The 70684-nt window shown below is 45.9% G+C and overlaps 5 protein-coding genes across 5 annotated transcripts in view; all 5 read right to left on the bottom strand.

The window, feature by feature from the left end:
* Positions 1 to 5646: 5646 nt before the first annotated feature.
* On the bottom strand, positions 5647 to 7582 carry LOC133910690 (uncharacterized). The gene is made up of 3 exons (XM_062352999.1): positions 7254 to 7582; positions 7021 to 7150; positions 5647 to 6378 (listed from the first exon to the last, which is right to left on the bottom strand). The coding sequence occupies exons 1-3, from the start codon at positions 7580 to 7582 to the stop codon at positions 5647 to 5649; spliced, it is 1191 nt and encodes a 396-aa protein (XP_062208983.1).
* Positions 7583 to 27381: 19799 nt separating this feature from the next.
* LOC133910692 (uncharacterized) lies at positions 27382 to 29734 on the bottom strand. The gene is made up of 4 exons (XM_062353000.1): positions 29406 to 29734; positions 29173 to 29302; positions 27809 to 28530; positions 27382 to 27625 (listed from the first exon to the last, which is right to left on the bottom strand). Exons 1-4 carry the CDS (start codon positions 29732 to 29734, stop codon positions 27382 to 27384), a joined length of 1425 nt encoding a protein of 474 aa, XP_062208984.1.
* Positions 29735 to 32832: 3098 nt separating this feature from the next.
* Positions 32833 to 35185, bottom strand: LOC133910693 (uncharacterized). Its single transcript, XM_062353001.1, has 4 exons — positions 34857 to 35185; positions 34624 to 34753; positions 33260 to 33981; positions 32833 to 33076 (listed from the first exon to the last, which is right to left on the bottom strand). Exons 1-4 carry the CDS (start codon positions 35183 to 35185, stop codon positions 32833 to 32835), a joined length of 1425 nt encoding a protein of 474 aa, XP_062208985.1.
* Positions 35186 to 56640: 21455 nt separating this feature from the next.
* Positions 56641 to 59877, bottom strand: LOC133912929 (protein LOL3-like). Its single transcript, XM_062355913.1, has 7 exons — positions 59642 to 59877; positions 59232 to 59345; positions 57701 to 57814; positions 57439 to 57548; positions 57260 to 57337; positions 57100 to 57171; positions 56641 to 57006 (listed from the first exon to the last, which is right to left on the bottom strand). Exons 2-7 carry the CDS (start codon positions 59341 to 59343, stop codon positions 56965 to 56967), a joined length of 528 nt encoding a protein of 175 aa, XP_062211897.1. The 5' UTR covers positions 59344 to 59345; positions 59642 to 59877; the 3' UTR covers positions 56641 to 56964.
* Positions 59878 to 62144: 2267 nt separating this feature from the next.
* The window catches only part of LOC133912930 (vacuolar protein sorting-associated protein 2 homolog 2-like), an 8727-nt gene continuing 187 nt past the window's right edge, over positions 62145 to 70684 (bottom strand). Inside the window, exons 1-11 of the mRNA XM_062355914.1 lie at positions 70652 to 70684; positions 70251 to 70295; positions 69881 to 69915; positions 69372 to 69422; positions 69181 to 69285; positions 69020 to 69091; positions 68824 to 68895; positions 62791 to 62871; positions 62672 to 62707; positions 62522 to 62586; positions 62145 to 62407 (exon numbers count right to left, since the gene is read on the bottom strand). The exon at positions 70652 to 70684 is cut by the window's right edge and continues 187 nt beyond it. Coding sequence (XP_062211898.1) covers positions 62311 to 62407; positions 62522 to 62586; positions 62672 to 62707; positions 62791 to 62871; positions 68824 to 68895; positions 69020 to 69091; positions 69181 to 69285; positions 69372 to 69422; positions 69881 to 69915; positions 70251 to 70295; positions 70652 to 70684 — 692 coding nt within the window. The 3' untranslated portion in view covers positions 62145 to 62310. The remainder of the gene's footprint in view (positions 62408 to 62521; positions 62587 to 62671; positions 62708 to 62790; positions 62872 to 68823; positions 68896 to 69019; positions 69092 to 69180; positions 69286 to 69371; positions 69423 to 69880; positions 69916 to 70250; positions 70296 to 70651) is intronic.

Here is a 70684-nt window from a genome sequence, read left to right on the forward strand (position 1 = left end):
ATACTATACAATGTTGGAAAGCTTAACAACTCCTCTACAACTTTTGAGTTGACCACTTTTGCAGGAAAAATCATTAAGACCACGAAAACAGAAGTCCCAATGAAACTACACAAAACATATAAAACTATGACATTTCTAAAAACTAGAGAATAAGAGCTACAACTTCCACAGATACATGATATTTAAATTCTAAAACTATCTATGCCTAACACGCAATTGAAAATAGACGATTGAATCTATCTCCCGCATCCTGGCAGCAACATTTAGACAAGTACACAGCCAAACCACAACTCCAAATGACTTGAAAATCTTACGGAAAATATATAACACAAAGATCTACAAATTTAGTTTTGGTGGGTCACAACTCAGAGGTCTACAAAACCTCTGAATCATCTCACGAACAGGGACTTTTTAACTGAAGCTGGAACCGCAACAGCAAATTTCAATAGGACATACCTTACAAACCACAGAAGCTATGGTAGAGAACTCTACATGAAAAAAAAAGATAGTTCCAAGCCCTACAACATTGTAGCTATAACAATTTTCAGGAAACATAGCTAGGTCATCAAATCGACTACCGAAGCAGCACTTCTCAAACTGAATTTTCTGAACTGAAACAGAACATACTGTTGACTTCAAACAATCATATATCTTAAACCATGTGAGTAAAAATTTTGAAATTTTGTCAGAAACGAGGTCTAGACATTATCTACAACTTTTTAATTGCTGCAGGGAAAAGCATCTAGGTCGTCAAAACATCATAAACATGCACACTGCTCAAACTGCCCGATTTGATATCTACCACCAAAACCCTTCTTTAATTACTCCCAACCACGAACTACAGACCAAAATCATCCCCAAATTCATGAAGAATAGCAGGGGTCTTTCATACCTAGGATTCTTGGGGAAAAACATTGGGAATCACGGGGGGAGGGGGGGGGGGGACACCGTGGAATCATGAACTACGAACCCTGATTTGTCCTAACTCTAATAGGTTCTCTGTTGTTATTAGTTATCCGGTAAGTATTACCATCGCAATAACCCACACATAAAAAAGCACCACATTTTACACACATAGTTCGCAAAACTAGTATGGTAAATCATGAAATAAAAAAGTAATACACGGTCCTAAGCACACTAGCAACAAGGGATTTGTTTGAGCGCAATTGATATTGCTGATACAATAATTCTAGGGTAATCAAGGTTACATTTCGGTTGATAGCAATCAGCTGACTAATCTACAATAAGACACAACTAGATCAACAGTTTAAATTATGCCGGTAAGCAATACTCTATGCAATTATCTCGTGGAAAACGGCTGCTAACTAGGTTCAATATGATCAAAAAGAGATATGGATCGAGACTTTCCTACGCTGAAGTACTCGAGAGGGTCCTGCTCAAAGTCCTGCATTGCGGGTTCCTCCTCCTCTTCCTTAAACACTCCGGTCTCTAAAGCACGACACACATAACAAACAAAATGAATACACACAACAACATACAACTGAACTCCAAAATTTATGGAACTGATGAGAATATATAGGGCTTGAATTTAGATGAATTTTTTGGAAGAATAGTCAAAATCAGAGCTAAAAAGAGGAGAAACGGGCTTCTGAAAATTTAAATCTGGAAAAAGAAAAGAGGTTACTATGCTGGTACTGTTCGTTTGGAACGTTACTGTTCAGTTACCTTTGTACTGAGTAGGTGGGCTTGGTACTGTGCGAATAGGCTAATGGGCTAGCACTGTGCGAATACTACTCAACGACGGTCACACGAAGTTGTCAACGAACGGGTAGAGAGAAGGAAATGAATACCTGCATGGCTGCATCAATGGTGATCGATTTCTAAATCAAGAGTAATGCGATCACGTTACTAGCAATGATCCTCCCCACACATCTCCTTCCGTTCCACAAGCTCGCATGGCGATGCCTGACTCCCCGTTCTGCCCAAACTTCAGCAACCTAAGGCTTCGCCGCATTCTCACCGGCAAAAGCACCCAGAGTCGCTTCCTCCCCCACCCCTCTCTTTCCCATCCCTCTCCACCAAGACCTTCTTGTCCAGTCCATACCCAAAGCTTTGGTTCCAGATCTGGAAGGGCTTACTGCTAGATGGCAAAAGAGAATCACGAATTCCGGTGACAAGAGAGAATTTGGTTCCACGCACGAAGCAAATTTAATAGGACCTGGTCCTATAAAAGATCCTCTCCTCCGTGATAATATGTGTCCACTCCCTCTCTCTTCTCTTCAGCCCAGCCATTAGATCACGTGATGGATAGCAAAGATAGGGTCTCACCACTACTACAGAATACCTCATCAGTGTCGGTTTAAATTCTCCATCATTGGTGGGTTTTGAACCGACACTGATTACTCGGCATTGATAGTCAGTGACTATCAGTATCGGGTACGAAACCGGCACTGAAAATCACTATGAGTGTCGGTTCCATCCATCGGTTCACTGTTAGGAACCAACACTAATACTGATTATTGTATTTATGCACTGATACTAATTATCAGTGTCGGTTCTAAAATAGAACCGGCACTGATAGATCTTGGCAGTCAAGAAAATTGCAGAATCCAAAATGCATCACATGCACATGCATCCATTCTTCTAATATTTAAGTCACGATAAACACTCAATACATTAATTCAAACTGCAAGCATTCTAAAATTACCTCAAATACCATTATATGCATAGTTGATATCTAAAATTTCAACTCCAAATATTACATCAAAATCATTCAGTGCATAATGAGCGCACTAGTTGTTGCTTCAAATGGAGTTCTATTGGACTTATGTAAATAACGAAGCTGTTACTATCACACTGAAATTTATGGTTTGACTGATACTTTCTTTCCCGGACCTTCCTACATTGAGGACCAAGTAATGTGTACCCCCACTGCTGGGCAAGTGAAGACTTAAGATTGAAGTCAAGCTACGATCCATCCGTATCCGAGTGTTTCAGTAAAAATACTATAGACAAAGAGCAACAATATAGAGAAAAAATTTAATATTATTGAAATAATCCTAACTACAAACTACAGGTTCATGTCACCAACCATTTCAGCTGCATGTAACCGCGAGAGCCTAAGAGTCATTGCAAGCACATTTTCATTCTGTTCAAGCGCTTTGAATTTGAAATAGCTGTAGTTTGGAAACATATATCCAAGTTGCAGGTTAACTGATTGTAGAAGCGCATGAACAAGAGATCTTTCAACCATAAGTCTTTGATCTATTTCGTAGCTTGATGCTATTAAAGTGATATATCCTTCTTTAGAAAAAGCAATGCTAAAAGAGATAGTGATCTTCATTTTATTGTTATAAGCTAATATGGTCATCACCACAGGTGGTGTGCCACCAAGATCCATAATAATGTCATGTAGCCATCGTACATAAGGAGCATCTATATCAATCAACATGTTAGTTTCTAAATTTGTTAACTGCAAACTATAATATTAACTGACTTATTTATAATTTATAGTAAAAGGATTTTCATCTCTGAGCATGCAGATATACCTAAGACAAGTCAGTCTACATGCTCAGAGAAAAAAACGTTGATGCCATATCAATCGGCAATCTCGCAATTATGTCAAGTCATCAATTGCAGAACAAAGAAGTAACAAACTAGGTACTCACTGGAAAGTGATGCTAACATCTAAAACATCGATATAGCGATACACATCTAATATCATGACATACACATCTAATAATAAGCTAGCATATTTTGAACTAAATTACATATATAATTTCAGGACCTAAATTGGCTAACTAAAATTGCTAACTACAATTTGCTAACTTGAATTTGAGAACTAATCCAGGTGTTTTGTGACCCTTCCGGGTAGGAAGGGGATACACCGTTGAGGATCTGGAGGCCGGGAGTACAAGGGTGGTCATCCGGACCCAGGCGTCTGGATAGGATAGAGCGGGCGCCTCCACACTGCCTAGATCGATGCCCTCCACCTCCACTGTCGCTGCTGCTCGCCATGGGGACATCAAGGAGGCGACGAGGAGGCGGCGATGGGCCGACGCGCGATGAGGACGAGGAGGCGGCGGCGAGCTGACGCACGACGAGGATGAGGAGGTGGTGGTCGGCACGCGACAAGGACAAGGAGGTGGCAATCGATGCGACGAGGATGAGGACGAGGAGGCGACGAGCCAACGCGTGACGAGGAGGTTGCGAGTGGGGAGGAAGCAGCGATCGAGGAGGACGAGCTTGCGAATGGGGAGGAGGCAGCGATCGAGGAGGACGAGCAGTGTCAGGCTGAATGGAGCAAACGAGGAGGGCAACTAAGCACTGGATATAAATATAACATAGGCATCGGTTCCAGCTTTAGTTCCAACCGGCACTGATAGTGACTATCAATGTTGATTCTAGTTCCAATCGGCAAGTACAGTGTCGGTTCTAATCACGAACCGGCACTTATAGTGCCTATCAGTGCCGGTTCTTAGCGTCTCAATCGTAGTTCGCGTGTGGGAGTTTAAGAACCGGTATTGATACGTCAACAGTACCGGTTACGCTCGATCGACATTGATGAGGTGTTACTTATGACATGTTCTGTAGTAGTGCACGGGAGTCTTTTTAACCAGATTCTATAAAATTTGTTTCCGCGCGAATGCATTGCATTCTCTCTCGGGTGACAATCTCACAGACCCTCGAGCTTTTCCGATTCCTTTATGAACGGAACCAAACAAAGTAGGGAAACAATGATCAAGCCATGTTATCCATTCCTTTACGAACCTGGGAAAAAGAACAGTTGCTTTTGAACATGCTTCTAATAAGAGAAGCAAAAGTCACGTAATACCGTAGGCTTCAAAATCTAGCTAGGACAAACTATTTCTCCAAAAAACTATTTTTGAGACACAAAAGATCCCTAAATAGGGCATGATACTAAGCGGAAGCTAATATAAAAAGTCCGAAAAGGAGCATCCGGTACTACATGATCACCTGCCGGTAAGTGCTAGAAGTATAGAAGATGATCTATCAAAATATCTAGGTGACGTACTTGGATACAAAATATGGCTTCGGGCACAGAAGATGCTACTAGTCATCACGACTCGCTTTCATGCACGTAAATGATCAGTCCACTACATATACCGGTCATTACTGAAATCAAGATTCCCTCCTGAACCATACTAAATACGTGTATTTACATCCACTAGATGAAACTAAAATAATAGATATTGACAATTAAATAAACTTTTTTATAAGATTTTAGTATTAGATCTCTAAATATGGGCAACTCATCACACCTTAGCTGACTGGCTGCATGCAGGGGAGAGGAAATCAGGAAAGCAACTAGCTCTGCCAGTACTCAGAAATCCCGTCTTGTCCGTCAGAAGATAAGCCCGGCAGTATTCTCTTGACCTCTTACAGTGAAGCAAACCCATGCAATTGCTACGAATTGCTATTCGGCAATGAAGAACAGAATGGGATCAGTAGAGAGAAGGAAATGAATACCTGCATCAATGGTGATCGATTTCTAAATCAAGAGTCGAGTAGTACAGAAAAATTTCTCAAACAGTACATGCATGGATCATGGAAGGTCCGAATTATTCAAAGCAAATTACACGCAGGCATGCATGGGTTCTCTTCCGGGCAATACCTACGAACAAACAACAAAGCGACCGATCCAGATGCACTTGAACGGCTTCATCACATGAACCTGGCGAGGTCGAGGGTGATCTCGTCTTCCGACGGCGTCAGGAATTCCGTCGAGGCCATCTGCACGACGTCCACGTTGTTCGGACCGGCGCCGCTGCTTGGGCCTGCTGGGTCACTGCAGTAGCAGTGGCTCCCATTGGTCTGGACGGACGACGACGGCCACACGAAGCTGTCAACGAACGGGTAGGTGGTCAGGTTGGTGTAGGGAGCCTGAAGGTCTTGAGCAATCATCCACGGCTGTGCCGTCGTCATCGCCTGAGGCAGCTCGCCGTGGTAAGCATTGTGGTTCAGCAGCAATGGTGCGTTCACGTTCACCGTCCCCAAGTGCGATGAGTTGACGGGGTTGCCGTACGTGCCAAACCCGGTCAGCTGGGAGCTGGTCAGCGGCGAGGCAGCAGCGGCGGGTGGACCCACGAGCTCACCATACTCGAGGTTGTATGATGCAGGAGAGACCGCCGGTTGCAGCGGTACGGCGAGGTCGGTGGCAGCAGGGTACAAGCTGTGGATGTACTCTTCTAGGATGGACCATTCGTCGGGAGCTGCCTGTGCGTTCTTCTTCTTCAGTCGGCGCTTTGCGTTGATGCTCCGCCTGGTGGTGTTCCAGTGGTTCTTGACGGCGTTCTCCGACCGCCCTGGGAGGTACCTCGCGATCACCGACCACCGGTTTCCGTGCGACTTGTGCGCTTCGATCAGCGCCTTGTCGTCCTCCTCGGTCCAGATGCTCTTCTGTTGCAAGTTAGAATATCAAAATCTAGTTTTTTTGATATAAAGGACCTCTACTTATCAGTGGTTATACTCAGTCCGGTTATAAATACTTACTGTTTTAAAAAAAATCGGTGAAACTTGAAAAACTTTGATTAATAATAGCTTTCAAAAATTTTAGTTTGGAAACATTAAAATCATTTATGTAGATTTATATTGAAAAATGCTTTCACAATATCACAAATTTAATGAATTTTGTAAATATATTTTAATAGAAAATAGAGATTAAAGTTATGCATTGAAGACTATACCTTATCCAAAACGGATATGTATTTATGACTGGAGATGGTATTAGAACATCAAACTTCACATGCATAACAAAAGAAAAAAAAAGGTCCCTGCATAATAAATTAGTGGCTTTGATGAAGAATTGCCATGGTCAGAGTAAAGATATCCATGCAACATGTAGCACTCCATTAATTCTTACGGAGTTAATGCCCACTTTCGAATTGTTGGACCAAAATTTCAGCACGATTTGTACGTAGAAAAACGCAAGGAATTCCTCTCCAAATTCATGCAATGTAGAAAGAGCAAGCAAGGAGATCGTTCCCCTAAGCTAGCTAGCACGCATCAAGATCCAAGCGACGAAGAGACCGAATGCACCTTGAGGATGTCGGGGCGCAGGTGGTTGGTCCATCGCTCGCGGCACTGCTTGCCGATCCGGCCCGGAAGGAACCGCGCTATCACAGCCCACTTCCGGTCGCCGTGCTCCCTCACCATGTCCTTGAGAATGCTGCATGTGAGCATGAACCAAGCACAAGGATCAAATGCTGCAAACTCCAACGGCAAGAAGTTGCAAAGAACAAAAGTGAAATCTAAGAATCCGTGAGTCTTACTCGTCCTCTTCAGCGGTCCAGGGGCCCTTCTGCGGCGGCGGCGGCGGCCTCTCGCCGTTGCCGCCTCCCTCTGGGGCCAGCCCGGCCGCCATCGCAACCTGGTGGAACGCGGCGTGCGGAACGCTGGGGACGGCGCCGTATCCGGCGGACGTAAGGGCTCCCGCGGGCAGGACGAAACCTGCCGCCGTCGACATGCCGACCCCGGAAAGGAGCGAGCCCAAGCCGGGGTGGATCATGCCCGCGGCCGGGATCACTTGAGTGCCGCTACCGGAGCGCACGGAACCAGCTGCCACGTCCAGGCCGAAACGGACCGAGCTCTCTGCCTCCATTCACCCCGTGCTCGAGGTTCCAAGCAAGAGCAAGCGAGAATGGCAGAGGTGCAGGAATTTTGGGGGGAGAAGGGGAGGACGAAGCAGCAGGTTGCAAGTGAGACCTCGCCGATCTAGCAGAAGATATATAGAGCGTACGGGCCGGATCGGCCGTCCACCCCGACAGCAATCGTTCCCATCCAACGGCATATAACCATTTCAGCACGGGACTGTCCAACTCTCCCTTTTGGTTTCCGGTGTTCAAGGACGTGCCTTGGGGTGGCCCCCCATCTCTGTAGCTCACGTAAACCAGGCCTAAGCACGCAGCGTGCGAGAGGTAAAATGACACGGGGGCCCATCTGTAAGTGTAATGGTACAAATGTTTTGACCGGTTGGTTTATTACAGCGGATGGATGATATTGTTCATCTCAGCTGCCTGTACAATTTTGCATTTCAAAGTCCAACTGAAGGCACCGAGGTTTGGTCTGATGGTGAAGAGAAACCAGTTGATGCAACATATATTTGATCCATGTGGTGAGAGATTTGGTGCTTTCATGTCGGAACATGTTAGATTTGGTGAATTTATAGAAATGGTGTCTGTTGTATGTTTTTAGTAGAGTGGCGGGGAGCAATGAACCGATAATAAATCATTAGTTACTTGATAATACTGTTGCGTATCTAAGATTCATTAGCCTGCAAAGAATTTTGTCGTTTTGCATAGAGTGGTGCAGCTAGCCTGGCCTACTTAATTCGGAAAGCATGGTCTTCTTTTATCAGTTGGGGCGTGTGATTGCCATGCGCACTAAACGAATATCCTGGCGGAGCCGAGTTAGCACGGTGGGGGCGGCAGGTGCGGATTCGGTGGTGGGGACGCTGCCGGAGATGATCGTATACATATTTACTACATTATGTCTTATTAATTATTCGTGTTTACTTTATTACACCTATTCTTTTAGTTTTATTACTATGTATTTTCCCTCATTTATCTTCTAAGCCTTTTCAACCTTTATTAATTTAAGTCGCGATCATGTTAGTGATAGCGACGTAGTTGTATTAGGCAATTAGCTTTCGTTTGCTCCTTAGGATTCGATAACCCTAATACTCCCTTGAGGGAAAACTAGCTGCACACGATCATGTGCACTTGCAGGACATCATAACCGCGTGCATGACTGTGTCCCGCAAATGGATATCACCCTCGGTCACGCAACCGACATAAAAGTTGTGAGTCTATATGGTATATTCTATATGTATTTTCTACAAAAATGAGTAAGAGTAATCTATTTGCACTTTTTTCCCAAAGTTTTTAAGAGCAAGGCCCATTTTACCTCAGGACAATGATACTTTTGAGAAACTAAGTTAAAATATGTCTTTTTTTATATGTGATGAGTGGTTGATAAAGTTGTTCATGTGATTTGATGATTTTTGGGATTGTATGAGCATATCTATGTATTGTAATTATGATCATGACTAACCAAAGGTGTAGAGAAAATAGGGTTGGCATTTTTGTCACTGAGTCTAGAAAAATTTGCCTCATTGGATGATCCGGCGTCCATTGAAATAAACACCACGAATGGTCCGACGCTTAGGAAGATTTCACGTCGAAGGGTTTTGACTCAGTAGAGAATATCCATTGAAACAACGGATGGTCCAGCGATGGGCAACACATCACGCTAGACTAATTGTTATAAAGAGGTTGCAAAGCATGTCTGGTGTGATTCTATATGTCGAATTCTCTGACGATGGAGGGTGTGCATGGTAGAATTTTTTTTCCAAAGAGTATGCAAAGCTTGTCTGGTGAGGATGTACACGCTGGATGATCCGGCGATTGAAAGTATTGCACATCGGAGAGTTTTCCAGGAGTGTGTCAATGAAGGAAGTATTGCACATGCTGGATGGTCCGTTAATCAGAGAGCAATACATGCCAAATCATTCGGTGTTCACGATTTCTATGATGTGCTTTCAACTGAGGTTTGATTGGATGGTGAAGAGAAACCAGCTGACGCAACCTATATTTGACCCATGTGGTGAGAGATTTGGCGCTACCTTGTCGGAACATGCTAGATTTGTCGAATTTATGGAAACAATGTCCGTTGAATGTTTTTAGTAGAGTGGCAGGGAGCAACGAATGGACAATAAATTAGCAGTTACTTGATAAAGCCGTTGCGTATCCAAGATTCATTAGCCTGTGAAGAATTTTGTCGTTTTGCATAGAGTGGTGTAGCTAGCCTTGCCTACTTAATTCGGAAAGCATGGTCTTCTTTTATCAGTTGGGGCGTGTGATTGCCATGCGCACCAAACGGATATTTAATAAATGAATTGGAAAAAGAGTGTAGGAGGGCGACAACTCGGTGCGTTACATATTTGTGAGATAATAGTTTGGATATTTATTGTTAGATTTGGGGATTTTTGACCCTAAATTATTGGAGCAAACCACTCATGTTCCTTAGGGCAAGAGGCGGCGGGAGAGGCAACGATGCGGCCTGGCAGAGCCGAGTTAGCACAGTGGAATTTTTGTCACTGAGTCTAGAAAAATTTGCCTCACCGGATGATCCAGCGTCCATTGAAATGAACACGCCGATTGGTCCGACGCTCAGGAAGATTTCATGCCAGAGGGTTTTGACTTAGTAGAGAAAATCCATTGAAACACCGGATGGTCCAGCGATGGGTAGCACATCACGCTGGACTAATTTTTCCAAAGAGGTTGCAAAGCATGTCTGTTGGGATTCTATACACCAAATGCTTCGACGATGGAGGATGTGCACACCGGACTAATTTTTCTAGAGAGTATCCAAAGCTTGTCTGGTGAGGATGTACACACTGGATGGTCCGACGATTAGAAGTATTGCACATTAGAGAGTTTTCTAGGAGTATGTCAATGAAGTATTGCACATGCCAGATGGTCCGGTGATCAGAGAGCAATAATACTGGATCATCCAGTGTTCACGATTTTTCTGTGATGTGCTTTCAACTAAAGATTTTTTATTTTAACTAATCTATAATGGAGTTGAAGATATGTGTTTGCTTGTCTTATGATGTGTAAGTGATAGATGCAACTTGACAGTCGATGGTGGGATGATCAGGACTAAGCGGGGTACTTGGTGCCAAACAATCAAGGAGGCCAGACTGAGTAAAGGGTGATCCTAACTGTACACGTGGAGAGCAAGCAAAATGTGAGAAGGCGGATGAAGACGACGTGTTGGCCAAGTCAAGCGAAAGAGATACCCGTGCAAGTGACAAGATAGCCCGAGGGATCGTGAGTGAAATAGACTTGCCGGAGGTCAAGATCGCATCAACATTAGATCACTTGCTTAAGGTATAAGTAAGTGATAGTGAGTCATGCTTTGAGAAGCGTGCAAAGCGGTGTCACAGTTTGGCCTCAAAATTGTGGAAATATGCAGTACACATAGCATCATCATGAAGCTTACGTCGAGGTGAAGCTAAGTCATAAAGGCGCCACGAGCATTTGATGGACGGAGAAAAGATTGGACCAAAATACCCCGGTGGTATGTAGGAGTGTATTGGAAGAGAGCGGCATTTTGAAAATATTCTAGGAAACTTAGGGGTTTAGGAACCTAAGCTATAAATACAGGGGAAGGGCTAGTTGAGCTCTTTGAGCCATCCATTTGAGAGTTGTGTGCTAGGGTTTTAGGAGAGGGAGAGAGGAGTTCTTAGCCTATGTATTAGGTGAGAGCTTCTGTATGTAAAAACACTTTGTAATCCACTGAAAATATGGATTTCCTCTATAATAAATGAAGTTTATGTTTTCTCTTTTTTTTTGTGCTCATCCCCTTCTAATTTTCCTCTATTGGCAAACTTGCTTGGTTGCAAGTTTTTCAGTTTTCTTTGCGATTTTTGTTTTGGTTTGAGAGCTAAATTTTTTCACTATATTGAAGTGGTTGTTCTTGTTGCTAGAGGCATAAAATTCACATTTAGAATTGGTCTTAAATTCTCTTGCCTCTAAATCATCAACTTGAAGAGTTTCTTCACTCAATGACTAGATCTAAGTGCTTTCTATTTCAAGTTGCGAGTTTTATGTCTATGACTCTTGGAATGATGTTCTATGGAACCTAGGATTCAATTCCATTCATGAGAGCCATGTTTTCCTTGGATATTTTCATTGTGACTTGTTTATCTCCTTTATGTTGCTTCCGCTCTTGGTTTTGAGGTACATTGGGTGAGAAAATAGGAAAAGATTATCCGTTTTGGAAGAAATTAGTTGAGGTGCCTATTCGCCCCCCCTAGTTGCCGTTCTTGGTCCTACAACTTTCAACAAACACTCTAAACTTGCAAAAAAAGATAAAATAAACCCCTAAACTTGTCTACCTTTTCAATATATGTTACATTTCCTGACGATGTAATGCAACAATTGAAGTAACTTTCCCCAATATTTTTTAAATGGCACATGATTAGCGGAACTTTCATGTAAAATATGTTGTATGCTCAAGATTTATGATATGAAAATGTGGATAGCACCTTTTATAATTATACAAATTCTTGAATATTGGAAATAAACGTAGCTTCTCCTATAACAATGGTGTAGGTTGTTGTAGTATGGACATGTTTCTATATGTATGGACAATTGCCTATACTATCCTATTAGAATATGGAACATATCAAAGAGTTTTAGTCTACTCCATATTTATATTCTCGAACCAATCAGACGAATAAAGTTGAGAAAGACTATTCTTGTTTTTGCTTTAATTATAGTTGATAAGTGTGCCATAATTTTCAGTTCGCCAACATGTTATCGGCATGAGAGTGCTCGGGATAATAAGGTATGCTGTATTGTTCTAACCAGTTGAATGAGACTGTTTGAATGTTGAGCTGCTACACAACTCCTTGCAAATAGCTAAAGAGATACTCTAGATAGTCTTTTGACTGCTCTTGATCTATCACCATTTCAAATTCGTCCACCTCATGTTGAACCTTGTGTCAAACTTAATTGTATTTGTAGATTTGTGATAAAAACTCTGTTGGTTCTATTCATTCTATATATTCAAGGCTTCGTAGATCACTATGTGGTGATTGCTTTGATCCATTGACCCATCTCATGATATTTGTGACCACTAGATTTCCTTGGAAGAATGACAATGCAATATAAAGTAGATGGCTAATTCCTCTTTGAAAGAGTTTAGAGCTGGGAGAATCACATGGTGATTGACTCGTTGATGCACTAGGCATATATAGTACAAGAGGTGTACACAGTTGGTAACAAACTGAGTAAATCAAGGGATAATGTATTGGCCCATGCAATTTGATTACCTGAAACCTCATGTTTCCATTGTACTTGTCCCATGATTAGTAGTAAGTATACATGATTACAAGTTGATATCACATCCATACAATAGAACCCTTGTTATCATTACAATACCAAGTCATACATAGAGTACATAACACGAACACATAAGCTGACCGGCTCAAAAAAATGCCCAATACAGCGGAAAGAAAGCCATTTAGAAGATAGACGTCTAGTGGATATGCCCATACACCAAAAAGCAGTCAACGACCTAGATAAACTCAGAACGGCTCATCGGCATTCCCACCAAAACCTGACATGTAGAAACCATGTTCCAGTGGATATTTGATTTCTTCCTCTGAATGAACGTAGGCAAGGGTGAGTACAATTCTTACTCAACAAGACTTTAAGTGTATGACAAAGGTAGTATAAATGCCGGGTGAATTGAAGGAATAGGCAATTAAGCTTATTTGCAGAAATACACATTTGACAATTGAGATGTATAATGATAAATTCTGAACGGATTTTAAAGTGCAAGAATCTAAAGTTCATAAATGTTAATAGAAGGACACCATGCGTCATGGCATCCCAGAAGGTTTGGGTTTGGGATGAGGGCACAGACTGACATTAAGAAAAAATTGTTTGCAATGTGACACAGATGGAGATTAATGAAAAAATGTTTATGCTGTGTCTTTTAACCTAGCTACCAATTCAATGGTTGATTTAGTCAAATGGATCTCACGTGCTCTTTGTATTCTCCTCCTCCCCATTGCGGTGGCGCTCTACTCCTCCTCTTCATCCTTCACTACGGCGGCGCACCAGGCATACGCCTCCTCCACTATGGCGGCAGTTCGGTCCTCCTCCTCCTCCACTGCGGTGGTGATCCGGCCCTCCTCCTAATCCTCCTCTTCCTCCACTGCGACGGTGGTCTGGTCCTCCTCCTCCTCATCCACTGTGGCAATGCTCTAATCCTTCTTCGACACTGATCAAGTATTGCAATGATTCCACTATGTTGTATTCCTTGTTCCATGTCTGATCGCTAGGGTTTCCATGTCTGATCCCTAGGGCTTCCATGTTTGTTTTAGTTGTGCACCATTTGGGTACAATTAGAGGTTTTGCAATATTAGTAGCAACACAAATACTTATGATAATTTTGTTACACTTTTTGCATGTACAAGTACATATACCATTATAGAACCTTTAAGTAGATTAAAATGAACTATGTGAAGCGTGGCAAAATAGAAAAGAAAAACAAGTTACAACAAATAACCATGTTTTTAATATTCCACAATTGCAACTTTAGTACATCAGATTAATGAAGTATGAAAACCAGCCTACATAAAAAAGAAATTATTTACCTGTTAGAAGAACCTGTGGCTGTATTTATAAGCTCATGTGCATGGCACATTGTGATGGTCTTGATGTTCCTAAATGCACTTTCCCTAGCTCTAGTAGTAAGAAGGTAGATTTCTTTTGAAATATATCTGTAATTTATCGAGTTTTTATTCACAATATTTCATCTGTTGATTCTTGCTATGGTTTATAAATAATTTCTTATTTAATTAATAGTCAAATGCTTGTGATGTTTGCGATAGTTCTCTTTGTTATTTCCTATTTTGATAGCATTTCTTAATTGTATAGTGTATAATTAAAATTTTAGTGTGTATTGTTTTCTATACGCTTTCCAGGGATTTATTGGTTAGGATTTGGTTATTTGCATATTTGCTAAATCTTGAATTGTTTGTAGTCCACATTACATAATAATTTTAGCTAGAATTAATGTAAAAGTCTTTTGCTATTGCAATTCAATTAGATGGCATGAAGTTCTCAATCTTCATCGTCATCCTTAGATGAACATCGCTATTCAAATGAAGGAGCTCAGGGAGATACAACCACTTCAGGGGGTCGAGCTCATTGTGCTAAGACAAATACCAAGTGGCCAACAAACAAAATTTCCATAACCCAAATCAACTTGACGGGGCTACCTATGGCCTCCCTTATGGTGAAGAACCGTTTTTGATAGGTTTTGTGACCTCATTGGTAGGGAGAGGGTGCCATTGGTCCTTGAGAATTGGAAGGCCCTCGGTCAGTCAGAAGTGGAGGTGTTATTTGTGTGCCTTGAGAATTATTTCGAGATTCGTGATAATATCTGGCAGCTTGCGATGAAGGAAGCTTTGGCATTTATCAACAAGGCTTGGAAGATGTTCAAAAGCCTCCTTGTTAGTGATTACATTGCTCAAAATTGGGAGCCTTTTGAGGACTACATGTTCATAACACAGGAGGATTAGAATGCATTTGTGGACTTGAAGAGTACATAGGAGTTCAAAGAAGAAAGCCTGAAACACAAGGACATTCAAGCTTGCAACAAGCACAACCACAGGTTGGGCACATGCGGCTACAAAGAAAAAAAAACTTCAATGGCAGAAGGAGGACGAGAAAGCTAAGATGGAAGTTTTCCCGGTGCCATTTTCTGAGTTTTCTGAGGGGCATGCCAGGAATTGGTTGCGAGGCAAGGCAACCGTGTCATCTAGTGGCGACATCAACTTCAAGAGTGGTGAGACCGAGGTCTCTAAAAAAGTTAGAGAGAAATAGCTAAAAGCTAACGAAGGGTCATTCACCAGTGTTAGGGACATGGACATCCTCTCCACTGCCTGGGAAACCCAGAGCATCCTGGTCGGGTTTGAGGAGTTTCCAGTTATGAGGGTTGGAAATATACATGGCCTGAACGCCAGAACATTTATAGGAAGAGGAAGGGGACCGAGCCCATGGATATTGAGCAGCTTTCATAGAGGATACGGGCTGAAGTCACTGAGAATGTCTTGGCCCATGTGAGCAACTTGCTTCAAGCATAGAGACTTCAAAGTGTACCAGTCAGTGCGAGTCCTGTTGTCATGTGAAAGAGTAGTTGTGCATCCATTGAGGTGGAGCGGAGCATCCACAATCCCATTGATCACGTCGACGGGCCCGTGCAATGCGCCCTCGTATTTAGGCCGGACAATTTCGCCATTGAGATTGCAAGGGGTCAGGTGCAACCACTACAGAAGATGTTGCACTGTGTTGAGGTGCGACAGGGCTATGTAGTGGTTCAAGTGGATATGGTCCATCCTAACTTCATGTCACACAAGTTGGATATCCTCCCTAACGATGAGATCATGGCTCTAGGGGAAGCTCTCCTGTAGAGGATCTAATGGAGGAAGAGTGTCGTACAGTTGTGCCCTCCGGCACTCAACATAGTTTCCCTACTGCCATGTGCACCCACACAGTCCCATCCAGCACCTGCAACATTTTTAGCACCGGCACCTTTTCTCCACCTCGGGATCATCATGCCAAGGGCACTAAGAAGGAGGCCGAGGAAGAGAAACAAGTCATCCAAAAGCAACAGGTTGTCCAACAGGAATAGGTCACCTAGGAGCATCATGTGCTAGCCCCAAAACATAGTGGGAACAACAAGTTCAAGTATGTCCACCCGTTGCTTTCCCCTACAGATATCACAAGGGTAGGTATTGCATGTCTTTGTCTGCATAATTTCTATATGCAAGAATCCAAGGCTAAGAAGGTAGACATCCAAATAAAATATGCTCATATACATTTTCGCAATGGCGAAGGCTACTTCTTTGTGGGCTACAATGATTTGTTTGACTTCTTTAACCTTGATGCACTAGACATGTCACTCCTGAGGTAATTCACATTGTAAGAACTTTCAAACACACCTTTCAATCATTCATAGTACTATATATATGACAACTAACTCATTTCTTATGTATATATAGATACGTGATAAAAGAAAACTAGGTGAACAAACAACCTATCAGATATCTTGACCCTACTATTTGAATGAAGAATTTGTCATTAACTTCCTTACAAACGAATTGTCACATTTTAGCATGCATGTTGAAGTGCCTCGGGTCATCCCAGGTGCTTAAAATTTTATTATATTAGTCTCTAGATCAGTCGTTGGTAAATATGAGTCTTACAATAGGTGATATCACAGTCATACAATAAAGGAAGTGGTGAAATAAATCCACCAAGCTAATAGTACATAAAGGGCTCCGTAAAGGCTCACGAGCAATAGGGTCCACATCACCAGAGGGCACAACAAGATCAGCATGGGGACATGCCACTCCACAGGCAACTCGGGTGCGGATGCGACCAAGACTTATTCGTCAGCCTCACCGTCGGTGTTGGTGAAGTCCAGATCTTCCTCTGAAATTATAATCAAGGGTGAGTACAAACATAGTCAGCAACTCCCAGCCCTTACCCTTCATCAAGGGGTATAAATACATACATATAGTATTGACAAGGGTAAGGCTATAAGTTTATTTTTTGCTAAAATGTCAAATTACACACGTAAGGGTTTATTTTCATTAGGCGGGTTTTGGAAAAAAAACCATATCATTATTAATTCATGAAGGAGGGATTCGGCTGTGGTGAAAAGTCACCAGAGCCCAAATTTTAATGTTGCTGGACACTTCTTCCACAGTAACCCACGGTACACTGCTGATCCTATAACAAAAATGGGCACGCCTTGCCCACCCACACTCCAAGAAAATGCACGCAACCCATTCTAGTTGTTGTGACTAAACCATAGTTCATCCGTGACTGTGGACACAACTATTCAAATAGTTTTACCTTTGCAGAGTGGTACACTTTACTCACAAGGTGAGTTTGGCAACATACCACCGTCGTGGCAGTGCGACTCAACAAAGCCATTATCCACCTCAGTATCGTCCCACTAGTCACCTACGGGACCAACACTAGACCTCCAACCGCGTCAACAAGCCTGCAGTTGCTTGCACCTACTCCATGGTCTCCCATTGCACTCCTAAGCACAACTCTAGGTGCATCCAGAGCTTCCTGTGTGTGGGTGTGGTTGAGGTGAGCTCGTCTGAAGGACTGCTGCAACCTTGCTAGCTGGCTGGGGCTGGTCGTGACTCCATGGCTAGCCCCAGACATCACAGGTCGGGGTCCATTCACAGTGTTGGATTGGATGGATACTGCTTGCTTGACCTTACGCGGGCAGTTGGTGATGAACTGCTCGGTCTCACCACAGTTGTAACAAGCATTGCTTTGGTTGTTCACTTAGCTATTGCTATTCTGCTGAGTCTTGATATTGCTTTGGCTACGGTAGGAAGGGTTGGGTTGGTGTGAGGTAGAGGCTAGAGTCCTAAACTGCATGGTAGTCTGAGCCTATTGCCCGGAGAAGGCAAGACGCTTGAACCTCAGAAACCTGTCCTGTTGTTGAGCCTTGTGAGCAGCAAACTTGTGCTTCTTATCCTTGTACAACTCTGCCCTAGCTTCTTCAAAGAGAATGGTCATGTTCATTAAGGTGTTGAAATCTGGGTAGATGTGGGGAGTCAGCTGAGCCTTCAAGTTGCTCTCTAACCTTTTCTTGATCCTAGTTTGCTTCTTCTTATCAATTGAGGCTTCTTCTGGCGCATAACGGGAAAGCTCAGTAACTTACGAATGTATTCATTCACACTCATGTTTCCCTGCTTTTGCCTTCGAAGCCATCTGCCTTAAGTTCCATGGTTCCTTCCGAAATATGGTACCAGTGGAACACTTCCACGAACTCTTCCCAGGTGATTGTTTTGGTATCTTCTGTGGCTTCATAGTAATTATCCCACCAAGCTAAGGTTGTCCCAAAGAGCTGATGAGATGCTAGGAGAACTCTATCTCTTCCCATGCAGCTGATTGCATCAAGCTTCGTTTGAATGTTCCTTAACCAGTCATCGGCATCCATAGGGTTGGATGTCCCTTCAAAGACGGGTGGCTTGATCCTGATAAACTCAGCCATCTTGTGGGGAAGTTCTAGTGCCTGCTAGCGGGGTTGGTTGATTCCTTGTGCTAAGGCATCCAACAGATGGGTCTATTCTGCCATGACTGCCACTAAGTCATTTGTAGGAGGATCAGATAGTTCTTGTTCATTCCTCTGATTTCCCCCTTCACTTTCTCCTTGATTCACCTCTTCTTCTCTACGGTTTGCTGCTTGGCACTGGTGGTGCTGCTGGATCCTGACGGAGCACTTGGGCGCCATCTACTTTAAGAGGGGAGAGGAGAAGCATAAGACAAGGGGGAAACTTCCTCTTGAGGCTTCCCATGGGATAGAGGGGGATTCCCTCTAGCACTAGGCGTCCTTCTAGCCTTGGAATGTGAAGGGTCTTCCTATTTGCACGACTGGTGAGGTAGGCATCACTGATCAGTCTATTGTGGCAGTCTTCTGCTGCCAACAGCACTTCCTCAGCTACCACGGTGCGACTCTCAGCTTCAGCTGCTTGGGCCTTGGCTTCAGTGAGTTGGATGCGTAGGGTCCTTCTACATGTCTCTGCATCTTCTAGTCTAACGAAACATCTTCTTAACTCTATCGCCTACTTGTCATGTAGCTCATCCAGGGCGAGTAGGTAGCACGTCATGGCCACTACAGTCGGGTCACTTTCGCGCATACCCAGGCCCTCCAAAGTCTTCATCCATGCCAATCAAGTAGGACGGTTCTTCTCCATCAGAAGGAAAATTTTCATTATCGACTGTCTGATGGGCTTCTCATAAATCTTGCATAAGTGTCACAGGGCCTTACGGGCGACCGCCTAGTAGGTGTCTGCGAATCTGAACCTTGTAGTGGCCACACTCCAAGGATTGTTGTTGGGGTAGTCCTTACTTGCTCCAATGTGAATGGTGACCTCAAAGCGCTCAGTGTCGTACTCCTCATACTCTCGGCCAACATACTCTAGGTGTCCATAATACCCAGCCTGCAGGGCAGCATACAACACCTTTGGAACGCTACGGGTGTCAGGCAATACTTAGTTACCCATTCATCTTGTTCAGTAGAATAAAGAAGAGTAAGAAGTTTTGTAAAATAGTTTTAACAAAAAAGTTAATGCCCAGGTCTATGGTCTTGTCCTACAACCAGGTATGGTTCTGATATCACCTGAAGCGCCCTGAGTCATCCCCAATGCTTAAAGCTTTAGTATACAAATCCCTGAATCAGTCACTAGTAAATACAAGTCTTACAATAGGTGATAACACAAAGATCTACAACTTTAGTTTTGGTGGGTCACAACTCAGAGGTCTACAAAACCTCTCAATCATCCCTCGAACAGGGACTTTTTAACTGAAGCTGGAACCGCAGCAGCAAATTTCAACAGGGCATACCTTACAAAACACAGAAGCTATGACAGAGAACTCTACATGAATAAAAAGATAGTTCCAAGACCTACAACATTGTAGCTATAACAATTTTGAGGAAACATAGCTAAGGTCATCAAATCGACTGCCGAAGCAACACTTCTCAAACTGAATTTTCTGAACTGAAATAGAACATACTGTTGACTTCAGACAATCATATATCTTAAACCGTGTGAGTAAAAATTTTGAAATTTTATCAAAAACTAGGTCTAGACATTATCTACAACTTTTTAGTTGCTGTAGGGAAAAGCATCTAGGTTGTCGAAACATCATGAACATGCTCACTGCTCAAACTGCCCGATTTGATATCTACCGCCAAAACCCTTCTTTAATTACTCCCAACCACAAAGTACAGACCAAAATCATCCCCAAATTCATGAAGAATAGCAGGGGTCTTTCATACCTAGGGTTCTTGGGGAAAAACAGTGGGAATCGGGGGGGGGGGGGACGCCGTGGAATCATGAACTACGAACCCTGATTTGCCCTAGCTCTAATAGGTTCTCTGTTGTTATTAGTTATCCAGTAAGTATTACCATTGCAATAACCCACACATAAAAAAGCACCACATTTTACACACATAGTTCGCAAAACTAGTATGGTAAATCATGAAATAAAAAAAGTAATACACGGTCCTAAGCACACTAGCAACAAGGGATTTGTTTGAGCGTAATTGATATTGCTGATACGATAATTCTCGGGTAATCAAGGTTCCATTTCGGTTGATAGCAATGAGCTGAATAATCTACAATAAGACATAACTAGATCAACAGTTTAAATTATGCCGGTAAGCAATACAATATGCAATTATCTCGTGGAAAACGGCTGCTATGGGTTGTGGTGATAAAAACTGGGTTCAATATGATCAAAGAGGGATATGGATTGAGACTTTCCTACGCTGAAGTACTCGAGAGGGTCTTGCTCAAAGTCCTGCATTGCGGGTTCCTCCTCCTCTTCCTTAAACACTCCGGTCTCTAAAGCACGACACACATAACAAATAAAATGAATACACACAAGAACATACAAATGAACACCAAAATTTATGGAACTGATGAGAATATATAGGGCTTGAATTTAGATGAATTTTTGTAAAAGAATAGTCAAAATTAGAGCTAAAAAGGAGGAGAAACGGGCTTCTGAAAATTTAAATCTGGAAAAAGAAAAGGGGTTACTATGCTGGCACTGTTCGTTTGGAATGTTACTTTTTAGTTCCTTTGTATTGAGTAGGTGGGCTTGGTACTGTGCGAATAGGCTAATGGGATAGCACTGTGCTAGGCCGTATGGTATTGGGCCTTACAAGCCACTGGGCCGTGGAAGCCTAATGCCGACTCGAGGGGGAAACGATGCCTAGGCCGACTGAGCATCGAGCATCGCTACCACTCAGTCACCGGCTCGCGGTAGTGAGCTCACCAGAATGGCCTCCCGGCCATCGTTCATGACGGCGAATTGATGTTGAGAGATAGGGGAGCACAAGGATCTTATTTTGCATGGAGTCCAAATGAGGGAGGGGATGGGAAGGGCTAGTGGTGAGCCACCATGGTTGCGAGTCAGTGATCTCATTGGGAGGTGTGAGGGAGGTCAGGGAAGGGATGATGGGCACGAGAGAGGGTGGAGGAGGTGGCAAGGGATCTCTAGGTGGCTTGGCGATGATAGATTTGCACCTGGGGAAGAGATAGAGAGAGAAGTGAGGGGCGGCTACCTGTTCGAGGAAGCCAGTGAGGCTGGGGATGGCGGTGGCTAGAGCTGGCCTTTTATAGGTGCAGGCGTCCAGATCAGTGGTGGGGGACAGTGTGCTCAGGAGCGCTTGCGTGCGCATGTGGCTCGTCTTGCCAACAACTAGCGGGCAGCGTGGGTAGCCCCCGCGAGGGAGTTAGGGGTCGGGTGTGGCTTGTGCATTGGGGCTCGGCAGGCAATGGAGAGGAGAAGGGTGGACGGTTACTGTCATCATGATTCGCGTGAGGAAGGAGACAAGGGAGGAGGCTATGTCGCTCCTGTGCATGCGAGGATGAAGAAGGGGGGAGCTGGCCTGGGCTGGGAGAGAGGGAGAGGGGAGCGGCCGATGCGGAAGAGAGAGGGAAGGAGGCCAGTTGGAAAATGGGCCGTGGGGAGATCGGCCTAGAGAGAGAGAGAGAGAGAGAGAGAGAGAGAGAGGACAGGGTGGTTGGCCTAGATTTTTATTTTTGAAATTTAAGGATGTTACACATGTAGAGCTTTCAAGTGATACATCAGTCAGAAAGGAAGTGCAGAGATGAAAGGATAAACCAAAATGTACTATTTCTTCAAATTACCGGTATAGTAAAAAATTTAATACGTTCTTATTGTTACTTTGTCTCTAACCCACTATACACACATATATTTTTATGCTTTTCAGTGCAACCAGCAACCATCGGCAACACATATGGCTTCTACGTTGCCCGCTACATGCAAATCATCACAGATATGAGGGATCCAGATCCAAAGGTTGATAAATCATCACTGTCATTCCTATCTTGATTTACACAATGCTCATTACATACTTTTTTTCCCTACTGATAGAATGTAAACCGTGAAGAACTCAACTTTCAACTACAAAACTATGTGAAATCTGAGGACGGCTTACCCTTTTCTTAGTTAGTAAAGTAATAAATAAGAATGAAGAGTTCCATTGTCATGTAGGTGCTATGTGATTTCTGAATTTGAACTATGTGATGTATGATCTTAAACTTTATGTGATGTATGCTATTTGATGTAGATGTGTGGTCTTGTGCTGTTACGTTGTGTACATTTTATAATGAGTTCTGTTTTAGTGATATGTGATTGTGGTATGTCTGTGTGATATTGCCTATGTATATTTCATAATGTTATGTGTTTGTGGTATGTCCATATGGCAGCCAGTGAGCAAAATGGGTGCTCTGGCGGGTTAGGGGCACACAGATGGATTTTATAGAAATATGTCTGAAATACATAGACACAAACAACTCTTAAAGTAACACGTCTGTGGAATTTGATCTGGAAGATAGTCTATGTCATAGGACAGGGAGAATTTTTTAGAAAATCCGTATGAAACCATCTTAGAGTCACAGATGGTTTCTAAACAAACTCCATCTGAAACAATATGAGATTCACAGACGGTTTCAAAAAAACTCGGTCTGAAGCAATATGAGAGTCACAGATGATTATGAACAAAAACCATTTGTGCTACTACATATACATAGACGATTATTCAATAAAATCCGTATGTGAGACTTGCGAAACTGAGATGTGCGTAGCTATATTAAAGATGTCGTTGTTATTCAAACCCGTCTATATGTAACTATGTTATAGACGGAGTGTTACCCGTCTATGACAAGCTTGATAACACAGACACTTTAGCAGAGACAAAAATCAAACCCATCTGTGATATGGTTTAATAACCGTCTGTGATAACCCGTTCTGAGGTAGTGTATATATCTCAAGGGATAGGACTTTACGACATAGTTTTTGGCATAAAGTGGATTTTATGTAGGTGTTTACTTGTACTCTCTAATTGGAAACGCTTAAACAACTTATCAAGGGTATAAGTTATAATAGATGGTTTTGGTCCTGGGATGGGCTATCCCGCACTAGGTGTCTAACAATGAGACTAGTTTACTCGAAGTACGATCCAGCTCTTGGCATTTCAAGCCAGCTACTCCACCACACAGATATAGAGTCCACACACTCATCCATCAAGGATACTCGGTCCTCAAGTCTAACCAAGTGAGGTCATTTCTTTACATATTTATTACCGTAGACATAGCTATTCTGCAGAGGTAGTACACTGTATGGCTGTAGAGGAAATGGATACCTGCATGGCTGCATCATGCATGGGTGATCTATTTCTAAATCGAGTCGAGGACACTACGCTAGAACAACACATTAGTAAAGGGTGATAACCGTCATTAGTGACAGTTACGACACCCGTCACTCTTATTGTATCACTAATGATAAAACATTAGTGACGGGTTGGGACTTGTCACTAATGACAATCACTAGTGACGGGACATGTTATCTATGGCGAAGGATCCTAGCTAATTTCTAATAGGCAAAGATAGGACCTAATCCCATTTGAGGATATGTGGCCCGAGTAGGTTTCCATGCTCTTGTACAGTTCTGGAGAAAATTTTGGCAGCACCTCCCCGTTATTCTCCAAATACACGTCTCAACAACGAGTTGAGAGGGTGTGTATCCGGTGAACAACAAGGAGACACCACCAAAATTCTCTCTAGAACCAGACAAGAGCACAGAAACCTACTACTCGGGCCACGTATCCTCAAACTGTCCAAAGTACGTGAAAATTTTGGGAGCATCATCTTATAAATATGATGAGTTGCCAAGTCATATTTATAATCAAACACTCCCCAATGAGAGATGTAGGTTATGCACGTATACTAATTAAGGGGGATATATCAAGATCTGTGAGAAAGAGCAAAATTGTTGATTCCAACTCAAACCCTAGAATCCACCATGCATATATGAGAAAGAGGAGAAGGAGAGGGAGGAGGCAAACCTTCAAAGGCCAGGGATATACACCAACTTCAAATCACTGAGATTTGATTTGGCCTCAACAGAATCATCAAAAAAATCGCCCCTTTGTCGAGTAGTCACGATGGATAGACACTGTCTGGTTATAAGGACACCCGTGACTAATGAGTGAGCTAGTGACTGGTCTCATGCAATCTGTCACTAATGAGTGGCCCCGGTAGGGTGCCGCCAAGGCTATACTTAGTGACGGGTTATAAAGACACCTATCACTAATGACTTAATATTAGTGACGGGTTATAAGGACATATGTCACTAATTATTTAAAATTAATGATGGGTGATAAGGATACCCGTCAATAATTACACCTGAAGAGATCGACTTCTACAAACAAGAGAAGTACATGCATGCAAACAGAGAGTACTTCAACATCCCATTCAACAGAACAAAACTGAACTTCGATGGATGACATCCTAAAGCAATGTCAGGATTTGGCAGCCATCTTCACATTCAAGAACACAGATATACATCCAAAAACTTGAGTTTAACTCAAGTCATTCATACAATATAGTTATGCATACTACTTTTGCAAATATCCATACATCATTACACTTAAGCATTTACCGGAGCACATAGGACGTGTTTGGTTCGGCTGCTCCACTCATGCAGGACGCGCGCGTGCAGCCAGACGGAGAGAGACTGACGTTTGGATGCCTGCACCGGTGGGAAAAGCTGCACCCGCCGGTGCAAATGCATCCGCCCAGCTAGGCCGGCGGGAAACGCCGGATTCGGCCGTTTCTCCCGAGCCTGGCCGGCGGGATGCAGCAAATTAGCACTAATGACGAATAATTAGTGAATATTAGCTTATATTAATATTTTTTAAATTAGATTAAAGTTTAATATGATAAATTAATTATTATAGAGTGTATTTATGTTAAATAAACATCATATTAATACTTGTTTTTTATTTCAATCTAATGTAACATATACTCATGCGGGCAACCAAACACAATCTCTTCTCAACCAGACTGAACACATGCAGCCAACCAAACAGACCCTACTGCATCTCCTCAGCCTGTCTCAACTTAGCCTGCATGAGCCATACGAGCCAGACTGAGGACGTTCGGGCAACCAAACACACCCATAACTTCTGATATTTAACATAGTTGAAATCTACAATATTGTATCGTAGTACTTCATTGATATACATTAGCGCATGAATTAGTGCACTCTCTTTCGCTTGGCATGGATGACCCGATGCTTTACCATAGACAGTAAACAAGGTCTTATTAGTTGATTCATTTTCACTTAAATGAAACCTTATATCAGCATGGAAGTTGCCTTCAGCAGTGAAGTCCATTCCGGGGCTATAAAAGCTTAACCCAAGATGCTCTATTGCTTGATCTAAGATAGCATGAAAGCTAATTGCTGTAAAGGTGTCACAAAAAATATCATACAACCAAAGAAAATAAAATTATGAAAATAATACACGCTAATAGTCATGTATATCAAAACAACCGAATTACATATTACTTTACCATATCATATTCATCTAACTGAGCAAGCCTCTCACCGATTGAAGCCAAATCCTCTTCGCCATCCTCAAGCGCTTTTATTCAAAAATAGTTGTAGTCAGGCAAAAAGAACCCATGCTCCTCAAGTACTTTCAGGCACCCTTCAACGGTGATTTTTTCGGAATGCAACGAAATCGGTGATACCTTGCCACAAGCCCTAATAGTGATATCTCCACTACTTTCTCCCCTTGAATGTATGTCAAAAGAGATAGATAGCTTCACAAAATTCCTTCCATCTAGAGTGGATTACACCAAAGGTACAGTACCACATATCGCAGTGATTACCTCTTTAAGCTATAGGATCAGTTTCACACTTACATGATAGCATGATATGAATTGAGCCTAACATATTATAAACTCAATTAAATTATTGTGTCCTAATGAGTGTTACTATGAGCCTAACAATGAGGGAGAAAAAGAAAAGAGGTTACTATGATCGGTCTCAATTGTAGCTGGTGGGGGAACGCCGGTGGTGGAACGCTTGGAGGGTAGTGTACGCCTGGTGCGTGAGCCGATGGAGGAGTTGTCGGGATCCATCCAAATCCACCACGGCGACAGCAACGACCCCCGCCACTACCTTGATCCATCACCCTAACCCTAGCGGGTAGAGGGGGCGGCGGCGTACGTCAGACTATGGTGGAGGGGGGAGGATGGCGGCAGCGTCGGTGGCGAGGTGTAAACGGCAGCGGCAGCGGGAGGAGGAGGCGAGAATACGTGAGCGGAGATGAGAGTGATCGAGAGAGAGAAATGTGCAGATAAGAGTGGTCGTGCAGATATGAGTGGCAGAAATTAGTGATGGGTTATAAGGACACTCGTCACTAATGAGTCAGTCATTAGTGATGGTAATAACTATAACCCGTCACTAATTACTTTAATATTAGTGACGAGTCTCATAACGACTCATCACTAATGAGTATGCTACATTTAGTGACATGTGGTTCATATACCCGTTACTAATGACTGAATTATTAGTGATGGATATTAATGTGATCCGTCATTAATATCTTTAGTGATGGGCCGATCACTCGCCATCACTAATGAACCCTCATTAGTGATAGGTTGTGGCCGGGTCCCGACCCGAGCCACATATTAGTAACAGATCCACACTAGACCCGTCACTAATAATGTACTAATGACGGATACTGAGAAACTGTAACTAATGACGTATCTACTTTGATAATTTCTTAAGTAGTGGTAGTACATCAAAGTTTCTCAAACAGTACATGCATGGATCATGGGAGGTCCGAATTATTCAAAACAAAGGTACACTGTACACGCAGGCATGCATGGGTTCACTTCCAGGCAATGCTTACGACATACAACAGAGCAACCGATCCAGATGCACTTGAACGGCTTCACATGAACCTGGCAAGGTCGAGGGTGATCCCGTCTTCCGACGGCGTCGGGAATTCCCTCGAGGCCATCTGCACGACGTCCACGTCGTTCGGATCGGCGCCGCTGCTTGGGCCTCCTGGGTCACTGAAGTAGCAGCAGCTCCCATTGGCCTGGACGGACGACGACGGCCACACGAAGTTGTCAACGAACGGGTAGAGAGAAGGAAATGAATACCTGCATGGCTGCATCAATGGTGATCGATTTCTAAATCAAGAGTTGAGTAGTACAGAAAAATTTCTCAAACATTACATGCATGGATCATGGAAGGTCCGAATTATTCAAAGCAAATTACACGCAGGCATGCATGGGTTCTCTTCCGGGCAATACCTACGAACATACAACAAAGCGACCGATCCAGATGCACTTGAACGGCTTCATCACATGAACCTGGCGAGGTCGAGGGTGATCTCGTCTTCCGACGGCGTCAGGAATTCCGTCGAGGCCATCTGCACGACGTCCACGTTGTTCGGACCGGCGCCGCTGCTTGGGCCTGCTGGGTCACTGCAGTAGCAGTGGCTCCCATTGGTCTGGACGGACGACGACGGCCACACGAAGCTGTCAACGAACGGGTAGGTGGTCAGGTTGGTGTAGGGAGCCTGAAGGTCTTGAGCAATCATCCACGGCTGTGCCGTCGTCATCGCCTGAGGCAGCTCGCCGTGGTAAGCATTGTGGTTCAGCAGCAATGGTGCGTTCACGTTCACCGTCCCCAAGTGCGATGAGTTGACGGGGTTGCCGTACGTGCCAAACCCGGTCAGCTGGGAGCTGGTCAGCGGCGAGGCAGCAGCGGCGGGTGGACCCACGAGCTCACCATACTCGAGGTTGTATGATGCAGGAGAGACCGCCGGTTGCAGCGGTACGGCGAGGTCGGTGGCAGCAGGGTACAAGCTGTGGATGTACTCTTCTAGGATGGACCATTCGTCGGGAGCTGCCTGTGCGTTCTTCTTCTTCAGTCGGCGCTTTGCGTTGATGCTCCGCCTGGTGGTGTTCCAGTGGTTCTTGACGGCGTTCTCCGACCGCCCTGGGAGGTACCTCGCGATCACCGACCACCGGTTTCCGTGCGACTTGTGCGCTTCGATCAGCGCCTTGTCGTCCTCCTCGGTCCAGATGCTCTTCTGTTGCAAGTTAGAATATCAAAATCTAGTTTTTTTGATATAAAGGACCTCTACTTATCAGTGGTTATACTCAGTCCGGTTATAAATACTTACTGTTTTAAAAAAAATCGGTGAAACTTGAAAAACTTTGATTAATAATAGCTTTCAAAAATTTTAGTTTGGAAACATTAAAATCATTTATGTAGATTTATATTGAAAAATGCTTTCACAATATCACAAATTTAATGAATTTTGTAAATATATTTTAATAGAAAATAGAGATTAAAGTTATGCATTGAAGACTATACCTTATCCAAAACGGATATGTATTTATGACTGGAGATGGTATTAGAACATCAAACTTCACATGCATAACAAAAGAAAAAAAAAGGTCCCTGCATAATAAATTAGTGGCTTTGATGAAGAATTGCCATGGTCAGAGTAAAGATATCCATGCAACATGTAGCACTCCATTAATTCTTACGGAGTTAATGCCCACTTTCGAATTGTTGGACCAAAATTTCAGCACGATTTGTACGTAGAAAAACGCAAGGAATTCCTCTCCAAATTCATGCAATGTAGAAAGAGCAAGCAAGGAGATCGTTCCCCTAAGCTAGCTAGCACGCATCAAGATCCAAGCGACGAAGAGACCGAATGCACCTTGAGGATGTCGGGGCGCAGGTGGTTGGTCCATCGCTCGCGGCACTGCTTGCCGATCCGGCCCGGAAGGAACCGCGCTATCACAGCCCACTTCCGGTCGCCGTGCTCCCTCACCATGTCCTTGAGAATGCTGCATGTGAGCATGAACCAAGCACAAGGATCAAATGCTGCAAACTCCAACGGCAAGAAGTTGCAAAGAACAAAAGTGAAATCTAAGAATCCGTGAGTCTTACTCGTCCTCTTCAGCGGTCCAGGGGCCCTTCTGCGGCGGCGGCGGCGGCCTCTCGCCGTTGCCGCCTCCCTCTGGGGCCAGCCCGGCCGCCATCGCAACCTGGTGGAACGCGGCGTGCGGAACGCTGGGGACGGCGCCGTATCCGGCGGACGTAAGGGCTCCCGCGGGCAGGACGAAACCTGCCGCCGTCGACATGCCGACCCCGGAAAGGAGCGAGCCCAAGCCGGGGTGGATCATGCCCGCGGCCGGGATCACTTGAGTGCCGCTACCGGAGCGCACGGAACCAGCTGCCACGTCCAGGCCGAAACGGACCGAGCTCTCTGCCTCCATTCACCCCGTGCTCGAGGTTCCAAGCAAGAGCAAGCGAGAATGGCAGAGGTGCAGGAATTTTGGGGGGAGAAGGGGAGGACGAAGCAGCAGGTTGCAAGTGAGACCTCGCCGATCTAGCAGAAGATATATAGAGCGTACGGGCCGGATCGGCCGTCCACCCCGACAGCAATCGTTCCCATCCAACGGCATATAACCATTTCAGCACGGGACTGTCCAACTCTCCCTTTTGGTTTCCGGTGTTCAAGGACGTGCCTTGGGGTGGCCCCCCATCTCTGTAGCTCACGTAAACCAGGCCTAAGCACGCAGCGTGCGAGAGGTAAAATGACACGGGGGCCCATCTGTAAGTGTAATGGTACAAATGTTTTGACCGGTTGGTTTATTACAGCGGATGGATGATATTGTTCATCTCAGCTGCCTGTACAATTTTGCATTTCAAAGTCCAACTGAAGGCACCGAGGTTTGGTCTGATGGTGAAGAGAAACCAGTTGATGCAACATATATTTGATCCATGTGGTGAGAGATTTGGTGCTTTCATGTCGGAACATGTTAGATTTGGTGAATTTATAGAAATGGTGTCTGTTGTATGTTTTTAGTAGAGTGGCGGGGAGCAATGAACCGATAATAAATCATTAGTTACTTGATAATACTGTTGCGTATCTAAGATTCATTAGCCTGCAAAGAATTTTGTCGTTTTGCATAGAGTGGTGCAGCTAGCCTGGCCTACTTAATTCGGAAAGCATGGTCTTCTTTTATCAGTTGGGGCGTGTGATTGCCATGCGCACTAAACGAATATCCTGGCGGAGCCGAGTTAGCACGGTGGGGGCGGCAGGTGCGGATTCGGTGGTAAAGTTAGCCAGACGGAGAGAGACTGACGTTTGGATGCCTGCACCGGTGGGAAAAGCTGCACCCGCCGGTGCAAATGCATCCGCCCAGCTAGGCCGGCGGGAAACGCCGGATTCGGCCGTTTCTCCCGAGCCTGGCCGGCGGGATGCAGCAAATTAGCACTAATGACGAATAATTAGTGAATATTAGCTTATATTAATATTTTTTAAATTAGATTAAAGTTTAATATGATAAATTAATTATTATAGAGTGTATTTATGTTAAATAAACATCATATTAATACTTGTTTTTTATTTCAATCTAATGTAACATATACTCATGCGGGCAACCAAACACAATCTCTTCTCAACCAGACTGAACACATGCAGCCAACCAAACAGACCCTACTGCATCTCCTCAGCCTGTCTCAACTTAGCCTGCATGAGCCATACGAGCCAGACTGAGGACGTTCGGGCAACCAAACACACCCATAACTTCTGATATTTAACATAGTTGAAATCTACAATATTGTATCGTAGTACTTCATTGATATACATTAGCGCATGAATTAGTGCACTCTCTTTCGCTTGGCATGGATGACCCGATGCTTTACCATAGACAGTAAACAAGGTCTTATTAGTTGATTCATTTTCACTTAAATGAAACCTTATATCAGCATGGAAGTTGCCTTCAGCAGTGAAGTCCATTCCGGGGCTATAAAAGCTTAACCCAAGATGCTCTATTGCTTGATCTAAGATAGCATGAAAGCTAATTGCTGTAAAGGTGTCACAAAAAATATCATACAACCAAAGAAAATAAAATTATGAAAATAATACACGCTAATAGTCATGTATATCAAAACAACCGAATTACATATTACTTTACCATATCATATTCATCTAACTGAGCAAGCCTCTCACCGATTGAAGCCAAATCCTCTTCGCCATCCTCAAGCGCTTTTATTCAAAAATAGTTGTAGTCAGGCAAAAAGAACCCATGCTCCTCAAGTACTTTCAGGCACCCTTCAACGGTGATTTTTTCGGAATGCAACGAAATCGGTGATACCTTGCCACAAGCCCTAATAGTGATATCTCCACTACTTTCTCCCCTTGAATGTATGTCAAAAGAGATAGATAGCTTCACAAAATTCCTTCCATCTAGAGTGGATTACACCAAAGGTACAGTACCACATATCGCAGTGATTACCTCTTTAAGCTATAGGATCAGTTTCACACTTACATGATAGCATGATATGAATTGAGCCTAACATATTATAAACTCAATTAAATTATTGTGTCCTAATGAGTGTTACTATGAGCCTAACAATGAGGGAGAAAAAGAAAAGAGGTTACTATGATCGGTCTCAATCGTAGCTGGTGGGGGAACGCCGGTGGTGGAACGCTTGGAGGGTAGTGTACGCCTGGTGCGTGAGCCGATGGAGGAGTTGTCGGGATCCATCCAAATCCACCACGGCGACAGCAACGACCCCCGCCACTACCTTGATCCATCACCCTAACCCTAGCGGGTAGAGGGGGCGGCGGCGTACGTCAGACTATGGTGGAGGGGGGAGGATGGCGGCAGCGTCGGTGGCGAGGTGTAAACGGCAGCGGCAGCGGGAGGAGGAGGCGAGAATACGTGAGCGGAGATGAGAGTGATCGAGAGAGAGAAATGTGCAGATAAGAGTGGTCGTGCAGATATGAGTGGCAGAAATTAGTGATGGGTTATAAGGACACTCGTCACTAATGAGTCAGTCATTAGTGATGGTAATAACTATAACCCGTCACTAATTACTTTAATATTAGTGACGAGTCTCATAACGACTCATCACTAATGAGTATGCTACATTTAGTGACATGTGGTTCATATACCCGTTACTAATGACTGAATTATTAGTGATGGATATTAATGTGATCCGTCATTAATATCTTTAGTGATGGGCCGATCACTCGCCATCACTAATGAACCCTCATTAGTGATAGGTTGTGGCCGGGTCCCGACCCGAGCCACATATTAGTAACAGATCCACACTAGACCCGTCACTAATAATGTACTAATGACGGATACTGAGAAACTGTAACTAATGACGTATCTACTTTGATAATTTCTTAAGTAGTGGTAGTACATCAAAGTTTCTCAAACAGTACATGCATGGATCATGGGAGGTCCGAATTATTCAAAACAAAGGTACACTGTACACGCAGGCATGCATGGGTTCACTTCCAGGCAATGCTTACGACATACAACAGAGCAACCGATCCAGATGCACTTGAACGGCTTCACATGAACCTGGCAAGGTCGAGGGTGATCCCGTCTTCCGACGGCGTCGGGAATTCCCTCGAGGCCATCTGCACGACGTCCACGTCGTTCGGATCGGCGCCGCTGCTTGGGCCTCCTGGGTCACTGAAGTAGCAGCAGCTCCCATTGGCCTGGACGGACGACGACGGCCACACGAAGTTGTCAACGAACGGGTAGAGAGAAGGAAATGAATACCTGCATGGCTGCATCAATGGTGATCGATTTCTAAATCAAGAGTTGAGTAGTACAGAAAAATTTCTCAAACATTACATGCATGGATCATGGAAGGTCCGAATTATTCAAAGCAAATTACACGCAGGCATGCATGGGTTCTCTTCCGGGCAATACCTACGAACATACAACAAAGCGACCGATCCAGATGCACTTGAACGGCTTCATCACATGAACCTGGCGAGGTCGAGGGTGATCTCGTCTTCCGACGGCGTCAGGAATTCCGTCGAGGCCATCTGCACGACGTCCACGTTGTTCGGACCGGCGCCGCTGCTTGGGCCTGCTGGGTCACTGCAGTAGCAGTGGCTCCCATTGGTCTGGACGGACGACGACGGCCACACGAAGCTGTCAACGAACGGGTAGGTGGTCAGGTTGGTGTAGGGAGCCTGAAGGTCTTGAGCAATCATCCACGGCTGTGCCGTCGTCATCGCCTGAGGCAGCTCGCCGTGGTAAGCATTGTGGTTCAGCAGCAATGGTGCGTTCACGTTCACCGTCCCCAAGTGCGATGAGTTGACGGGGTTGCCGTACGTGCCAAACCCGGTCAGCTGGGAGCTGGTCAGCGGCGAGGCAGCAGCGGCGGGTGGACCCACGAGCTCACCATACTCGAGGTTGTATGATGCAGGAGAGACCGCCGGTTGCAGCGGTACGGCGAGGTCGGTGGCAGCAGGGTACAAGCTGTGGATGTACTCTTCTAGGATGGACCATTCGTCGGGAGCTGCCTGTGCGTTCTTCTTCTTCAGTCGGCGCTTTGCGTTGATGCTCCGCCTGGTGGTGTTCCAGTGGTTCTTGACGGCGTTCTCCGACCGCCCTGGGAGGTACCTCGCGATCACCGACCACCGGTTTCCGTGCGACTTGTGCGCTTCGATCAGCGCCTTGTCGTCCTCCTCGGTCCAGATGCTCTTCTGTTGCAAGTTAGAATATCAAAATCTAGTTTTTTTGATATAAAGGACCTCTACTTATCAGTGGTTATACTCAGTCCGGTTATAAATACTTACTGTTTTAAAAAAAAATCGGTGAAACTTGAAAAACTTTGATTAATAATAGCTTTCAAAAATTTTAGTTTGGAAACATTAAAATCATTTATGTAGATTTATATTGAAAAATGCTTTCACAATATCACAAATTTAATGAATTTTGTAAATATATTTTAATAGAAAATAGAGATTAAAGTTATGCATTGAAGACTATACCTTATCCAAAACGGATATGTATTTATGACTGGAGATGGTATTAGAACATCAAACTTCACATGCATAACAAAAGAAAAAAAAAGTTCCTGCATAATAAATTAGTGGCTTTGATGAAGAATTGCCATGGTCAGAGTAAAGATATCCATGCAACATGTAGCACTCCATTAATTCTTACGGAGTTAATGCCCACTTTCGAATTGTTGGACCAAAATTTCAGCACGATTTGTACGTAGAAAAACGCAAGGAATTCCTCTCCAAATTCATGCAATGTAGAAAGAGCAAGCAAGGAGATCGTTCCCCTAAGCTAGCTAGCACGCATCAAGATCCAAGCGACGAAGAGACCGAATGCACCTTGAGGATGTCGGGGCGCAGGTGGTTGGTCCATCGCTCGCGGCACTGCTTGCCGATCCGGCCCGGAAGGAACCGCGCTATCACAGCCCACTTCCGGTCGCCGTGCTCCCTCACCATGTCCTTGAGAATGCTGCATGTGAGCATGAACCAAGCACAAGGATCAAATGCTGCAAACTCCAACGGCAAGAAGTTGCAAAGAACAAAAGTGAAATCTAAGAATCCGTGAGTCTTACTCGTCCTCTTCAGCGGTCCAGGGGCCCTTCTGCGGCGGCGGCGGCGGCCTCTCGCCGTTGCCGCCTCCCGCTGGGGCCAGCCCGGCCGCCATCGCAACCTGGTGGAACGCGGCGTGCGGAACGCTGGGGACGGCGCCGTATCCGGCGGACGTAAGGGCTCCCGCGGGCAGGACGAAACCTGCCGCCGTCGACATGCCGACCCCGGAAAGGAGCGAGCCCAAGCCGGGGTGGATCATGCCCGCGGCCGGGATCACTTGAGTGCCGCTACCGGAGCGCACGGAACCAGCTGCCACGTCCAGGCCGAAACGGACCGAGCTCTCTGCCTCCATTCACCCCGTGCTCGAGGTTCCAAGCAAGAGCAAGCGAGAATGGCAGAGGTGCAGGAATTTTGGGGGGAGAAGGGGAGGACGAAGCAGCAGGTTGCAAGTGAGACCTCGCCGATCTAGCAGAAGATATATAGAGCGTACGGGCCGGATCGGCCGTCCACCCCGACAGCAATCGTTCCCATCCAACGGCATATAACCATTTCAGCACGGGACTGTCCAACTCTCCCTTTTGGTTTCCGGTGTTCATGGACGTGCCTTGGGGTGGCCCCCCATCTCTGTAGCTCACGTAAACCAGGCCTAAGCACGCAGCGTGCGAGAGGTAAAATGACACGGGGGCCCATCTGTAAGTGTACTGGTACAAATGTTTTGACCGGTTGGTTTATTACAGCGGATGGATGGTATTATTGTTCATCTCAGCTGCCTGTACAATTTTATATTTCAAAGTCCAACTAGGTTTGATCTGATGGTGAAGAGAAACCAGCTGATGCAACATATCTTTGACCCATGTGGCGAGAGATTTAGCGCTTCCATATCAGAACATGCTAGATTTGGCGAATTTGAGAAAATGATGCCCGTTGTATGTTTTTAGTAGAGTTGCAGGGAGCAATGAACGAACAATAAATCAGTAGTTACTTGATAAAGCCGTTGCGTATCTAAAATTCATTAGCATGCGAAGAATTTTGTTATTTTGCATATAGTGGTGCAGCTAGCCTGGCCTACTTAATTCGGAAAGCATGGTCTTCTTTTATGAGTTGGGGAGTGTCATTGCCATGCACAGCAAACGAATATTTAATAAATGAATTGGAAAAGGAGTGTAGGAGGGCGACAACTTGATGCGTTACATATCTATGAGATAAAAGGTAGTTCGGATATTGATTGTCAGATTTGGGGATTTTGACCCTAAACTACTGGAATAAAGCACTTAGGTTCCCCATTGCAAGATGGGGCTGGAGAGGCAACGATGTGGCCTGGTGGAGTCGAGTTAGCAATGTGGGGGCGGCAGGTGTGGATCCGGCGATGCGGACGCCACCGGAGATGATCGTATACATATTTATTGCATTATGTCTTATTAATTATTCATGTTTACTTTATTGCAACCTATTTTTTTAGTTTTATTAGTATGTATTTTTCCTCATTTATCTTCTAAGCCTTTGCAACCTTTATTAATTTAATTCGTGATTGTGTTAGTGATAGCAGCATAGTTGTATTAGGCAATTAGCTTTCCTTTGCTCCTTAGGATTCGTTAACCCTAATACTCCCTTAAGAGAAAAATAGCTGCATACGATCATATGCACTTGCAGGACATCATAGCCGCGTGCATGACCATGTCTCGCAAACGGATATCACCCTCAGTCACGCAACTGACATAAAAGTTGTGAGTCTATATGCTATATTCTATATGTATTTTCTACAAAAATGAGTAAGAGTAACCTATTTGCACTTTTTTCCAAAAGTTTTTAAGAGCAAGGCCCATTTTACCTCCAGGACAATGATACTTTTGAGAAACTAAGGTAAAATGTGCCTTTGTTTATATATGATGAGTGGTTGACAAAGTTGTTGATTTGATTTGATAATTTTTTAGATTGCATGAGCATGTCTTGCAATTATGATCATGACTAACCAAAGGTGAAGAGAAAATAGGGTTGGCATTTTTGTCACCGAGTCTAGGAAATTTTGCCTCACTGGATGATCCGACGTCCATTGAAATAAACACCCCGAATGGTCCGACGCTCAGGAAGATTTCATGCCGAAGGGTTTTGACTCAATAGAGAATATCCATTGAAATAGCGGATGGTCCAGCGATGGGCAACACATCACGCTGGACTAATTTTTATAAAGAGCTTGCAAATTATGTCTAGTGTGATTCTATATGTCGAATACTCCGACAATGAAGGATGTGCACGGTAGAAATTTTTTCTAGAGAGTATGCAAAGCTTGTCTGGTGAGGATGTACATGCCGGATGATCCGATTGCACACCGTAGAGTTTTCCAGGAGTGTGTCAATGAAGGAAGTATTGCACATGCTGGATGGTCCATTGATCAGAGAGCAATACATGCCAAACCATCTGGTGTTCACGATTTCTGTGATGTGCTTTCAACCAAGGTTTGATCGAATGGTGAAGAGAAACCAGCTGATGCAACCTATATTTGACCCATTTGGTGAGAGATTTGGCGCTACCATGTCGGAACTTGCTAGATTTGTCGAATTTATGGAAACAGTGTCTGTTGCATGTTTTTAGTAGAGTGGCGGGGAGCAACGAACGGACAATAAATTAGCAGTTACTTGATAAAGCCGTTGCGTATCCAAGATTCATTAGCCTGCAAAGAATTTTATCATTTTGCATAGAGTGGTGCAGCTAGCCTGTCCTATTTAATTCGGAAAGCATGGTCTTCTTTTATCAGTTGGGGCGTGTGATTGCCATGTGCACCAAACGGATATTTATCAGTTGGGGTGTGTGATTGCCATGCGCAACAAGGATTAGACCAAACGGATATTTAATAAATTTGACGTGTGCTAGCTCTAGAAATTCAATTGATGTCAATTCTATATCCAATGATGAATTGACGACTAATCCTTATTGCTCTAAAGCTAATGTTTTCCCAAGTGTTTCTTGTTTCTTTTTATATTAATAGTAAAGGGAAAATCAATAATCTCAAGGAGCAAGTGCATTCAAGAAATAAAAGTGGACTTAGACTCAATTCCAACAAGAAGAATAAGTCCAACAATTTCAAGATCAAGAGGCAAAATCAAAAGAAGATCAAGGCTCCCATCACTTGCTTCAAGTGCAAGAAAGCGGGTCATTATGTTCAGAATTGCCCTTTGAAGAAGAACAAGAGATACAAGGAACAACAAGATAAGAGTTCTATGAAGAAAGAAGCTCCATCATCAAGACATCAAGAAAATTCTCATCATGATGATCAACATGAAAAGAAGAGGCCTCAAGACATTTCAAGATCGTACAAGCGAAGGGGTCAAACAAATGGTACGGTCATCAAGGTGAGAAGTCTCAATTTAAGAGACTTGGTGGCAAATTTTGCTACACATGCCGCAAAAAGGGACATATTGGTAAAAATTATCCGAAGGATAATATTCCTAAGCCTAACTCTTTCAATAATGATCAATATTTTCTTAGGAAGGTTAAGAGTGATACTTTTCTTTCTAAGGTGATTACTTCACCTCATGCTAATGCAAGGGCCATCTGGGTACCTAAGTCTCTCGTGACTAACCTTAAAGGAGCCAACATGGTTTGGGTACCACAAAGTGCTTAATTTGATAAATAGGTATTTGTAGATGCATTGAAGACTTGGCTCACTTGAGAAGAATTTTATTACAAATCTCATACCATGTTTCCTTTCAAATCATATTTCTCATCATTTGTGGAAAGAGTGTCAAGTATGAAGATTATTAATCCAACATCAAAAACCAATGACATCTCTGTAACAAGTACCTACTTTGAAATATCTAACCTCCTTAACCTTCTGTAGGTGTGAGTCGTTCACAATGTTTTTGTGATTGTGAACACTAAAAGTTGGCTTGGTAGTTTTTGCTTAAATGTCTACATTTCTTATAAAGTGATGCATTTAATAATGCTCTCTAGAGCAAAGTCTTATGAGTGATGCAGGCAATGAATACTTGGTGGTGATCATCAAGAAAAATATCAAGAAAAGATCAAGACTCATGAAAACCCCAAGCATCTTAGCTTTTTGGATAATCCGGATATTCCGGATTGAATCTGGAAGTTTCGGTCTTTGTAAACCGGACATTGCGGGCTAAATTAGAAAGTTCCAAAATCTGCATAAGGTTGGAGATATATTGTGATGAAAAAAGAAGTTAAAATTTGACCTCCACCTCAAATGCTTCGTCAAAAGCTCATCAAGTGTCCAAGAGACCACTTCATCAATGATGTTCAAAAAGACATTTGAAAAAGGGATGGTAATTGCTAAAATATCAAGTTACAATCTCTTGTGAATTTTACCTTTTTGTGTCTTTGTGATCTATATAAGGTAAAAGAAATACTAGAGGATTTAGACTTGGTGATGGCTATGGAAGATGAACTTAATCTACATGATATCATGGTTTTAAGTTCATTCTTTGCATAAGTATTTCCTTTGTAAATTTATTTTGTGCCTTAACACAAAATATAGGGTAAACTATCTAGATTCTTGAATGACTATGTGTATGTTACAAGTAATTCAAGTACTTGGATTCACATATTTAGGGGGAGCTCATCCTATGTATTGTGCTTTGAGACTAAAATTTTTTTTAAGTAAAACTTGTGTTTAGTCTCTTTGTGAAATGAATATTGTCGGTGTATCAGGAACCGGGGGTCCCTGAGTCCCGAGGCCAGGCCAGCCGTCCGCCACGTGTCACCATCTCGCGAGGTCCCTCCTGCGGGATGAGGAAAGTCCAAGTTCCGGGAGAAAGGTGTTCGGGGCCACAGTCTCTGGTCCCCGAGCACCCTAGTTCTCCGATGACTCGTAGAATCTAAGTACCAGGAAGAAAGCACTCGGGGAGGTGCCCGGTCACCCCCGAGCACCCTAGTCCCCCGATGATCAGAAGGGCTAAGTTCCGATAGAGAGCGCTCGGGGACTGCGCGCAGCAGTCCCCGAGCGCACGGTTCCCCGAAGGCCAGTGCGAAAGTGCTCGGGAGAGAGTGCTCGGGGCTGCACGTGGCAGCCCCCCGTGCTCTCGGTTTCCCCGAAAGACCTGTGCGAAAAGTGCTCGGGAGAGAGTGCTCGGGGTTGCTCGTGGTAGCCCCCCGGGCTCTTGGTTCCCCGAAGGTTCATACAGGGATAAGCATTCCCGGGAGAGAGTGCTCAGGGAGGTAAACAGTACCCCCGAGCACCCGGTACCCCGAAGACGAGGATAGGCATTCTCGGGAGAGAGTGCTCGGGGAGGTGAACGGTACCCCCCAGCACTCGGTTCCCCGACGACCCAGAGAGGCCTCCAAGGGGCCCACCGATGAGGTGTCCGCCCGTCAGAGGTCCAAGGCCGCATTAAATGAGCGCGCGTGGCCTGGCATATCCAACTGCTCCCGCCGCAGCATCAGTTCCTGCCATGCTTTGGCAGAGGGGCGTGGGGCTATTAATTGCACGGGTCCCATCCCGTATCATCCGGTGTGTCTCGGGATAACATTGCCAGGATCAAGGCGTTCCGCCTGCCGCCCTGCCGTGGCAGAGGAACAAGACAGGGCGGGCACGCCGGGTGGCTCTGTGGCTGCCCAGTGGGCCCTCTCAACGGCGCTCGTTGCTAGGAAGTCCACAGTGACGAGTGACCGGACGCGCGCCGCATTTTTCCACCGCCCCAGTCACTTCGCCCAGAGGAAATGATGACGCCTTTCTCAGCCGTGGCGTCTTGGAACTTGTGCCCCCTCCTTCCCGTTCGAAGCATAACGCCGCCGGCGAGTGCATAAAAGGGTCGGCACACAAAAAAGAGAGGGGGGGGGAGGATCACTCAAGCAAGAGACCGCAGACATCGAGCAATCAACAGAAGCACCAAGAACCAAACCGCAGTCCCTGCCCAAGAACAGGGAGTCTCAAGCTCTTAGTTAGACACGATATTCTTGTAACCAGATACATCCTCGTGGGATCCCCCTCAGGACCGTTATTGCATCCATACAGGAGTAGGGTATTACGCCCCCGTGCGGCCCGAACCTGTCTAAACTCCAGTGCATTTATTTCTCTTTGCACTAGGTCGATCATCCCCCACCACCAGCCATTGCATTTACATCCACTTCCATTTATTTCTCCGACGAACTTATTCAGGATCATCCCCCCAGCCGAATCTCTAAAAAGGGGTCTCTCGGGATCCCTGCGATAGGAGTTAATCCTCCGACAAATATCCTCAAGGATGTCAATGAGAATTGAGATTAGAGACTTGGCTATTTATTTGAAGAGCTATCTAATTGTTTAAAGAGTTGAGTTATATGGAAATATATTTACTATCTATCCAATGTCATTCTATGAAGGCAACATTCTATCACAATACCTTAAATTTATATTCTTGTTGTGTTAGATTTTTGTTCTACATAATTTTTTAGAGTGCTCCAGAACTCAGAGGTTCCAGGTCAGGCTAGAATATCCGAGTGCTCCAGAACTCAGAGGTTCTAGGTCAGGCCGGAATATCCGAGTGCTCCGAAACTCAGAAGTTCTGGGTTATATCCGGAAACTCCAGATTCTTGAAGTTTCTAGATCTTTGCATGTGTAGGTTGTGTATCTATGCTTGTTTAGAGTGTATGCTTATTCTAGCATGCGTAGACTTTATCACAATCTTGTCATGCATATATTTTATATCCATATATGTCTTGATGCATGCTAAGTGTGCTATAAATTTGTTTATAGTGCTTCTAGCTTCTCTTACCGACTAGTATGTGTAAGTCATATAACTAGGATGTGTAGGATGCATTACACACTCATTTGTTGATTGTGTGGTTTTAGAGCCTTATTTGATTGTATCCGTCTTATTGAATTCAATTTTGACTCTTTTGGAGAAATTAATGGAATATCACATTATGTAGTATTATGCTTTGTGTATCAACTTAAGCTAGGTGAACTCTTGGTCGTGCCAAACGTGTGGGACAAACTGATATATCAACTTCAGAAATTCCATGCGTGGTACATGAAGGAGTCGCGGGATGGTAGAGAAATGTTCGAGGCCATATACAAGGATCGAGATTTCCTCCACGGGGATGGCTCTATTTATATATTATTTGAGAAAATGTATCGACTGTACCAGCAAGATGCCCTTGATGTGTCTATCTTGAGTTGTTGGACTCTGTAAATGTCGTATATGTATAATTCACAATATATATTCATGTACCATTAGATTGAATATCTTAACTTATTACTTGTGTAGAATGGAGGTACAAAGATGCAGGATGGAGGGCATCTACCATGTGGAATTCATCGACCCACATCATGTAAACCCGACAATGATGCAATCCGATCCAAAAGGAACCGAGGACTATGCATTGAAGTGTATTCTTGAGCTACAATTGAAGAAATACATACTTTTGCCTTACCACTTTGGGTATATGTTTCCCTCCATGAATGTTCTACTCTTTTTGAGCAATACATCGTTAGGAATTAGGACCAACTAACCTATTGTGACCTATATACAGTTACCACAGGATCCTCCTTGTCATCCAGCCAGACATTAGCAAGATCGTCTTCGACTCACAAAATAATCCAAAAGAAACCTACCAACCTGTCATTGACTTGCTACAAAGATAAAACCCGACTATTTCGTTATTGCTCTGGTAATATTGGATTTGATTGAATCTAAATCTACTTACAGTAATAATCACACACATGCAGAGTGTACCTACGATACATCAAGAAGAGTGTTAGACACTGGTCGTTCGCGAAAGAATGGATTGTCTGACATGACTTTCATTGTAGGAAGCATGTCCTGTGCAATAATTTATGTGGTTTTTATGTAATGGAATTCATGCACGGATTCAACGGAGACGTGTCATACCAGGTGGTCGATGCTGAGGTATGCGACATACATCTTGATGACTGATTTTCAAGTCTGACACGTGTTCATAAGGATTGATTTCTTCAATTCTTGAAATTGCAGCTCCTCGTGCTGTCTAGAGATTGACTCATGGTCATTGAAATCAACGCACTTCAAGAACAACTTGTTGGGTTCATCAATGACCAAGTCATCGGTCCAACCGGTGAGTTCCATGAATTTGGCTCCTCTCTCTTGTTACCTTCATCCAAAAAAACAGAGTTCAGAACCTTTGATTAGCAAGAAACCTTAAACTCTTTTTCCTTGTTGTAATGAAATCTCACATGTACGCGTTGTATATATACTGTGACGAGACTTGATGTTTTAAAAATGAAATTTATATGTGCTTGTGTATATATGCTGTAATAAAACTTGATGTTTCATAAATTAAATTTATATATGCATGTCTATAAATATATTGCATACTATTACCGGCAATGACCAAAATTTTAAAATACCACGGTATTAAAGATGTTGGGACCTACGTCCCCAAACAAGGAGGGCCTTCGCCCAGAGGAGAAGCCGAAGGCTACAGAGTATGACACGTGTTTAGAGGGTGAAACAATCTTAATTCCTCTGTCACCTCGGTTACAATATGATCCTATTTATAGCCCATACTCAACCACTCCATGCTAGGATTTACAGTTTCACCCCCTCAACTGCCACATTCCCGGCATATTCAGGGGCATTATGGTACCATCAAGTACATTTGCATAATTACAACTATACCCTGAGTGACTATGCGGGCTTCGACGTCCACCAGGCGCCTTTGGCCAGTCCTGGCGCTGCATCGTGGGTCACCCTTCAGTCTCCACCCAAAGGTTTGCCAGGATCTTTGCCCATCCTGACCCCCGGTGCCACGGGTCGACCTTCGGCCAGCCTTCGCCTACGCTGGCAGGTGAAGTCACAGATCGACCTTCAGCCTCCGACCGAAGGCCCGCTAGAGCGTTCATATGCACTTCTTGAAACACAACTGCAACATTCATCAGTGCCCAGCTACCGGTGGACTTCGACTTGCCATTTAAAGGGGTACGGGAGATCATTTCCCAACAATAGCCCCCTACAGGTAACATTCATCTTCGAGGGGTTGAGCCTGTAAATTGGATGAAATAGCTCAACACCATCCCCTTCGGCCCGTCGAAGGCTCACGGGGGCTAGGTTAACTTTTTAGCAAATTGCCCCCTCATGTTGTTCATTTTGACTGTTGTTATTTTTATTTTTTGTTTGTATTTGTGTTGGTATGACCATCCTGCCCCTGCACAACCATCAGATCAAGGACGTTAAATGTCTTCACTGCATGCCGAAACGTCTTTTACGGCTACGGTTCAACTTCCGATGCGTCTCGTTTTAACCATCGTTACCCCCTGTTTTCACCACTATAAATATGCTCCACGCGGTGGTTTAATTTTTATTGTGTGAACTCACTGAAGCCATAGCTCTCGTACAAAGCCTCTCGCAGCCTCTTAGCTTCCGAAGTCTCTCGCGGTCTCTTAGCTTCCGAAGCTCAACGCGATGGCTCTGAAGGTCAAGGCAAACCGCCCGAAGACCTACTGGATCAGATAGTCTAATATGGATGATGAGGTACTAGTTGGGCTTGTAAGGCAGGGCTTGATCAGTGATGTCTCGAAGATTAGGCTCCTAGGGAGCCATGAGAAGCTGGGGCCCGAAGATGACGAAGCTATCATCTTCGTCGACTATTTCCGTGCGGATCTCTGTTTTTCATGCGACGAGATGGTCTCGAAGGTTTTGAAATTGTTTGAAGTCTACTTGCATCAGCTCATGCCAAACACTATTGTACAGCTTGGCTGTTCACTTGGGTGCCCCGCTCCGAAGGAGCGAAGGCGTCAGCCAGGGCCTTCGCCGCCGCCCACCGGCTTTACCATCAGCAGAAGCCAGTCTTCGCCCGGAGCGTGCAGAGCGAAGCCCATTATGGATGCTTAAACTTTACTTACCGTGCTGGCCTGACCACGCCAGCCGTGGTATACAAAAATAAGTGGCCGAAGGATTGGATACAGTGGTGGTTCTACCACAAAGTGGACTGGGAAGATTTCCTTGTTTCCAAATGTGAAGAAGTGAAGGGGAACCGTGCCCTCGATGTGCAGTTGAAGGCCTCTCAACAGTCGACACTTGAGGCCTTCGCCAGTTGTGCGAAATATCTATCAACTCGCGATTTTGTGGAAGAGTTCATGGCAGCCGGAGTATGGCCCGTCAGCCAGGATTGGAGCATCCCAGAATTTGGAGACAAAGGGGCGGAGGGGCTCTGCCGTCCCCACCCTGCTCTGCAAGGCTTCACAGGTATTGTCTTTTATCACGTTCCTAAGTGCATCTTGCTTGTCATTTGCTTACACTTCTTGCTCTGTGGCAGACCTAATGGTGGCCGAAGTCGAGGCCAAGGCCATGATGCTGCTCGGGAAGTTCACCGAGGGTGAAGCCCAACTATGCGCTGAGCAAGGTCTCGGCCGACGGCTCAATCGGATTTTTGAGTTTCGGGGTCTTGACAACAAGGACAAACCGAAAGTGAGCGCGGCCCTAATGGGTCGAAGCAGAGAGGGCTCCCTGGCTACTGCTATCGGTGGAGAACCTTCCGCTGGCAGCCAGAGGAAGCAAAGAAATGCGAACCTCTCACCGCAAGAGGGCAAAAAGAACAAAGCACTCGCCCTAAGGAAGAAACCTTGCGAAGTGGCCTTTGACGACCTTCACAAGGAATTGACTCCTGAGGGCTCACTGGCCCTCCGAGCTGTACCCATTCGACAGGAGCCCCCGGAGGGCACAGAGGACTCTCGCTCCTCTTCGCTGATGTCATCCTTTTGCACGCGCATGGACCTTCCCACACTAATCCTTAGCGACGAAAAGGAGGAGCCTACGGATCCGCATACAACCGCTGAGCTAGCGGTAGTGGAAACTGAGGTTGAAGGGGCCGAGAATGTTAATGCGGTAGCTGACTCTTCGTCCTCGAGTTCCTCCTCTAACAAGTCATCCGTGGCCACAGAGCCACAGAGACGGAAGAGGAGTCTTCACTGCCCATGTCCCGCCATGGCGAGAAGGGGGTCATGAGTCACGACGGCTTAATCGACGCGAAGGCTATTGAAGCCGAAGCGTTCAAGATTTCATCGTTTGAGCTAAGCTCGGGGGAGGTTAGTGATGCGAAGAAGATTTTTAGCACCTACGTCCTACCCGAGCTTGAGATTTCCCTCGCGCGAAAGCCTACTGCCGAACTCATTGACGCTTCGGACGTGGCCACTGCGAAGGTATTTGTATATATTTTACTATGTTTATTTATTTATTACCGCACAGCATTGTTTCCTTTGTTACTCATTCTCATACCCGCGTGATGTCGCAGGCTATGCTTGTCTCGCGCGCTCAGTGCAAGCAGGCGGAGAATTTTGAAGCCCACCCAAGGAATGCCGAGGCATAGAGGGACATGTTTCAGGCCTAGGTAGAAAAGGCCAAAGCCCAAAAATGTGAATTCGCACACTGAGTGAGAGAGACCGAGCTGCGCCTGCAGCAGCTTGAAAAGGAAGTGAGCTCCCTTCGCTCAGGCAAACAGAGCGCTGAGGAAGAGTTCACGTGCCTCCAGCAAAATCTAATGGCATCCGAAGCTCAAGTTTCGGAGCTGCAAGCACTCTACACCGCTGAAACAGCTAAAATGCAGCAGCTTTGTGAAGAGCTGGGTGAGGCGAAGGCGCTATCCAAACATGCCCTCACTGTGCTTGGAGAGCTGGAGCCGAAGGCCATTGCAGCTTGCGAAGCCATTAGCAATACCTTTGACAGGATTGGTGCTTCGGCCCTACCTCCAATGCTTGATATTGTCGGGCTGGGTGGACTTGTAGGATGGATCAGCGAAACCAGCGGAAGCCTTCTGCCTGCGGCCCAGTTGTACGGTGACTTCTGCGCCATGGTCTTAGCCCAGAGTTTAGTGCAGTCAATCAAAATGACCGGCTATGACCATCACATCACACTTCAAAAACACACCTTCCGCTACCCAACGGATATGTCGACTTCGGCCGTATCGAGGGCACCGAAGACCACGGCACGGTCATTCACCACTAATTATTGGTGTAAACATGGCCGCGAGCCCACCCTCCAGGAAGCGGAAATCAATCGCCAAAGAGTATGGGCTTTGTATATTTTTTTAGAGGGTCAGGATTTTCACCATCTGCGCAATCATTGAACCTTTTTGTTGTAGGCGAAGGAGAAGGAGGACCCTTTGTCTAGGGTGACGACCGCGGTGGCCGAAGAACCTGGGAAGGTGTGACGAAAAAGCGCGAAGTGTCATGTTGGGTTTGACCATTTTGTTATCGACTGAGGCATTCTGTAATATATACAATTTTTGTTTGTTGTTAAATGTTTTGACTATCTTCGCTCCCTACGCAGGTCCTCCCCTCGGACACTGTGTAGGTAGCCGAAGACGTTGTTCCCATCACTATGATGTGGGACAATTTTTTCATGTCTTGGTCATGCTGGAACTCCTTCCAACACCGCCATCCAGCTATATATTTTGAGGTATTGGAGGGTGAAGTGTAGGGCTTATGACGCGTTGAATGCCAGATCCAAAGCGTTTTGTAAGTCTTTTAGCCCTTCGATTTTAGATACCCATAGGGCTGAGCGTGAGTCCCGTCGGATTGCGCGCGGAGACGTTGAGCCTCCACATATTCTCGTCGACTCGAAGCTGAGCCAGAAGACGATAACGGTGGGCTCCTGTCTCGCCAGTTTCAATTTTGTTACCGTCGGGGGCCTTCTATGCAAATAGTGCGACATACCGAAGGCGGGAGCACTCCGCATGTATCTTCTTTGTCCACCACTTCGCCTTTTCATGCCAGTGAAGGCATAGCCTTTCAATTTGGCTTTAGCTGATGGTATAAGGACTTTGTTGATCCTGATGTTGATGATTTTGCGGAATAAAGGATGTTGAGACGATTACTATGTTTTGTTGTTATACTTGTGCTTATCAAGTTGGATCTTCGGAAGCACCGTGCGCGAAGTGTGATTTTGACAACGTCGTCCCGCCCCGACTTTAAAGCCTTAGGGACCTTCGACAGCAACGCAAGTGAAACATCATTCGAAAAACGCCGTCCCTCCCCCCCCACCCTCCCCGACCTTGAAGCCGTAGGGACCTTTGGCAGCAACACAAGCGAAGCATCATTCCGAAAACGCCGTCCCCCCCCCTGACCTTGAAGCCGTAGGGACCTTCGGTAGCAACACAAGCGAAGCATCATTCAGAAAACACCGTCCCCCCCCCCCCCGACCTTGAAGCCGTAGGGTCCTTCGGCAGTGGGGACTTTGCTCTTAGCGGCCCGGTAGTGCATAACCTGGTTTCGAGTTGTAATTGCTATTTTTCTTCCGGAGGTTTGTTTCTCCTTCGGTGCGGGGGCAGGCACTCTTAGCCCCTAACTTAGCCAAGAGGTGCACAACCTTCTTTTAGGTCGAGCAACACTTTGGCTTTTTTTTCGAAGGTTTGTTTCTCCTTCGGTGCGGGGGCAGGTACTCTTAGCCCCCGACTTAGCCGAGAGGTGCGTCGCCTTCTTTTAGGTCAAGCAGCACTTTGACTCTTTTTTTCTCTTTCGAAGGTTTGTTTCTCCTTCGGTGCGGAGGCGGGCACTCTTAGCCACCAACTCAGCCGAGAGGTGCACCGCCTTCTTTAAGGTCGAGCTGCACTTCGGCTCTTTTTTTTTCTTTCAAAGGTTTGTTTCTCCTTCGGTGCGGGGGCAGGCACTCTTAGCCCCCGACTTAGCCGAGAGGTGCGCTGCCTTCTTTTAGGTCAAGCAGCACTTCGGCTTTTTTTTCAGGATTACAGACATTCATGACTCGATCGTAATTAATTTGCCATATAGGCGAGGATTCTACAGAAAGAAATTCTTTACAATGTGGACAACTTCGAAGCAACCCATGATTGAAATTTCTCCAAGGGTTTATGCCCGTCCGAGGTCGAAGGGTAAGGTGTCTTTCTTTGACACTTCGCACCTCGAGTTTTATGGCAGGTTCTTGGCGCGCTTCTCGTCGATTGGTGTGCTTCCTTGCTTCGAAGGCCTGCAACACTTCGATGATGAATTATGCATACTTAACAAAAGTACACGCTTTTTTGGGGGTATTTCCATATATATTAGTGTTTACAAAGGTCACTGCCTTGTTAAAAACCTCACGCCCTAATGAAGGGTTCCCCCCGTGAGGAAAAGAGTACAGCGCTCGTACACTATTTTGATTACATGAAAGGAAAACAAAATTATATTAATGTTGCATTGGTTTGTGTGCTTCGCCCATTGATGCGAAGACTTCCTTGGTTACTACACATAGAACTTGCGAAGGTAGTCCGCATTCCAAGTATGCGGGAGCTCATCACCCTCTACAGTAGCCAAGTGATAAGAACCGGGCCTTAACGACCTCTTCACCAAAAAGGAGCCGTCCCACTTGCTTTGCAGTTTTCCCATTGCTGAAGCATTGATGAGTCTTCGTAGTACCAAATCTCCAAGGGTGAAGTCCTTTGGGGACACTTTCTTGTCTCTCCACCTTCTAGTCTCCTCCAGGTATTTGGTCAAGTTTTCGGTGGCCTGTATTCTCATTTCCTCCAGCACAACTTTTGATGTCGATTCTTCGCTTTGTGTTGATTCATTTGCAACTCGAAATGATCTATTTTTACACTCTTCTGGAGTCATTGCCTCTTCGCCGAAGAGCAGACAAAATGGTGTGAAACCAGTCGGTCTTGTTACCATTGTCCTTACAGACCATAAGGCCTTCGGCAACGCTTCCACCCACTTTCCTTTCAGCAAGCCTTGCAGACGTCTTGGTACACCAGCAAAAATAATGCCATTTGCCCATTCCACAGCTCCATTTGACTGTGGGTGATACACAGACGCAAAGTGGACTTTGATTCCCAGGTCTTCGCAGAATTGCCTAAATCCTTCACTATCAAATTACGTGCCGTTATCAACGGTCACTTCGCGTGGGACTCTGAAACGGCAAACGATGTTCTACCACAAAAATTTTTGTATTTTTTTTTGACGTTATATTCACCAGCGGCATTGCCTCCACCCACTTGGAGAAGTACTCTACTGTGACGTCAGCGTAATGCAAGTTTCCCGAGGCGGCTGGTAATTGGCCGACAATATCAATTCCACACCGTGTTAACAGCTAGATTGGTGGTATGAGTTGTGTCTTTGTCGAAGGCCTGTTTGATCCCTTCGCCAAGTATTGGCACGGCGTACAACTTCAAACTATATACTCTGCATCGCTGACCGCCTTCAACCAAAAAAATCCTTACTTGAATGCTTTTCCAACGAGGGCTCAAGTGCCTACGTGCGAGCCACACAGTCCTCCATGTATTTCTCTCAGCAAGTTTTGCCCTTCTGCCTGGGATATACATCGCAGCATAGGTGCACAAACTCCCATCTTGTACAAGTTGTCCCCCACAATTTTGTAATTCCTGGCTCTCTGGGCCATGCGCTTCGCCTCGACATTATCTTCGGGCTCATAGTAGCCGTGAAGATAAACCATTATGGGAGAGCACCAATCTTCGCTCTCAGTTATAGCGACTGAGTGTGCCTTCTGCGAAGGGACCTCTACAACTGGCACCCTCAACTTCTGATAGAACACATCTGGCGGTATTGGCAGATTTTGTACCGCGGCCTTTGCGAGGTCATCTGCCTCGAAGTTGTTATTTCTTGATATACTCTTGATTGTGAATCCCAAGAAGTGCTTTTCCATGCTTCGAACCGCTGCCATGTATTTAACAAGCTCTATCTCTTTTGTCTGAAATGTCTTGTCAATTTGGCTTGCTATTACTTTAGAGTCCGTCTTTATCAATACCCTTCGGGCGCCCAAAGCTCACGCCTTGCGAAGGCAAAGGAGGACTGCTTCGTACTCCGTGACGTTGTTTGTTGCTCGAAACTTGGGCCTGGCGGCGTATCTCAATTTCACTACCAAAGGCGAAGACAGTATAGCCGCCACACCTGCGCCCTAAGCCCCCAAGCTCCGTCACAATATGCAATCCAGACCGGGTCTAACAGTGCTTCTGTTGGAGCTTCGCCTTGTGGCGTCCAATCTGCCATAAGGTCCGCTAATGCTTGAGACTTCATCGTTGTTCATGCAATGAAAACTATCATGAATGGTGCGATCTCTGCAGCCCATTTTGCAATCCTCCCTATAGCTTCATGATTTTCAAACATGTCGCAAAGGGGTAGGGAGGTGGGCACTATAATCTTGTGAGCCATAAAGTAATGGCAAAGCTTCCGCGATGCCATTACTAGTGCGTAGGCCACCTTTTCCATTTCGATGTAGAACCTCTTTGCGCCCGCCAAAGCCTCCGACACGTAGTATACCGGAAATTGTTGTAACTTGTTATTTTCTTGCCTTTCTTGCACCAGTACGGCACTGACTGCCAAAGGGGATGCTAATATGTATAGCAACAACTCAGCCTCGGGATCAGGGCTGGACAGGGCCGTGAGCTTCGTTAGATATTTCTTCAAGTCATCGAAGGCTTCTGCTACTCCGCGCCCCATTTGAATGGGTTAGAGCCTTTAGCATTTTAAAGAAAGGTAGGCTTCGCTCGGCTGATTTTGCGATGAACCGGTTTAGCACTGCCAACTTGCCTGCCAGACGCTGTGCTTATTTCCTGCTCTGCGGAGGTCTCATGTCAATTATTGCCTAAATTTTTTAGGGTTCCACCTTGATGCCCCTTTTCGAGACTAAGAAGCCCAGCAGCCTTCCAAACTGCACCCCAAACGCGCATTTTTTGGGGTTCGGCTTTAGTCCTGCACTTCGTAGTTTTTCAAAAGTTTCCCGAAGGTCTTCGAGGTGGTGGTCCTTTCTGACGCTTTTGACCACTATGTCGTCGACGTATGCCAAGACATTTCGCCCTAGCTGTGAATTCAACACTATTTGCACCAACCTGGCATAGGTGGCGTCAGAATTCCGAAGGCCAAAGGGCATCCTTACAAAGCAATATATGCCGAAGGAGGTTATGAAACTTATTTTTTCCTCATCCTCCTTTGCCATCCAAACCTGGTGGTATTCAGAGTACACATCTAGAAAACACAACATCTCTCAGCCAGCAGCAGAATCTACCAGCTGATCAATTTGTGGTAGTGGGAAGTCGTCCTTCGGACAAGCTCTGTTTAGGTCTGTGAAATCTACACACATTCTCCACTTGCCATTACTTTCCTTAACTAGCACCGGGTTTGCCAGCCACTCCGAATGTAATACTTCGTGCACCATGCCAGCGTCAAGCAACTTCTGCACTTCAGCCTTAGCTGCTTCTTCCCTCTCTTTTGAAGCCTTCCGAAGCTTTTACTTCTTTGGCTTCGTATTTGGGTCTACATTTAAAGTGTGTTGAATGATTTCTCTGCTGACTCCTTGCAAATCCTTCAGAGACCAGGCGAAGATACATTCGTTGTTGCGAAGGAACATTATCAATCTTCGTTGATCTTCTTCTGTGATTTCTGCCCCGATAATGACTATTTTGTCTGGCTTGTCTGGACACAGCGACACTTTCTTGGTCTGCCCTTCTGATACAGCCTTCGCCATTTTGTGTACATTCGGTTGCTCTTCACACTCTCAAAGATCCATCGAAGGTCCAGCCACTACGTGGACATTTCGCCGACCTGGAGTAATTCCCACTTCAATCCTACAGGCCACCGGTTGATCTCCGAGCACTATTATGACACTTCCAGGACTGGGCATCTTCATACACAAATATGCATGGTGTGGTATTGCTCCGAATGCATTCAGGACTCCTCGCCCGAATATTGCATTATAGGGATAGTTGATATCGACCACATCGAAGGTAATGTCCTCCGTTCGGAAGTTTGACCCTTCACCAAATGACACCGGGATTACTATCTTCCCCAAAGCATTGATTGCGTTTCCCACGAAGTGTAGTAGTGGGGACCAAGCCTGGTGAAGGTTACTTCGCTGCAAACCCATTCTGTCGAAAGCATCGGCAAAGATGATATCTGCCGAGCTTCCGCCATCAATCAGAATTCTGTGCACTTCATTTCCTGAAATGTTTGCCGTAGCCACGAAGGCGTCCGTGTGTGGGTAATCTAGAACCCTCATCTCCTCCTATGAGAAGGTAATGGGCACATTGGACCACCTTGAATGAACATAAGTTGGCCCTACACCAACGTGGTTAACCCTTCGCACATATTCTTTTCGTTGCCTCTTTGATTCTGTTTCCTAATTTGATCCTCCAGAGATTACCAACACAATGTTGTATCCACAGTTTACTGTGCTTACCGATCTGCTGGTCTTCGGGGGGGGGGGGGGGAGGGCTTCGATCGCTGGTCTTGGTGGAGGCGGAGGTAGCTCTCCTTGGAAAGCCAACTGGTCTAGCTGGGCCGAAGTTACATGAATATATTGTTGTGCCGGCGCAACCATTGGTCGCCACTGGTTAGCAAATGTTGTTCTTGGGTTGCAGGTTTGATTGTTTTCCCATGCTTCGCCATGCCTAAACTGTGTGGCATGATGCACGATTCTTGCATGATCGAATGATTGCTTTGCTAAGCTTTCTTTCATTGCCATGACATGTGGGCACTGCTTAGTCCTATGACCAGCACCTTCGTCATGTAACTCATAGTAGAATGTGGCCAGGTCCTGCGGAGCCCGTCCACCTCGGCCTCTGACACTCTGGCCTCCTCGAGTAGCCCCACCTTGCACTTCGCTTATCGCCTGGGTGACTTTGACTGGTCCGAAGTCCATCTGGTTGACTTCTTTTTGCTTCGATATGTACTCGAACGCTTTGACTTTTCTGACATGCTTCGATCTGTCTCTGGGGTGTCCAGTGCTTGCTTCTTTGGCTGATGCATTTGTCTTTAGTGCTTTTGAAGCTGCCATCCCATTCTTCCTCTGAAGGTGATCTAGCTCGGACCTCGCGTACTCTTCCATCTTATTGAGGAGCTCTTGTACGCTCCCTGGCCTCTTTCGTGTAAGCTTTTCTGCCAGAAGCCCTCCTTTGATGCCCTGTATAGCGGCATCAATGATGGTGTCTTCGCTCAAGCCTTTCGCTTGGCAGCGAATGTGTACGAAGCGATGCATATAACTCTGCAGTGTCTCCGTTGGCTGTTGCTTCAGCGCAAAGAGGTCGCTGGTGGTAACCTTGTCCGCTCAATTTCCTTGAAAATTGCTATATAGAGCATTGCACAGTTGCTCCCATGAATAAATGGATCCTGGAGGCAAAGCGGAGTACCACGACCTTGCTATCCCTTCGATGGCCAATACAAAGGCCTTCGCCAGTGTCGCGTCATCTCCTCCAGCGGATTCAACTGCCGCCTCAAAACTCATTACAAACTCTCTCAGATCTGACTCTCCATCAAACATTACCACTCTAGGCATCTTGAAGCCCGAAGGCCACAGCTGGTTCTGCAAGCCAATGGAGAGCGGTGACTCTGGATCACCCGCGCACAACCGTCGCCGAAGGTCCTGCGTCGATCGTGTTATGACTTCTGATGGAGTCATGTGGCGAGCTGTTTCATCTGTGCGATGCATCATGTCGATCTCTTCTTGCATTTTCTCTAGTGTTCTTCTGGTTTCTTCTACTCGCCGGCGATATTCCGCGGCCTTCCGACTTACTGCCAAGCTATCCAGCATGCGCTTTTTCTACGCAATCTGCCACTCCAATTCTTCGGCTTCTAGCCTGGCTGTTCTTTCCTCTTCTATCTCATCTTCATCTTCATATTCTCCGAAGTTTCCCAGGTCATCCCACCCTTCTTCAAAGTGCGCCTTTCTTCGCTCTTCTGCCGAAGCCTCGAATCGGGCGCGAACATTAGCTTCTACGCCTCGCACTGCTTCTGTTGTGTCTTCATGGATGGCTACTTCATGGCTGTCTCCGTTATCGCCCTGGGGCACCACATCGACACCATCATGTTCTTGGCGGTCGCCGAAGGCTCCGCCGGTCAGAGCGTTGCTCGGGCCCGGCACCGCCGAAGGGGGCGTTTCGGCCAAAACCCAGGCTGGAGCCGGGCGCTCCGGCAATATCTCCGATGCACCGAGTGGCTTTGTCTTCTTTTTAGGTGGCATAACTTTGGTCTATTCGATCCCCACGGACGGCGCCAACTGTTGGGACCTACATCCCAAAACAAGGAGGGTATTCGCCCAGAGGAGAAGCCGAAGGCTACAGAGTGTGACACGTGTTTAGAGGGTGAAACAATCTTAATTCTTCTGTCACCTCGGTTACAGTATGATCCTATTTATAGCCTGTACTCAACCACTCCACGCTAGGATTTACAGTTTCACCCCCTCAACTGCCACATTCCCGGTATATTCGGGGGCATTATGGTACCATCAAGTACATCTGCATAATTACAACTATACCCTGAGTGACTATGCGGGCTTCGACATCCACCAGGCACTTTCGGCCAGTCCCGGCGCTGCACCACGTGTCACCCTTCGGTCTCCACCCGAAGGTTCACCAGGATCTTCGCCCATCCTAACCCCCGGCACCGTGGGTCGACCTTCGGCCTTCGGCCGAAGGCACGCCAGAGCCTTCGCCTACGCTGGCAGGTGAAATCGCAGATCAACCTTCGTCCTCCGACCGAAGGCTCGCCAGAGCCTTCGGTTGCACTTCCTGAAACAACTGCAACATTCATCAGTGCCCAGCTACCGGCGGACTTCGACTTGCCATCCAAACAAGTACGGAATATCATCCCCCAACAAACGGTAACCACTATATTTTAAAAATAACAGAAAATACCTATCAGTACCGATCGATAAAAATAAACAGGCACTTATACCTATCAGGCTCGGTGGGTACGGGACCAGCTGGCTCGGCACTAGCAACTTGGCTTTGCCAACAGGGTGGTCTGGTCTGGTCAGAGCCCAACCAACACACGTACGGACCAACGCAAGAGCGTGTGCACAGTTGGGTGATGAAAGGGCTTCAGATGGGAGGCACTGTATGGCTATGTTCACCAAATCATTGTCTGGCAAGGAAGAAACTACCATTGGTTACCTTTATGGTGCACTTGGGAGTCCACTTCATTTTTTGGTAACAGAAGAAAAAGAAGAGAGATAAGTGAAGGAAGAGAAGAGTAGCTCCCTTGCTTCCCCTGCCTCCGCCATTGTTGTCTGGTGTGGCGAACAAACCAAAAACGGAAACATTGGAGCGAGCAGTGTGGCTTTCTGATCGTAGCTTGAATTTCCCCTCGTATGCGCACCGAGTGGATGGTTAATTCGAAGCAGTTCAGCGGGGGTTTTATGTCCTTTTCATGTTGCTTTCTACAGGCTGTTTCTACTTTCCTTTCCAGAGGCTGTTTCTTTATTTTCATTTCCAGAACGAGCGGGCTTTAATTTAAATGAGTGACTAAACAATTTATGAAACCCATTTTGATATTTTGCAAAAAAAAATGTTCATTTTTTTCTATGTGATTAGTTGAAACAACTTTTATACGCACGTACTCGACAATTTACGAAGCATATTTACCAGTTTGCAAAAACACGTTCAACATTTTTTATATGTGACTTGACGAAACAACTTTCATATGCACTCAACAATTTATGAGAACCATTTCAACATTTTGGAAGAACACGGTCAACATTTTTTATATGTACGATATGCTGAGAAATTAAAAAACTCTCATATGCACTCAACTAGTTAAAAAGTTGACTAAACAATTTAGGAAACCTATTTCGCCATTAAAGAAAGATCAGTATTTTATGTAATTTGATAAAAAATCATATGCACTTAACAATTAAAATATTTTGAAAAAAGCTTAGTATTTACCATGTGAGTTTTTGAAATAATATATCTGAACTGTTGAAATAATGTAGGGATCAATGACGTCCTAAAAGGAAGTAAATTAGAACACCTAACACTAATCGGTTCCAATTAGCAGTCTATTAAAACCACAAGACGGGTTCGGAAGCAAGCAGTGAATGGATCTTGACCGCAGCAAAAAGATGAATGTTTATATCAACTGAAAGACTCCAGTGAGCTTGCCCACATATCAGCAGCTCCTTTAATCCAGAAAATTCCTTTTTTTTATATGCACACGGTACACGTATAACAGTAACACACTATCAACAATAACAACACAAACTAAAAAATCGTGCACCAATGCATGTATAACTACATGAAACTATGCTATCATTCCCCTCGACTGTCTGATCACACGGTGATGTTTAACAAACCTCATATACATACAAAAGAATTAATAGAGTGGTGTATTTTTGTTCCTCAAGGACAACCAAGCAACCAATAACTGGATAGCACTGTACTGCATGGTATTTCCGACTTCTGATATAGAATGCAGAACAATGATGTACAAGTGATGGTAACACGTTACTTTTTCCCAGTTGTGACTCCAACTACAACGTTGCTAACCTGTGTTAGTGAATAAACGTAGTTAAGCAAAACAAGGTTTGAACAGCATTGCAAAAGATACAGTTCAGTAGATTGAGGTAGAAAATATCTTACCAGTTTTCCCTTTTCATCAATTGTCACAGGGTTCTCCACAACAACAGTTACATTCTGTGGTTGAGATTTAGGCTGCACAATGAAAACAAAAAGGTGATAAATCACTCTTATATCTCAAGAACGATTTGTTAGACCATAAATTCAATTGACGTGGACATACAACAGAAGTAGATGATGCACTATATGAAGATCCACTTGATGTCGGCCTTGCAGATGGCGAGGGTCCCACGGTATTTATCTGAGATGCAGAACAAAGGTTATTCAAAATTCAGTAAATTCTGACATAATACGTTAATTGCACTTGCATCATAAGTTGGCGGGGAATGAGGCTTAACGTACTCCAGTAGTTGTGATATAATTGCATATGGCACATTTTACTGAATGTGCTCCATATGGATACATTAAAGTTGTCCGGCACTGGCCACAGTTCACATGAGCTATATTATTCACTGCACAAAAGTGAAATTACTAAAAAGTAAGAAGGGATATCCTTTTAAACATAGTACATACGTGTTAACCCATTTACGCAAAGCGAGGCTGAAAGCTCAAAAGTAGTGAAGTACAAGGCAGAAGCAGGGTTGAAACAGAATAATTACTGTACCTGGTCTGACAAGATTGACTGTATTGCAACATGAACATCTCACGGTGTCTGCATTGCGAGTATACATCAGCAAAGTTCGACAACCACCACATATAAGCTGAGCCATTTCCAGTCCTGCATTAGAAATTTAAATTACTCTATAAATACATCAAATTGATGTGTCAAGCACTATGAAACAATCATAAACCACATAAAGGTAAATTGGTAAGACCTTTCAAAATGTTCCATGCAAAAGGGAGAAAAGCTCCCTTGGAAAAAGGGAAGGTAAAACATACTATGTTATATTATAAGATTTGCCTCAATTCAAAACCAACAATGAACAGACTGCATGGTTTTAGAAGATGACTGGAGAGCAGAGGATAGTGCACAAAGAGTCAGTAAAGGAGACCGAGGGCCTGTTTGATTAGGCTGAGGTTTTTGGCTTTTGGCTTTTCTGGCCTTTGGCTTCTGACTTCTAACATTTTGCTGTTTACTTTTGTAATAAATTTTTAGCTTCTCAGCACACCAAAAGTCAGAAAAGCTCCTATCAACTAGCTTCTTAATTTTTAGTTCATTTCTTCAGAGGCCAGCTTTTCAGCATTCCAAAAGCTAGCTCACGGCTGGGCTGTTTGGTTCGGCTTCTCAGAAGCCCAGAAAAGCCGAACCAAACAGGCCCTGAAGAGGATGATACATGATTTGTAGCTTGTGAAAAAGATAAGGCTTTTCACAAGAGCTTCAAGGGACGAGCTACTGATTTTCTAAAAGTAGGTACTGTATTTTTTTCACTGGCCCACCTTATAATAAAGGCAGGGTGAGAAAATAGGGATAAAAACATGCTGATGAAAGCAATCAAGGCTGGTGCAACATAATTTAGGAAGAACCTCCGAAGCTGGATAAGAGGTTGTGTTTCGATGCTAGGAACATAGAATCATCAACATAATACTTGCAACTGGACCAAATAAACAGTAATAACCCAATGAGCTGTATCAGCATCAGTCAGTTACCTAGAAACGCATGGCATGTATGCAATACCCACATGTATGTTACACAGACCCCACAGAGATGGGGGAATTGTCAGTGCTCTAACTTCTAAACAAAAAACTGGTTTTATCCATTATGTAGTAAGATTCCGACTTCTCTGCTTTTCATCCAGGAGGCCACAGGAACAGAAAAATGAGTGTAATCTAATCAGACTAGCATTAATCACACAGAAATACGAATGTCCAGACACAAGAAGTGAACAGTAAAACTAGGTATGGTTAAGCTTGAACTGAATTAACAACCGCATTTTCCAACCAAACTGGATAATGTGTATGTAGAGAGGATGAAGTTAATTGTGGCATAAATCATTGTCCACTCCGTTTTCATATGTGCTGGTAAACAGGTTCTCATAACATCTACCACATACCGCGAAACTTACAAAGTCAGGTGCTATATAATGTCAAAGTTAAACTTCCCTCTGCCAGACCACGATTGGTTGTGCACGTTCAGAGGCTATGATTGTAAACTCCCAGAAAGGGAAATAGCCGCAAAGCATGCGTCCAGCGCGTACCTGGTGGTGGCACGGTGGTGATGGCCTGGCACACCGCGCAGCAGACGCTGGGCGCCCCTCGCGGGTAGAGTAGAACGGTCCGGCAACCATGGCACACGATCTGGCTCTGCATACCTGCAATCGACGAAGAAAGAAACAGAAGGGGCACGAACGGAATGAGCCTCTGATTCCAGCAGAGAGCGAAATCAACAACGCAATATGATCATGGGACGATTCGAGCGACGTCCCCAGGACTCCGCACCGAATTAGATAGGGGCGACGGTGAGATCGATGATCGATCAACCAACCAAGGCGTACCCACCCTACCCTACCACTGAAGCCAAACGAGAACTAGCTAGTACGCGCGGATCCGCTCTCGATCGAGACCCCGCCAAGCCTGAGATGACGAGGTGGAGGACGAGGCCACTCACCGGCGTCGGTCGGGCGAGACTGTCCGCCCGTATCCGCCTCTGACGGCTCCGGGAGGAGAGGAGGGAAGAGGTCTGACGGCGTCGCTTCTGTCTTCTTCCCGGCGGCGAAGCGAGGGGGATTCGATTTCGGATTGGATTTGTTTCGGAGGGGAGGAGGCGGCCGTGCCGTGCGTTTCAGACTTTCAGGGAGGGGAAATAACGGAAAAATTGCTGCTGGTTTTATTACGCGCCGACGCGGACGCCGGTTCAGGTTGGGCGCCTTTTCTCTTCCTTTTCCTCCGGGCGGGCATACATTTAGCAATAAACCCCGCACGCCTTTGATTTTTCAGCTAGGTTACCTGCGCGTTAGTTACCTGCTTGTTTTCCAGACCTAATTCTCCGTTGTCGATTCCACGGGTCTTAACCTTGATGTTTTAAGCATTAATTCATCCAAATTATTTTTGCTCCCCATTTATCATTGTCATTAAGCCTGGCTTGGTGCTAGGTATAGCAAGTGTGTCTAAGATGGAATTTCCACGCTCTTAGCGTCGAGGAGTTAGAGCATATAATCGGATCCTTTGACGTAGCTAGAGCAACCTCCGGGAACAATCCGTCTCCTTTCAGTCGTCCTTGCAGCATCTGACATTTGCTTGTGTTTCCTAGCTGGGGATTCTGTTGCATGGCCCAAGCCCAACGCATCTAAGCCCAGTGCGGCCTAGGACCATGGGAGGGAAACTTAGCACCAATGCAGGCGTCGTGGAGGGAAAAAAAATCAATCATCGATCAATTTTGGCACGAGGAAAGAACAAAGCGTTCGACTTCCTCCATATCCCACGTCAGATTGCCTCTTCTTCGGTCTCCCTCGTCATATTGCCTCTTCTGTTGTCTCTCCCATCAAATTGGCTTGGAATTGGTCGAGCCCCCCCACCCCCCATCTCCCATCGAAGAAGTAATTGATTGAAGATCAGTTCTCGCATGCCATCAAAATAAATTCTGCAATCCTGAGATGAAAGGAGATGGCAACACAGTGCACCATGGATCCAATAAGTAACTCTATGCTTATTCTTTCTTCATATTTTGTCCACCTTCATCCATATATAGTTGCTTTAGGTACAATATATTAAACTGATAACATGAACCAAGATTACACTTGTCTAGTTTGGACAACTTTCAGGTCTGAGATTTTCAATTATAGATTGATGGCATCTTTATGGGTTTTTTAGTATTATTTCAGTATTAGTGCTGCCAATACAATCTATGCACTTACAACAGTCTTCTACTCATGTTTTTTTTTTTTTTTTACTTGCAGAGAGTGTGGTGCCTAGTTTGGTACCTTGCATCGTAATTCAAATGAGGGCCAGATTGCCTTTGGTCTAAATATTAAGTGTATGATCAATGAGTATGTATAGTAAAAATCTTCTCGATGTCTAGTTCCATTTTTGTTCAGCAGTGGGACTTACCTAGCACAAGAGGTCGTGTGATCAAATTTGGGAAATGTTACGAAACAACATCCATCATCTACTAGACTAACCAATGATTGGCAGCTATAGCCCACGGTGCAATTTCATTCTCCTTGAATCTGTAGTTGTAAGCTAGGATATCTGAAGTTTTCTCAGAAGAAGAGAGAATGCCTTTTTTTTTCCTTACTGTTGTATATTTACTAAAAGAAGCCGAAAAAATGTGAAGTGCTGAAGTTTTTTTTTTTGGGTGGGTAGGGGTTTCTAAAATGGTGTCCATAAGAAACATATGAAGCTGTTGTATGGACAATGGTGCTAGGACCGTCTAATGCTGTGCAGCCTTTTGTTAAGCAGCGTGCTTGGTTGTTTGTAGACTAGGGCATGTTCAGGAGATAAGCACGTTCATGGGTGCACATGTACGCATCTTTTGTTTCGGCAAACTTTCGATCTTATTCGATTTTTAGCCTCGAAGACTTCGAAAACCAAGCAACGAGACGGACTACCGAGGCACCCACACGCATGGAAGGCCCTTCTGGTCCAGCCGCTGCTCTGCAGCTTGAGCGCAGGCGAGGTGCTGCTGCACGACCAGCTGGCTAGAGCAATTTTCTTTTCTCATTTCACTTTTGATGCATCATGTTCCAGTTTATTCTTGCAATCTCCCCCGATCTAGATGCAATTCATGTAGTTGTTGTCAATCCATGTATGTGTTCTTAGGGTGAATGGTGTTAAATGCGATGATTTATCGCTGTCTAGTGGCAAGGAAATATACTTGAAACTATCTTGCTTGGATTACTGTTGATTACAATCGATATGTTTTTGCTGTCAAAGTTTTGGATGCTGACCTTAGCATCCGAAGAAAAGGCAAGGTCACCTGACGAAAAGGAGGCTGGCATGGTTCAAGAATTCGTCGATTCTGTCAAGACTGACGAGCCTGTGGAATGGTTGCTCCAGTGCGTGATGTGTAGCCATGGCGCGTTCATCGGGCGATGCTGCTGGGATTTGGCAGCTTCGTCAAATCTCTACGAGTGCCTCAGTGCGCCAAAAATTCAGGGGGGCAAGCAGGAAAGGAAGAACGAAAGAGTAGACAAGGTTCAATCATATCATGTGCAGTTTGAATTGTTCGCCTACAACATTAAGTTCCCAGCACGTTTGCATTTGCAGACAAACTATGTCTTATCACTAAACAAATTTACATATACATGCATGACTACAATATTTTTTTTTTCCAGCAGCTCAGATGCGGCGAAGAGACGCCAATCGCCTCTCCAGATCGTCAACTTCAGCGGCGGATTCTGGTGGAGCCGCATTTCTTGAAGGAGCCGCAGCATTTCTGCAGAAACAACAATTTAATTGTGGGGGGGGGGGGGGGAGGCAACACAGGTATATTGGCATAGACCAAAATTTGAACGGCATGATGTTAGGAGTTGAAAGATCATTTGCATACCGTGCTTGGCTGTTGTTTACTTTCCTGTTGCTTGCTTCGATGCGACCTTTAGGAGCCGAGGATAGCTGCATTTTCATGAAAGCATTGGTTGAATCAGCATGTCAGAATTAAGACTCAATATCTGTAGACTACTGGCATGTGTTAGCATACCTGAGAAGCCACATCAACGCCAATCTCATCAAGGACCTGCATAGCCGACAGAAGATTCTGGTAGCTGAAATTTTCATGATCTCAGAAGCTGGTAGCTGAGAACTTAGGCGGTAGGTTACCTGGTTTGTAAGCTCTTCTGTTTCCTCTTCTGCTTCATCTTTGTCAAGCGTTTCATCAATGGCATCGGACATCATTTCAAGCTGCATGGAACCGGTCATTTAAAAGCGAGACAGCTACAAGCCTACAACACATTCTTCTAACAGTGCAACAACAGTCTTGGATCCGATATTGCACTAAAAACTCATGTTATCTCCCAGAAGATTAACCACTTGCAATCATATTTTGTGTTAGATAAAGGTAACATTTTAAGCACACTAGCAAGCTGCAACTATTGCAAATGACATGACGAGGTAACATTTATCACTTAGGATGCTAATGTTAAGAATATAGAGTACTTATCCTCTACATATAGGTTATTAGAGTCCCATATGTACTCTATATAGCTACTGGCTAGGATATTTTTTTTCAAGGACGTAGCAATGCTCTTCTCGTGTCGGGCTGCCGTTTCCTCACGTCGGGTCGCCGCTTCCCACAGTTTCTCCGTCGAGATCCAACCACCTGTCAAGGGCACCAAACCCCTGGGTAGCGGAACCTCGACTACGTAGTTCGTAGTCGCGATCCGTCGTCTCCGGCGAGGTTTTGCCCCTCAGCCGTAGGCTTTGTTGGGAAGAAGAGAGAGAGAGGAATTAGGTAATAGTTCTTTCTTAATCCTCAATCACCGATTACAATTATTCTTATAGGCCCAATGGCCGGCTACCCTTGAGCTAATTGCTCCTAAATTTGGGGAACATGCATGGCCTTCCAACTAATCTAGCCACTTCCTAAAACAACCTCCGCATGCGGCGTGGTGACCGCGGCCTATGCGGCCTGTGCGCCTCCAGCGGCTCGGCGGATGTCACGGGCACGCCTCCTCCTGGAATAGGCGCGGCCACACATGACATCTCTCCCCCCCTCGACGTCCAGCGCGTCCTCGAGCTGGAATGATGGATACTTGTCGTGGAACGAGTCGAGGTCTTCCCATGTTGCTGATGCCGCCGGTTCCCCTTTCCAGTGCACAAGCACCTGGCGTACGCCACGCGCCAGCCGAGTGCGAAGGGCTCGTTCCGGCTCCGGAGTGATGGCGCCATGGTGAATGGCCGGAAGTGGTGGCGGAGCGTCCGGAGGCGGCCCCACGAACTTCTTCAGGACGCCGACATGGAACACGTCGTGCACTCTAGCACGTGGTGGCAGCTCCAGGCGGACGGCGACGTCGTTAATCATTTCGGCGACGCGATAGGGCCCGAAGTAGCGGGGCTTGAGCTTGCCCGTCGTGGGCTGCGACAAGGAGGAAACCGCGCGCTGCCGGAGGCGAAGCAGGGCCCAATCTCCTACCTTGTATGCGACGGGGCGGTGGAGCTTGTCGTAGTGGTGCTTCTGGACCTTCTGTGCTTGTTCAAGGCGGTAGCGGACGTCCTGGAGGAAGGCATCCCGCTCCTCCATGTTCTTGGCCACGGCGGCGACCCGGGTTTCGCCCTGCTCATAGGACCGAATGGTGGGGGGGTCACGGCCGTAGACCACGCGGAACGGCGTGTCGCGTAGAGACGTCTGATAGGCCGTATTGTAGATGTACTCGGCCCAAGGCAGCCAACGGAGCCACTGGCGCGGCCGGTCACCCGTGAAACATCGCAGGTACATGACGATCACCCGATTGGCGGCCTCGGACTGCCCGTCCGACTGGGGGTGGAAGGCCGTCGTCATATGGAGCCGGGTGCCCACCAGGCGCATCAGCTCGCGCCAAAACGTGGACGTGAAGACCGGATCCCGGTCGGACACCATCGACCGCGGCACTCCATGCAGGCGCACGATGTCGCGGAAGAACGCCAGCGCGACCGACTCGGCGGAGTAGGGGTGCGCCAAGGCGATGAAGTGGCAGTACTTGCTGAACCTGTCCACCACAGTCAGAATGACGGACTTACCACCCACCCGGGGCAGAGCCTCCACGAAGTCGAGGGCGATGTCGGTCCAAACGCCCGTCGGGATGGGCAGCGGCATGAGCAGTCCCGCTGGATGGAGGTGCTCTGACTTGTAGCGTTGGCACGTCGAGCATGCACGCACCAAGTCCTGGACGATCTGCCGCATGTTGGGGAAGTGAAAGTCGCGGCGAAGTCAGTGCAGTGTGCGTTGGACTCCCTCGTGGCCGTCGTCGTGGACCGCCGTCACGATCTCGAGCAGCAGTGGAGATGCCGGCGCGATGTAGAGGCGGTTGTCGAAGGTGATCATGTCGTCGACCAGCGCCCACGGAGCGCCGCGTGTGCCCGCGCGGATCTCGTCCCGCAGGGCCACCAGCGCCGGCTCGGAGGACTGGGCCTGACGGAGGCGCTCGACGAAGTCGAACCGCGGCGCTGAGATGGCTGTGAGGGCGCCCTCGGCTGTGTCACGCCGTGACAGCGCGTCCGCCACTGTATTAGCCGCGCCGGGCTTATATTCGACCGAGAAGTCGAAGCCCAGGAGCTTCCCCACCCAATGGTGCTGAGGAATGGTCGCCAGCCGCTGGTCCAGGAGAAACTTGAGGCTGAAGTGGTCCGTCCGGACAAGGAACCGGCGCCCCCAGAGGTACGGCCTCCAGTGTCGGATGGCGTGAACCAGCCCGATGAGCTCCCGCTCGTAGGCGGCGAGGGAGCGGTGACGTGGGGCGACGGGACGGCTGAAGTAGGCCACCGGGTGCTTGTCTTGGATGAGCACCGCCCCGAAGCCATGTGTGGAGGCATCACACTCGACGATGAATTCCTTGGCGAAGTCCGGCAGCGCCAATACTGGGGCTGAGGTGACCGCCCGCTTGAGCGCGTCGAAGGCGTGTGCCGCGGCGTCATTCCAGGAGAAGCCCTCCTTTTTGAGGAGCGCCGTAAGTGGTGCCGCGATCGCGCCGTAGTCGTGGACGAACTTGCGGTAGTACCCCGCGAGGCCGAGGAAGCCGCGGAGCGGGGCACCGGCCAGTCGTGGACGGCCTGCACCTTGGCCGGGTCCATAGCGACGCCCGAGGCGGAGATGACGTGGCCAAGGTAGGCGACCGAAGACACCCCGAACGCGCACTTGGAGCGTTTGACGAAGAGTCGGTGCTGGCGCAGGAGGGTGAGCACGACGCGAATGTGCCGTAGATGGTCTGCCCATGACTTGCTGTAGATCAAAATATCATCAAAAAACACAAGCACAAACCGGCGAAGGAAGGATCGCAGCACGTCATTCATGAGAGCTTGGAATGTCGCCGGAGCATTGCACAGTCCAAACGGCATGACGAGGAACTCGTACAAGCCGTCATGTGTGCGGAACGCAGTTTTGTCGACGTCGTCGGGCCGCATCCGGACCTGGTGGTAGCCCGAACGTAGGTCCAGTTTGGTGAAGAATTTGGCGCCGTGCAGCTCGTCGAGGAGTTCGTCCACCACGGGAATGGGGAACGCGTCCTTTACCGTGAGCGCGTTCAATGCCCGGTAGTCGACGCAGAACCTCCAGGCGCCGTCTGCCTTTTTCACCAGAAGGACCGGCGAGGAGAATGCGGATGCACTGCGGCGGATGATGCCCTGGTCCAGCATTGCCCGGCACTGACGCTCCAGCTCGTCTTTATGGGACGCCGGGTACCTGTACGGCCGAACCGCCACTGGGTGCGCGCCCGGCTTGAGGGTGATGCTGTGGTCGCGGGCACGCGGAGGTGGCAGGCCTTGGGGCTCCGCAAATACGTCGCCGAAGGATGCCAGCAGCTCGTCCAGCAAGGACTCGCTGGCCGTTGTGGTGTGAAGGTGAGGCGCGCCGGCAAGGACTCGCAGGAGGAGGTCTACGTGCACCAGCCGCCGGGATTTGCGATCCCCGGCAAGGAGGGCAAGGTGCTCCGCCTGCGCAAGGCCCTCTACGGCTTGCGGCAGGCGCCGAGGGCGTGGAATGCCAAGTTGGATTCCACGCTAAAGGGGATGGGCTTCGAGCAAAGCCCGCACGAGGCGGCCATCTACCGACGGGGCAGTGGAAGAAATGCTCTGCTGGTGGGTGTCTACGTCGACGACTTGGTGATCACCGGCACCAAGGATGCGGAGGTGGCGGCATTCAAGGAAGAGATGAAGGCCACTTTCCAGATGAGTGACCTGGGGCCTCTCTCCTTCTACCTGGGAATCGAGGTGCACCAGGATGACTCCGGGATCACGCTTCGACAGACCGCCTACGCCAAGCGCGTCGTTGAGCTAGCTGGGCTCACCGACTGCAACCCAGCTCTCACTCCGATGGAGGAGAGGCTGAAGCTGAGCCGCGACAGCACGACGGAGGCGGTGGACGCTACGCAGTACCGGCGTCTTGTGGGGAGCCTTCGCTACCTCGCCCACACACGGCCGGACTTGGCATTCTCCGTCGGCTACGTCAGTCGGTTCATGCAGCGACCGACGACAGAGCACCAGCAGGCTGTGAAGAGAATCATCTGCTACGTTGCGGGGACTCTCGACCACGGCCTCTACTACCCTAGGTGCCCTGGGGCGGCACACTTCGTCGGGTACAGCGACAGTGACCACGCCGGCGACATCGACACCAGCAAGAGCACGAGCGGGATCCTCTTCCTCCTCGGCAAGTGCCTCGTTAGCTGGCAGTCGGTCAAGCAGCAGGTGGTGGCCCTGTCCAGCTGCGAGGCCGAGTACATAGCGGCCTCCACCGCTTCAACTCAGGTGCTCTGGCTCGCTCGACTGCTTGGTGATCTCCTCGGCAGAGACACTAGAGCGGTGGAGCTCAGGATGGACAGCAAGTCCGCTCTGGCCCTGGCAAAGAACCCCGTTTTCCATGAACGGAGTAAGCACATCCAGGTGAGGTAACACTTCATCCGAGGCTGTTTGGAGGAAGGGAGCATCAAGGCGAGCTACATCAACACCAAGGACCAGCTCGCGGACCTGCTTACCAAGCCTCTTGGAAGGATCAAGTTCCTTGAGCTCTGCTCCAGGACCGGGATGGTTCAACTTTCCCACAAGACGACGCACAAGACTTAGGGGGAGAATGATGGGATAAGTCTCTGTGCTGCATATGGTCTTTGTGGGGCTGCTTCAGATGGTCCTTGGCTGGTCTTTGTGGTCCTTTCTAGGGCTACAGCTAGGACAGTATCTAGGACAGCATCTTAGCATCTAGGACAGCTAGGACAGCATCTTAGCATCTAGGACAGCTAGGACAGCATCTAGGACAGCATCTTAGCATCTAGGACAGCATCTTAGCATCTAGGACAGCTAGGACAGCATCTAGGACAGCATCTTAGCATATGCTTGGCTGGCTAGCAGCCTATAAATATGTATCCCCAACCCCTCAGGTTGGCATGGTATTTGTGTGAGAAATAAACAGAAAAATTACCCCAACTCCTAGTGTCATCCTCTCTCGATGAGAGTAAGAATTCAGCTACTACCAAGAGTAAGAATTCAGCGACTAACACTAGTGACAATTTTCATTTGTCATCTTGCTACTCGTCGTCTCTTTGTTGCGATTCTTGACCCCTTGCATTCTTTTGTTATCATCATGACTCTACTTGTGTGCTCTGCTTTGCACTTCTTTGGCTTGATTCGACAGGATTACCTAGGCTACATTGTACGACGGCTTTAAAGAGATTTTTTTTTTTATATATTAGTCTAAGTTTATTACTTAGTGTCATCTCTTTCAAATGCAACGATATTATATACGCCTTGTATTTGAAGGGGATGTTAGGAATATAGAGTCATTATCCCTTACCTATAGGTTATTAAGAGTCCTTATCATGTACTCCCTCATGTACTCTCTATATATTGCTCCCAAGGACTACTATTGAATACAAGCTACTACTCTTAACTGCTAAGAGGTTCTGATAGCTTTTGAATGGCTAACTGTTCTAAGTGAGGCATCATTTGCTACAAAAATTGAATCGTTTGAGACATATTAGTCAGGACTTGGGACTGAAACCCCATACATTTAGTTGGATATGTTTTATAGTGCTTTTGGAGTGCTCTAGTTCATCCACGTGTATAGCAACTAAGCAAGTAATTAAGTAGGCCATGCATGTATTATATGACATAAGCGTTCCAGCTTTGAATTGCATAGTGAAGTAAACAGTTCAGCATTGTCAATGTTATTACCGTCATGTCCAGCTGAGTTGATTGCTTCTGGAATTCTCTCGTGACCTTTATCTGTTTTGCTGGTTCCATTTGCTGAAATGTGCAGTGAAATACAGCAGCTCATATAGAAGATAGTCCAAAAAATGTTCACAAGAAAATTGCCTAACAAGATGTGTTGATACTTAATAACAGCTAACACGGCGGTCTTTCATCGTACCTTATTCATTGCTGCCATAGCTTTGCTTGCACCTTTCATTCCAGCAGAGATTGAAGTACCCGCATACATTGCCTAATAAAGAATCCATGAGTTAATAACAAGTTTATCTTGTCCACAATCAGAATAGCAATCCACAAAGTCAAACAGGAAGGTAACCATGCCTGTGTGTGAGTAGCTACTCCACGGATCTGTGCTCGTGTGCCTTGCAAATTGAGGATTTGTTGCCTCAGCCTGACAAGTTGCCGAGCTAATATTTTGGTTGCCGCCTAGAGAAATCCAGATCATCTAGCGTCAGAAAATAGGACAATTTTTTGGGGATTATGGATCTTCCACAGCCTCCTAACAAACTCACCTCATTTCCAGTCTTGGCGGTCTTCTTTATCTCTGCAACCAGCTTCTTCTCCTGCAAAGTTACCATTGTGACATCACCAAACCAGACAATACAATTTGCACACTGTCAGTTGTGTACGGATGCCTGCCTGGCCTGTGGATCCTACCTCTAGCTATGGAAGTTAAAGAAAAGAATTGATATAATAGATAAATATCTGAGACAGCTCCATTGTATTATGCTGAGATAGATTTGTTTTGCCCTCTCAGAGCATGAGGAGGTTAAGACAGCATCGGGGGCAAAAGAATGTTGGGCTTTTGCCTCTAGATTGTGTCTTGGCTAGAGCTTCGCAACCATTCCATTGGCCAGCAAAATTCATTCCTAGAGTGCATATGTAGTGAAATTGCATACAGTAGTAAAATTGCGTATATGGGAGTGGTGGATTCAACTCAGCCAAGCAAATTTGTAAAAATTAGTCACTGTTTGCACTTATTTGTATTGTACTTATATTTAAATGTTTCAGAACAGCATACCTCCATTTGCAGGGAGCCAATCTCTCGCTCAACTCCTAAAATATGTGAAATAGAGAATTGATGTCAGAAAATTTAGCACAATGCCAACTCCATTTTATCGAACCTAAGCTCGATTTTATTTCAAATTGGAGCGCTGCTGTAATCTAATTTGTGCAATTCTGTAAAAAGAGAAATTATAAAATATCCAACCCAATTCGTGAACTTGTGCTGGTCTGACTCAATATAACACGGGTTGAATAACAAATGTGGCGACAATTCCTAAATTGTTTAGCATCGTTGGGGACCAATACGAACTAAAGGGCTGCTACGGTATAAAAAAAGGTGTTCGTGAACAATGCGAATAAGAAGTAGAGGGAAAAACTGTTCTCACCCCGCGTGGCGACAGCCATCTCTCGCTTACTAGTCCTGAGAGCCTCTGCGAGTGACAAACATCACATCATCAACAATAAGTCCAACACACCAAGCTTGTGATCCGCATTTCCCCCCACGAATTTAGGGAGAACGACCATAATACGCAAAAGAACTCTAGATTCCGCCCTTCCCCGCAAAATGCACCATCCCTCACTGTCTGAGGAGGACAGAAACCGATGGAAGATCCGCCAGCGAACGGTGGGCACGGCACTTCCAGCCCAAATCACCGAACCTGAACAGCAGATCGCACCAATTCGACGGCGAACCCCCCCCCCCCCCCCACACACACACACACACACAATTTGTCGAGGAACCTGCTAGAATCCCACCCGCCCGCAGCAACAAATCCAAGAACAGCACCTTTGGGGTCGACCTTCTTCTTGAAGATGTTCA

Source organism: Phragmites australis, chromosome 3, assembly GCF_958298935.1.
Source record: "Phragmites australis chromosome 3, lpPhrAust1.1, whole genome shotgun sequence".
NCBI classification, from domain to species: Eukaryota; Viridiplantae; Streptophyta; class Magnoliopsida; order Poales; family Poaceae; genus Phragmites; species Phragmites australis.

Excerpts from the sequence above, each read along its gene's own strand:
- LOC133910690 (XM_062352999.1), bottom strand. The coding sequence starts at position 7,582 with ATGGAGGCAGAGAGCTCGGTCCGTTTCGGCCTGGACGTGGCAGCTGGT. Across the intron at positions 7,151-7,253 it reads TGGACCGCTGAAGAGGACGA|CATTCTCAAGGACATGGTGA; the intron begins GTAAGACTCACG and ends GCTCACATGCAG. Across the intron at positions 6,379-7,020 it reads TGCGCCCCGACATCCTCAAG|AGCATCTGGACCGAGGAGGA; the intron begins GTGCATTCGGTC and ends TTGCAACAGAAG.
- LOC133910692 (XM_062353000.1), bottom strand. The coding sequence starts at position 29,734 with ATGGAGGCAGAGAGCTCGGTCCGTTTCGGCCTGGACGTGGCAGCTGGT. Across the intron at positions 29,303-29,405 it reads TGGACCGCTGAAGAGGACGA|CATTCTCAAGGACATGGTGA; the intron begins GTAAGACTCACG and ends GCTCACATGCAG. Across the intron at positions 27,626-27,808 it reads ATCACCCTCGACCTCGCCAG|AAATCGATCACCATTGATGC; the intron begins GTTCATGTGATG and ends CTCTTGATTTAG.
- LOC133910693 (XM_062353001.1), bottom strand. The coding sequence starts at position 35,185 with ATGGAGGCAGAGAGCTCGGTCCGTTTCGGCCTGGACGTGGCAGCTGGT. Across the intron at positions 33,982-34,623 it reads TGCGCCCCGACATCCTCAAG|AGCATCTGGACCGAGGAGGA; the intron begins GTGCATTCGGTC and ends TTGCAACAGAAG. Across the intron at positions 33,077-33,259 it reads ATCACCCTCGACCTCGCCAG|AAATCGATCACCATTGATGC; the intron begins GTTCATGTGATG and ends CTCTTGATTTAG.
- LOC133912929 (XM_062355913.1), bottom strand. The coding sequence starts at position 59,343 with ATGCAGAGCCAGATCGTGTGCCATGGTTGCCGGACCGTTCTACTCTAC. Across the intron at positions 57,338-57,438 it reads ATTATATCACAACTACTGGA|ATAAATACCGTGGGACCCTC; the intron begins GTACGTTAAGCC and ends TCTGCATCTCAG. Across the intron at positions 57,172-57,259 it reads GTGCATCATCTACTTCTGTT|CCTAAATCTCAACCACAGAA; the intron begins GTATGTCCACGT and ends TTCATTGTGCAG.